The 72,089-nt window shown below is 42.3% G+C and overlaps 2 protein-coding genes across 3 annotated transcripts; both read right to left on the reverse strand.

Moving 5' to 3' along the window:
- Window positions 1–2,175: 2,175 nt before the first annotated feature.
- ADGRF4 (adhesion G protein-coupled receptor F4) lies at window positions 2,176–30,986 on the reverse strand. 2 transcript variants are annotated; one of them, XM_040249500.1, is made up of 10 exons: window positions 30,813–30,986; window positions 19,552–19,660; window positions 18,273–18,327; window positions 15,349–15,497; window positions 14,157–14,408; window positions 11,305–12,684; window positions 8,655–8,696; window positions 8,161–8,220; window positions 6,929–6,985; window positions 2,176–2,696 (listed from the first exon to the last, which is right to left on the reverse strand). In XM_040249500.1, the coding sequence occupies exons 2-9, from the start codon at window positions 19,636–19,638 to the stop codon at window positions 6,938–6,940; spliced, it is 2,073 nt and encodes a 690-aa protein (XP_040105434.1). In that variant the 5' UTR covers window positions 19,639–19,660; window positions 30,813–30,986; the 3' UTR covers window positions 2,176–2,696; window positions 6,929–6,937. The 2 variants fall into 2 exon arrangements, with proteins under 2 accessions (XP_040105434.1, XP_040105435.1); XM_040249501.1 differs by lacking the exon at window positions 30,813–30,986 and adding an exon at window positions 24,253–24,452.
- Window positions 30,987–34,433: 3,447 nt separating this feature from the next.
- Window positions 34,434–59,932, reverse strand: ADGRF2 (adhesion G protein-coupled receptor F2). The gene is made up of 9 exons (XM_040249502.1): window positions 59,835–59,932; window positions 56,259–56,301; window positions 54,663–54,814; window positions 52,699–52,929; window positions 49,543–50,904; window positions 42,733–42,774; window positions 40,776–40,835; window positions 36,398–36,474; window positions 34,434–35,216 (listed from the first exon to the last, which is right to left on the reverse strand). Exons 1-8 carry the CDS (start codon window positions 59,910–59,912, stop codon window positions 36,427–36,429), a joined length of 2,016 nt encoding a protein of 671 aa, XP_040105436.1. The 5' UTR covers window positions 59,913–59,932; the 3' UTR covers window positions 34,434–35,216; window positions 36,398–36,426.
- Window positions 59,933–72,089: the final 12,157 nt, after the last annotated feature.

The raw sequence follows: 72,089 nt of genomic DNA on the forward strand, positions 1-72,089 counted from the left end.
GTTTCACCAGACAGAGGGCCCTGAGCACTACTCCTCCGTGAAATGTACATTGGATTGTGGGATTAAGTGACTGAAGTAGTTCAAGAATGGAACTTATCTTCTGCATGCATCATTACTCTGAAAACTCTTGTTACCCAGGTGGAGTTCTTTGCTCTCTGGCATCAGCTTCCAGATCCAGTTTTAACTTCTATTCCTTGCTCTGAAACCCTGTCCCTTTTCCTATCTTGGGAACTGGCCAAGCCACTAGAAACGCATTGGCTCTTGCTCTTGAGTCTAATGAAAGCGCTAGGTCCTCAATTTTACTTCTTTATTAGTGAGTCCACACCTCCACCCCACTTGCTGCAGAGTCAAAAGCTCTGCCACAGGAAAAGCAAAGCACGCACACCCCATCCCCAGACAGGTGGAAGGATGGAGAAGGGAACTAACATTTCTCAGGCATCTCCCATGGGGGCAGCGACATTCATAAACATCCTCTTCTTTGCTCTCCACAATAGGATAAATCATGTTTCATAGGACCATTTCATAGATGACCAAAGTAGAAAACTCCTAGGGACTAAATAGCCTCCCCAAGTCACTCATTAGAAGGTGGAAAGGATGGACTCCCCCTGTGGCTCAGTGGTTAAGAATCCACCTGCCAATGCAGGAGGAATGGGTTCAATCCCTGATCTAGGAAGATCTCACGTGCCGTGAAGCAACTAAGCCCGTGCACCACAGGTACTGAGCCTGGGCTCTAGAGCCTGTGCTCTGCAATAGGAGAAGCCACTGCAATGAGAAGCCCGTGGGCCACAACCAACTGAGTAGCCCCCACTCACCACAGCTAGAGACAAGCCCTTGCAGAAGTGAAGACCCAGCACAGCCAAAAGTAAATAAAGAAAATTACAAATTTAAATCTTCTACAATTAAAAAGAAGAAGGAGGTGGTAAGGTTAAAATTGAAACACATATCCGTCTTCAAATCTTGTTTTCTGGTCCACACGGCTTATGTATAAAGGGCATCACTGAACCAAGTCTGAATCCATGCTGCCCTCTCCCCAAATTCTCCAGGCCCAAAGCCTGAAGTGTCTGTGGTCTTCACCTCCTGAGTTTCACAGCCCATTCTTGTGTCTGGACAAGTTTCTACCCACTGTCTTAAAATGTCTTCCGTCTACACTTAATTGTTTCCTGTTGAATGAGTTTCAGCATTCTTCATTTGTTTTATCAGCTGAGAGCTTCTCTTTGCTGTCTCATCATATCCTGTGCTGAGGGCTCTTAAATCTTAGCAGAATATTGAAGAGAAAATTGTGGGAAAGCAGGAAAGGCTTCCTTCTCTGTTGCCTCTAAGTGATGTTGCTTTCTGACTGACTGCTTCCCAGAGATCTTGTAACTCTTTGAAAGCCAATTCCCCTCTCCCTGAGCAGTTGTTAGCTCTTGAAGACTTGGGCTGGGAAACCAAACACTAAGTGAAAGCCACGCCTGCTGTTTGCAATGCAAACTTTTAGCCACACCTCTTTAAGCAATGAATGGGATGTGGTAAGGTGGAAAGAGATGATAAAGTATCACTAAACCACCTAACAAGGGTGAAAAGTCTATTTCTCAATGGAGGCATTGAGTTATGTCCAAAGATGAGAATTACCAGGAGGAGAAAAATTCCAAGGAGAAAATTAACCTTCAAACTGAGTCACTCAGGTCTAAGATATCTCTGCCTAAGGTTCACTCCTGGATGCTAGAGTCAGAAAACAAGATATTAATATTTTCAAGAAGGTGGGTATTTCACTTCTGAAAGCATAAGATTATGCAGGAGATATTGTATGTTCTATTTTGTAATATAATTGTTTTAAATAAAGAGACAAAAAAGAAAATAAAAATTTTCATTTTTATTTCTAAAATAACACCCAAAATCGTTTTACACATATACAGTGGTTTAAACAGACACACACACACACAAATAATAATAATCACAAGAATTTTTTTCTCTGCTTCACAAATGAAGAAAGTAAGTTCCCAGGGGCAAAATTATTTTACTCAAGGTCTAAAACAGAGCAAAATAGCAAGCATATTGAAAAGTCCTCTTGAGAATTGTCTGGAGGTCCTGTGGTTAGGATTCCACAGTTTCACTGCTGAGGGCCCAGGTTCGAATCCTGGTCAGGGAACTAAGATCCCACAAGTTGCACAATGCAGCTCCCAAAAAAAGTCCTCTTTATTATTATTATTATTGTTGTTCCCTATCTTTAGGAAACCTAGCATGCTTTAACTGTCTCCAGAGTAAATAAAGTATGTTTCCTGCCACCCCATTCCCGCTGCCCCCATGCCTATCCCAACCTGCCCCAGACCTGGATCCAGATTCTGACCTCCCAAAGTGCCAGGATCCATGCAGAGACATGGGAGGTTGAGCCAAGGAACCTCAGAGCAAGTCCTTGGGGGTGAAAGGGGATTAAGTCTTAATCTTGCCAATGCTGACCAACAAGCTAGGCTTTTGCAGGTCGTGGGTAGATCAAAGAGCTCATAAATCCACGTCCTTAAAGCCCAGTCACCAAATGCTCTCCTCAATTTTTCCTTGGCAAACCTTCTTACTGGGAGTTCAGGTGTCATTTCTGGCAAGAAGAGAAAGTCTTCCAAAGAAACATGACTGTCCCCCTACATTCCAGCCTGCCTTCCAGCCTCCTGCAGGAGTTCAACTCTCCAGCCAGGACCCAGGACTTCCATGAAGCAGGGGGCAACCTAGGCAAAATGATTGACATGCTGGTTAAGTCAGAATAATAGCTGGCGTGTACGGACAACTTGCCTCCCAGGTGGCTCAGTGGTTAAAAAAAAAAAAAAAAAAAACCTCTGCCTGCCAAGGCAAGAGACACAGGTTCGACCCCTGGGTCAGGAAAATTCCCCTGGACAATGAAATGGCAACCCTCTCCAGTGTTCTTGCCTGGGAAATCCCATGGACAGAGGAGCCTAGAAGGCTAAGTTCCATGGGATCGCAAAAGAGGTGGATACAACAACTAAACAAAAAACTACCAAACCCGATAACTTAATTTGAACCAGGTATTAGTCTACCAATCTTGAATGTGTTGGCTTATTGAGTCCCGACACCTGAGAGGTATTTACTATTATTATTAGCTTCATTTTACAGATGAGGAAATGGAGACACAGAAACATTGAGCAATTTCTTCAAGGTCACACAGTAGGAAGGCTAAACTCCCAGCTTTATTTTTCTGTGCCTTGTGCCTTCTCCACGCCACTCCTGCATGCCTAAATTTTCAAGGCCACCTCTCGCCCTTCTGCTAAGTAAGCTTGATCTCTAGAATGACTCAGTGCGCTGAATTTGCAACTTCCTAGGAAAACCTTGGTGCTTCTCTCCGGATATCTGTTCTATCCGTCCCGTTTCTCACTTAGAATAAAGAGTTTTTTTAAAGTGAAGTTTAACCACAAATACGTGGAAGAGATTTCAGAAGAACGGAGGAGCAATCCTAGTGACTCTGAAATCACACTAAGTTAATAACAAGCTCTACTGGGTCCTTTTGGAGAAGGCAATGGCGCCCCACTCCAGTAGTCTTGCCTGGAAAATCCCATGGACAGAGGAGCCTGGTGGGCTGCAGTCCACGGGGTCGCTAAGAGTCGGACACGACTGAGTGACTTCACTTTCACTTTTCACTTTCATGCATTGGAGAAGGCAATGGCAACCCACTCCAGTGTTCTTGCCTGGAGAATCCCAGGGACGGGGCAGCCTGGTGGGCTGCCGTCTAATGGGTCGCACAGAGTTGGACACAACTGAAGCGACTTGGCAGCAGCAGCAGCAGCACGGGTTCCTATTAAAGGCAGGCCCCCATATGAACAGCAGAGGGCGCTGTGCAGCGTTGGCCGCGTGTTAAAAATGCCCTTCCCTTTCCTCCCCTGCTTCCCAGGACGGGGTCCCCCAGTTAGGATGTGGGGAAAACTGCCCGGTTTTCACACGGCTGCTGTCCTTCCACAGTCCCCGGACCTCTCCGTACACGTGTCCAGACCTTGTTCCTAATAACAGTCCCACCTGAGGTCCCTGGGATATGTGGTGTTTCCAACAATGGAGGGCCTCTTTTCTGATCCAAGACTCCTTCAGTCTAAGATTTTGTGTCCTGATTTAAAATCTGAAAAACTGCCTTTGTGTTATGATTAACCCCAGCCTCGACCAGGATCCAGCCTTGTGCTCCCCAGTTGCCTGTGTCTTGAGCTGTAATTCTGTTCTCATCCCCCTGACGGGGGACCTGCTTTCTTCTGCTGAAAGACCTTCCCAGGGCTGCCAGCCCTCCATTCTAGACTTGGGAGGATCCCTGGTCATGAACTTCCCATCCTATCCTCTGAGCCTATTTTGCCTCCAGCTTGGTGCCAGCTGCTGCTTCTGAGCTCTTCTGATTCTTCCTGGGTCCAGATGTAAAAAGCAGGAAGACTGCAATTACCGGGAGAATTCAATAGGCCCAGGGTCACCCACCAAAGAATGCAATCTTCATCCATCCCCACTTCACAGGTTCAGAAATAGAGGTTGCAAGCTGAAGAATGAGGTGGTCAGCATTTCTTTGGGGAAAGTTGTTGGTGTGTTTCCACGTCCTTCCTCCATTTCCTCCTGATACTGGCCAAACATTGAGCACCTCTGATTCTACTGAGTGGTGCAGTCCCTGACCTTGTCTTCTTCTGGTTGTCCCCAGCTATTGATACAGTCGGCCAAATATGCTGAGCTAGCTAAAGTGGAGACTTCATCTTCTCTAGAATGGTTAGAGATCGTCTCCCCAGGTGGCCCAGCCTCCTCCACCCAAGATAGTCTAATACAGGGGTCCTCAACCTCTGACATCTAATGTCTGATGATCTGAGGTGGAGCTGATGTAATAACAATAGAATAAAGTACTCAATAAATGTAAAGCTCTTGAGTCATCCTGAAACCATCACCACCCCCAGTACAGAGAAAAAAATGTCTTCCACGAAACCAGCCCCTGGTGCCAAAAAGATTGGGGACTGCTGGTCTAAGAAGCTTCCCCAAACAGATCAAATTAGAACCTTGATGGAAAGATTGGACTTCCCTGGTGGCTCGGTGGTAAAGAATCCGCTGCTAATGCAGGAGACGTGAGTTCAATCCCTGGTCCAGGAAGATCCCCTGGAGAAGGACATGGCAACCCATCCCAGTATTCTTGCCTGGGACATCCCATGGACAGAGGAGCCTGGTGGGCTACAGTCCTTGGGGTTGCAAAAGAGTCAGAAATGACTTACAACAACAATGGAAAGATCGGCTTTACTTGGTCATCTGAACTACCTCTCCTTACTGACTAATCAAGAAATTCTAAAGCAGTGTCCCACCAGGGAAAATCCCTATGGACTAGGAAACGGACAGAAGTTGGGGGCATTAGCTCTTCAAAGTTCTACTGAATCCTCCCCTTTAAAGTTCTAAAATTAAAATTCAAACACAAAGGTGATTAACTAAGGGTAATACACCAGTGTTTTCCCCTATTTTCATAGCACCCAGTACATGCCCGTCAATGTATATGAAAGAGCCCTTCCCTCTTCTGGGGACCATGTACCAGTGTCCACGGCAGCATGACAGCAGGTCTGTGTAATCTCTAATCCAGGAGGGCCCTTAAAGTTTCTTCCAACTCAGAGTCTTTCATTCCATGAGGTTGTTTCAGCCCCTTGCTTTGCCCCATAGCTCAATAGATGGGCCATGATTCACAAAGGAAAGGAATGTAAAAGAGGTTGTGCCTGCTGCTGGGTGGTGTTAAAAAAAAAAAAACAAACAAACCTGAGACTCCTCGGTATCCATGCAGAAAGCCAGGACACCTCTCCAAGGCAAAAGCACAGCAAGTTCGATCACCCAGCCCACATTCTGCTCTTAACTCTCAGGCTGCACAATGCCACTGTGAGACTTATCCTCCCCTGCACCACTGACTAATATTTGTTTTCCCCTGATTTCACCTGTGTAGAAATAAGTCTCAGAGGGTGGCTGTGAGTAGGCAGCTGATTTGTGCAACTTCACCCTCATGCCTTTAGGAATGATTCTGAACACCAACTTCTTTAGGGAGAGATGTGCTTGTTTCTTTGTGATTCCAATCAATTAAGACTTCCTTCTTAACAATGGGGCCACTGTGAGTGTCAACACTCACTGGCAAAATGGAATGAAGGTGTGTGTAATCACTGCAGAGGGTGACTGCAGCCATGAAATTAAAAGACGCTTACCCCTTGGAAGGAAAGCTATGACCAACCTAGACAGCATATTAAAAAGCAGAGACATTACTTTGTCAATAAAGGTCTGTCTAGCCAAGGCTATGATTTTTCCAGTAGTCATGCATGGATGTGAGAGTTGAACTATAAAGAAAGCTGAGTGCCGAAGAATTGATACTTTTGAACTGTGGCGTTGGAGAAGACTCTGGAGAGTCCCTTGGACTGCAAGGAGATCCAACCAGTCCATCCTAAAGGAGATCAGTCCTGGGTATTCATTGGAAGGACTGATGTTGAAGCTGAAACTCCAATATTTTGGCCACCTGATGCGAAGAGCTGACTCATTTGAAAAGACCCTGATGCTGGGAAAGATTGAGGGCAGGAGGAGAAGGGGACGACAGAGAATGAGATGGATGTATGGCATCACCGACTCACTGGACATGGGTTTGGGTGGACTCCGGCAGTTGGTGATGGACAGGGAGGCCTGGTGTGCTGCAGTTCATGGGGTCACAGAGAGTCGGACACGACTGAGTGACTGAACTGAACTGAACTGAAACAGCAAGATATATCCTGTATCAGAATGGAGATGATGACTGCATCCTCTCACTGAGGACAGAAAAAAAAAAAAAAAAAAAGATGTATTCTTAAGATTTGATCAAGTAAACTGAGCTGACCTGGGTTTTAAAGATGTGTGTATTTTCATGTATATGTAAAGACGTTTCCGTTCTCTGAAAGATATCCCCAGTTCCCTTCCCGAAGCTTCTCCTTGATTTTTTAATACTCACGTCTTCTCCTCAACGATTCATTAATTTAGATCCATAGGTTGGGCTTAACGATGCATTCTAAATAGGGGGAAAAATAACACTGATGTCAGTGAAGAATGGCATTGACTGGAATGCACATAGATTTACGTTTATGTCTATGCCTGACTGAAGATAAACATGTAACAATGGAAACATGAAGTACCAGAGTTGACAAAGCTACCCTGAATTAAACTGTCATATTTCACTGAATCTCACATTGTAAGCAACATCATTATACTTTATGTCTGCAGAGGAAGAACATGAAAAAGTAACTTGTCAATTAAGTCATGACATGCCACTGATTACCCAATGTGTTCCAATTTCAGAAATAGTCAAAGGTGGATAAAAAATGCCTATCTTGGAATTGATGGTCTTTGGCACTAAAAGTCACTCTAAGTACTAGCTGACTGTAAATTCTGACGCTGTATATCTCCAGAGAGTTTTTTATTTGTTTGTTCTAAAAGCAGCTCTTATTGAGAAAGTGTTGATTGAGTAAATGACTTCTTTCTCATCAATATAACAATGGTGGCAATTTCAGTTGGTAGTTGATGAGACAGATAAATAGGTCAAAAGTCATCTTCAAGATCTTCAGATACACAGACACTGCAGTTCAAAGGGAGTGTGGTTCACTGCAGAAGCCCATGGCAAGAAGAATGCTAAATCTCACAAATTGCTGGGTCGCTCTGGTCAAATCTCATAAGCACTCTGGCCTTGGTTTCCTTACCTATGAAATGACAAGGGTGGTCTAGTATCTCATTTCTAACTCATGTCTTATTTCCAGCTCTGGCATGTTATGAATCTATGGTCTACACGTTCACATTGTCTCTCTCTCAATAGTCCAAATGTGTTTAGTTGAAATACAACCAGTATGGAAACTTTGCTTTTTTCCTTTTCTCTCCATGCTGCAGGGCTTGCAAGATCTTAGTTCCCCAACCAGGGATCAAATCCAGGCCCTAGGTGCGAAAGCATGGAGTCCCAACTACGGGGCCATCAGGGAATTCCCTGGAAACTCTTCTTGAGGGGTATGTTCCAGTGACCCTAAGCTCTAACAGGATACTCCAAATTTGTTGATTGAAGAAATGAATGAATAAAGGTATGCCCTCTCGATTCTGTTTGCTAACAAATCCCCAATATTGAGCTATAGTATTTGTCTCTGTATGACTCTACTGAGAACACCGACCTTCCAGTATTGAGACTGAAAAGGAGAGGCTTACCTCTGCTACCCTCGACTGCCCCTTCAGTGAAGACATCCTCATCCTCAAAGCATCTCGTATCTAAAGAAGCAATGAGAGTGAAGAAATGACAACATCCTCAAGGTCTAGACCTGGGTCCTGAAACTTTGAGGCCAGCAACTCTGGCAGAAGCAGCATCAGATGGTTCAGTACCATGCTTGAAAAATAATGAAACTTGGAAAAAAGTTGAAGTGTAATCATAACTAGATTTATGATTAAGATTAAAGTTCTGGTCATGGTTTCTATTTTTTTCACTGGCTATGTTCAAATATAACCTCCAGTTGACTTGAGAAGGAGCAGGACAAGAGAGAGTATAGTTCTTTCCTTTCCCCCCGCACCCCCCACAGCTGATGCCTTGAACCACCCCACAAACTCAACTCTTCTCCACTATCCTCTCTGATCAAGGCTGCTTCATCCTCCTGCTCCCCTCAACCACATGGAAAACATTTACAGTGACTGACACAAATTCAAGTTACCTTGTGGTCCATAATGGTTCCAAACAGCAAGATGAAGAACCCCTGTGACAGAATTCAACAAAAGTATGAGGGACAGTTCTGCAGACCATAACCCAGAAGTTATTTGAACACCACTCTTCTAGATTCCTTCAAAGATAGTTATCACATATTAGAAACTTCAGTGTCTACTGATTCTCTTGCACTAATGAATGTTTTCTTTGAAAGGACCTCAAAAAAAAGAGGACCACTTTCATGCATGTGCATGAGAGTGATTGATATTTCTTGAATGGCTTCAAATGTAGGATAGTTTTCAAACTTATTAAATCTGTTTACTTTCTTCCCAGGTATTAAGGTGGTTGTTCTTACTCATGATGACGGTAACACACACATAAAATTTTGTCATTCAACGTCACAATCAGGGAAGGTGTCATGGGAAAATGAAATGTATTCTAGTCTACTTTCAGTGGAAATGTCAAGAAACAGGCAGCTAGAGTCTCTAATGGAGAAGGCACCCCACTCCAGTACTCTTGCCTGGAAAATCCCATGGACAGAGGAGCCTGGTGGGCTGTAGTCCCTGGGGTTGCTAAGAGTCGGACACGACTTCACTTTCACTTTCACTTTTCACTTTCATGCATTGGAGAAGGAAATGGCAACCCACTCCAGTGTTCTTGCCTCGAGAATCCCAGTGACAGGGCAGCCTGGTGGGCTGCCATCTATGGGGTCGCACAGAGTCGGACACGACTGAAGTGACTTAACAGTAACAGAGTCTCTAAAACTGGTGAAAGAAGTTACTGCATTAAAAAAAAGAGAGAGAAGTCTAAAGAAATCCATAAGACCAAGGTCTCTTGGAGTTTAAATTATCTGGTCATCTACAAAGTCAGAATAATTGCCAGTCAATCCTTTTAAGTCATGGGAGTTAGGAGTCTTGCAAGGAAAATCTGAATCCTGCCACAAGAGTGAAGGGAAGCCTGGTTTCTAAGGATGGTTTCATGGAGAAGAAACACTGATCAGAAAACTGAAAATGCTGAATTGTGAGTCACAGAGAACACTTGTTTTAGAAAAATGGAACATGTGTAACTAAAGGGAGTCTAGAAATTGTCTTTCCATCAAGAAAATAGAAAGAGAAATGATCTGAAAGAGAAATGCAGAACAAAATTTCCTGGGGTTTAATTAAATTGCAAAGTAAAAGTAGGATGAGATCAGTGGTAATAAGTATAACTTCAAGATCAGGGAAGATTTATGTGAGTCCAAGAGCTTTTGATCCCCATCCCCAAAGAAAACTTTTAAGTAAAAGGTTTCTCTTTAAAGCAATACAGAGGAAAGAATGAAATAAATGTTCTCCTTAGTTATTAAGAAATTATGAATAAGATATATAATTGTACTGAGCTGGCATTACTTTAAAGTTGGCTTTATTATTTCACATTAGTTTTTGAAATAGAGTAATAGTGATATGGAATACTTTGTTGCTTTGTTAAACAGTTATATTTAATTTAAAGCATTGATCAAAATTTTTTGAAGATATTTTTCTGAAAAGAAGCAGATAATAAATATTTTAGGCTTTACAGCCTCTGTTCCGACTATCTCACCTTTGCCACTGTAGCACAAAAGCCACCATAGGCAAAATGTGTGTCTGTAAGGTGTATTTCAATAAAACTTTTTCAATAAAAATGTGTGTATGTAAGCCCATGTGTAAGGTGTATTTCAGTAAAACTATTTACAAACATAGGCAGCAGGCCACAGTTTGCCAGCTCCTGATTTAAAACACATTAAAAATATAAACCTTCTGAGATTTCCCAGGTGGCCCAGTGGCTAAGACTCCACACCACTAATGCAAGGGGTCTGGGTTTGATCCCTGGTCTGGGAACTAGATCCTACTTGCTGTGACTAAGACCCAGAGCTGCCAAATAAATAGATATATTTAAATATATACATATATAAACTTCCTAAATTTTCTATTACTCATGGGTGCAGAAAACAGTCTAATGACAGTTTCCTAAAAGTGGCTTAGTAGCCAAGATGAAGTGGAACGACTTTTAGATGGATAATCTTATCAAAGCAAGCATGTTAAGCAAGAAAAGACATTAGAGATCATTTTAGATCCATCTTTATTTTACAGAGGAGAAGTCTGAGGACCAGAGAAAGTGACATTGCTGGGATCCATCTGTGAATAACAAATAACATTTATTTTACAGAGAATAGCAGGGAAGGAGTATGAGAATCCCTGACTGATTAACATCCAAAGTGAGTGTCATGGGCCATCTCTGCATGCTGTGAAAAATGACTATTATTTCATAGATTGCCCAGACTACTTGAGAAAGGATAAAAATTGTGTTTTGAGGCATAATATGTAAATGTAGCCTCACACATACCTAACCAAAGACTAGTCCTCCATAAGTGAAGATCAATGTCTTTTCACATTGAAACTTTAGAAAAAACAAAGGAGATGCCTACCCAATCAGCCTGATCTTCGAAATCCAACTGGACAATCAATAGACAGAGAGATGTCACAGATAAATGTCTCTAAGATATGAAAGGAAATGGAAGGAATATGTGGTGTTCTGTATTTTTAAACCATAGCCATATTTTGTTGTATAGCCAGAATACCAAATTATAAGATAATAAAAAAGTAGCTAATAGTATCAATAAAATAAGTCTCTCTCCCAGAACTTACCTGGAAAGCATTGAGCAGGGCAAAGATTATATGGAATATCAAGGAAGTGCCTTCTATGAGCGTAGCTATTCCAAAACCCCAGGTCAGTCCCAACAGTGGGGTGAGGATGGTGACATTTTTGCTGATCCTCAGGATTATGGCCACATCTTGAGACTTGGAACTGCCAATAGAGGGCCTCTGAGTGTTGACAGCCACAATCAAAACCACAACAAGATTGACAGCCACAATGACCAAGGCTGGGATGGCAAAGGCTAGAAGGGCTTTGGTGTCATCCCAGTTAAGCCAACAGGCACCACGCCTCACATAGCCTTTCCCTGGCACTGTGATAGCCACAGTGGTGGCAGCAATGACTAACGGGCACCCATAGCCAACAGCAAAGCCAATGGCCATCATGTAAGACCTCATCATCCTCCGGAAAACGACCAGCAGTCCATAGATGATGAGCAGGGCTTTGAAGAGCATCCAGAAAAACAGACAGAGGTAGAAAAAGTGGCTAAAAAATGTCACCGCAACACACCAGTTGTAGTCCTGGGTCTTTTTGTTAAAGTTGGAGCCTAAGATGAACCACACATTGGCAGTCAAGAGTGACACAGCTATATTCACAATGCACATATGTCGCATATATGATATGTCCGTCATGACCACCCGGGACCAGACGGTGGCTTCAATCATCAGGCAAAGAATCAAGCTGAGGATGGAGACACTGAGCCCAATGCAGGTGATGTAATCCAGGACTTTGTTGCCCACAGATATGGGAGACATGAGGATGGAAAAAGACATCATCACGTTGGTGTAGTTACACCGGCATTTCACTCTATTCTTGGTGTCCAGCGTTGTTTCACAGACATTCTCATCCCACCTCCTTTTCCTGGAGTGCCAGCCAACACACTGGGCCCTGGCATTCTGTGATTTGTTGATCTTCTCAAAGGTGAATAAGATTTGCTCCAATTTTTCTGGTAAAATCACTGAAAGAACCAGTCCATTTACCAGCCTGGGAAGATGGGCATTTTCCAAATGGGCTTCTTTCAGGACCGCCCCCAAGGTGGGAAAAGCTATGCCAACAGCTTGGGATGCATTTGGGGGCAGCTTCCACAGCTCTTGCCTGGGAATTTCTATGATTCCTAGGATGGCCTCCACTGTGTTGTTCAAGTTCATGGAGAAACTGAGACTTCTCTCTGAGGTATTGTTGTTGATGGGGAACCCTTTTGTCTGAATGAAGAGTTCATCCACAATGTGCTCAGGTTCATTTCGGATGTGGAGTTGCCTCGCAAACCAGTTTACTGACTGCAACAAATCGGAGCTGACATTTTTGTCTGGAATGAAAGCCCAGTTTGGAATGACCGCTGGGTTGAGGATGTGGTTGGCCACTTTGCTGTAGCTCTGCGGTGGAGAGAAGTGGATACGATACTGGGGATGCACACACTGCAGTACAAAGTCAATTTCTAAAACCTCAAGTTTCTAAAGATCAAATGATTTGATATTATTTGACATGTTTCCCTTCAAATTCACTGTTTATTAGAATCTCATACTGGTAGAACTTCGGAGAGAGGAAAAAAATTAGAAATGCTAAAAACAAAACATGATCAAAAGAAATGAAATAAACAAAATAAGATTGAGGGTTGACATATATACACTAATATGGATAAAATAGATAACTGATGATATTGATAACCTGCTGTATAGCACGAGAAACTCTGCTTAATGTTTTGTGGTGACCTAAATAGGAAGGAAATCCAAAACAGAGGGGATATATACTTGAAGCTGGTTCACTTTGCCGTACAGCAGAAATTAACACAGCATTGTAAAGCAACTATACCCCAATTTTTTAAAAAATCAATAAATATAAACTAAAAAACTAATAAGATAAAATAAAATGAAATAAGCCAATAAGATGAAATGAAATGAGATGAACTATAGAAAAGGGTTGCCTGCTTTATTATATGCTCCAGGCAGCATTTCCAACTTCAATTTGTATAACCCAAGTTTTCCATGAGATATTAATGACTGTTTAAGGAGGAAACATTCCTATGGAAATCCAAGTATAGCACCCCATATCCTATCCTCGCCCCCCACCCTTGTGAAGAGTGCCAAAGTTTATTAACACATTTAAAGCTCTATAAAGTCCTGCCATAAGACCCACTTGGCTTCATTTACCCCAGAATTCCTGTATCTGCTGTACTACAGATCTCTCTTTTAAGAAATGGAACCTCTGCTAACATTTCTCAGTACAATTACATTTTACAAAAATAAAACTTGGGAAAATTTACAGTAGTCAAAGTCTTCCTCACAGGATCATTATGTGACAGTTCCTTGCAAATATTCAGTCTGTACAAAAACCTGTATTAAAAATGTTCTTATTTCTTGAAAGGGGTTTCCCTGATAGCTCAGTTGATAAAGAATCCACCTGCAGTGCTGGGGACCTCGGTTCGATTCCTGGGTCAGGAAGATCTGCTGGAGAAGGGATAGGCTACCCACTCCAATATTCTTGGGCTTCTTTTGTGGCTCAGCTGGTAAAGAATCTGCCTGCAATGTGGGAGACCTGGGTTTGATCCGTGGGTTGAGAAGATCCCCTGGAGAAGGGAAAGGCTACCCACTCCAGTATTCTGGCCTAGAGAATTCCATGGACTGTATAGTCTATGGGGTCACAAAGAGTTGGATGCGACTGAGTGACTTTCACTTTCACTATTTCTTGAAAACGTCCATAAACTAGGATGAATCCATACCCAAAACTGAAATGAGTTGTTATTCTGGTTATGGTAGTTTTTACCTTGAAAACTATTTTGAAACTATTAAAGTGCAAGATTTTGAAACAAAAAATTGTCAGATTTTTAAACGAAATTAACAAAGAATACCTTCATTTTCTCTCGGGTGACATTATCAGACAAATCTGTAGAAATGTTTTTTAGTAACTCCACTATAAATGCAATATTTCCGGATGTTGCTTCTGATGATTTCACAGCATTAATTATGCAGGCATAATCCAGTGGGCAATTCTTTTGGATTCCTTGAGCTACACTCCTGATGGGCTCTGGGGTTTGGTAGTCAAGAATGTGCAGAGTTATAGACGGTGCTGCCACAGAGAGGCGTGATGCACTGTTTGAGTCCTGTTTGTAAAAAGATGGTTATTTCACTCAAAAATGATTAAGCACCCAACATGTCAAGGAGATCCAACCAGCCCATCCTAAAGGAAATCAGTCCTGAATATTCACTGGAAGGACTGATGCTGAAGCTGAAGCTCCAATACTTTGAGCCACCTGATGTGAAGAGCTGACTCAGTTGAAAAGACCCTGATGCTAGGAAAGATTGAAGGCAGGAGGAGAAGAGGACAACAAAGGATGAGACTGTTGGATGGCATCACCCGTTCAATGAGCATGAGTTTGAGTAAACTCCGGAGTTGGTGATGGACAGGGAGGCCTGGCATGCTGCAGTCCTTAGGGTCGCAAAGTGTCAGCCATGACTGAGTGACTGAACTGAATTGAACTGAACTGAAGTGACAGAGAATGCACTGGTGCTCTTATTCTAAAAACACTTGACGTTTTAGGAGATGCAGAGATCAATGTGCTTCTACAAGGATGAAGGAGAGGCAGAAGGAAACATAAAATATTTTAATTGAGAATTGTTTTATTCATTGGATTTTTATTCTTTCTGGGACACACACCTCTGTCTTCCTTTGGTCAAGTGATTGAAAGTATGAGAAAAAGATATCAAAATAAATTTAACTGTAGACAAATTCAGTTGCTTAACTGATTAGCATAAGAGGTATGAAAATCCATTTTTAAAGCTAAAACTTTAATCTCTAAGTGTTTATCACTGTCTGAATGAATTTCAGATCTTTTTTTTTTTTTTAATGAGTAAAGGTTTTGAGAGGGAGAAATAAAGTGGTTGAGAATTTGGGTGAAGAAGGAAGGATAAGAAACAAATTTGAACCCACTCTGTAGAATTTCTCAAGTCCAGATCTGAGACTTATTGTCATGCTGAACAGAAAACATTTAAAATGTTTCTTGTAGAATATGCAAATAAGATGCAAATATGCAAATACATCACCATAAAGAGTGTTTCCACAGAAAGGCTTGTACATGTTTCAGTTGATTTCTGCCACTTGTTTCCATTACAGATAAATCCTATTTCTCCATGAAAGTGCTGAGCACAGGGCTGGCTGCAGTTAGAAGCGCTGCAAGGTCCATGGCATTTTTCTTAGAAGAGAGAGAGAGGCCTGATTAGCATTTCCACACTTTGATGAGGATATCTAACTCCTTCCTGGGGCTTGGGGATTGCTTCCCAGAGGAGGCGACATTGAACCGGGTTCTCAGCCACCAACCACTAAGACCTGCCAGGCAGACTGTGAAGCTGATATTTAGACAGAGGGAAGAACATGTGGAAAGGAGGGTCATTCATAAAGACTGGTTCAGAGTGTCTGAGGGGAGAGTGGCAAGAGATGAGGGTGGGGAGAAAGGCAGGGTCAAGTCCTGAAAGGCCTTGGATTCTGTGCTTATATGAGGGTTACCAGGAAACATGATTAGATTGTGAAAGATAATTAACCATGCATGGAGCAGGAGTTAGTAAACTTTTCTGTAAAGGACCAGGTAAATAGAGCTGCCAGATAAAATACAGGTTAAATGCCAGTTAAATATTGATTTTGTTTTCAGATACACTCAATTCTCATTATTTGCAGCAGTTACAATCTATAAAATCACTGCCACAAACACTGAATTAGTGAATACATAACCATCTCCAGATCCTAGGAGAAATACAAGGTTAGGTTCCTATAAGCTTCTGCTCACAACATTTTCACCAACTGATCAATATATCACTATATAAGCTTGTTTTGTGTGTTTCCATTTAAAGACACCTTATTTAATATATGCTTTTGATTCACTGACATTGAACTCACAGCCAAGGGCACTATAACTCGTGACAACACATTAACAAAGCTTATCTAGCACATATATTTTCCCCATCAGGCACATCCCAACCTTCTTAGGCACACTATACATCACTTTGGAACTATATTTGGGTGCGATTTTAAACAGCAAAATCACCAACTAAAAACAAACCCATAAAACATGTGACACTACATAGACCACAAGAAAACATTTGTTTATAGTAGGAAGGTCAAGTGCCACCTCATTCAACTGAGAACATGCACCTTGGCTGACCATTTTTCTGTTATTCTGTGCATGTCTGTTAATAATTCAGAGAGCACTATGAGTGCTGATTTGGAGAAGATGCAAACACAGAATCCACGAATAAAGAGAACCGACTAAAAATGTTCAGTAAAACAGTGGATAATTTTTTCATTTATGTATAACCCATGAAATATTACTCATGGCTTATCTGAAATTTAAATTTCACCAGACATTCTGTGTTTTTGCTAAATACAACAAAGCTAGCCAGAGAGTAAACATTTCAGCTTTGAGGGCCATATGGTCTCTGTCACAAATACTCAGCTCTGCTTAGTAGCATAAAAGCAATCAGTGTGTGAATGAGTGAGCATGGCTGGGTTTCAATAAAACTTTATTCAAAAAAACTGGCAGCAGCCTAATTTGGCCCATGAGGAGAGTGGATTGACTTGATGAAGCTGCTGAAGTATTCCCAGGAAGAATTGCCTTCAGATAGCAGCAGTGCAGTAGGAAGAAGTAGATGATACTGAGAACCATCAAGGTATTGAAATAAATACAAAATGAAGTGCCTTATTGGCTGTGAGCCAAAGAATATTGATGACCAATATTCATTACTCGGACAGGAGAATAGAAGCAGGTTGTTTTGCATCTTTCTTTGACATCTACCCAAGTGTATCCATTGTTGCAATTTATTCAAGCCAAGTGCATTTCAATTTCCTCATTCATATAGTTTGGAGGTAATGCCATAGTCTTGTTACAAACATTGAATGAGATCAGTGTTGTCATAAATGCTCAAAGCACATTAGCTACATTTCTCTCCTCTTTTCTTTCTAAGCTCCAAATCTGTATAGATTTGTATTTGCCCCCAGAAATATACTTGGCCATGACTGTGCAGATCGCAGTAATCTATGTGGGTGAGAACCACAGGATTTCACTATCTTACTTCTCATGATGGTTCCACAGTTTGTCTCTCACTTCTCCAGAGTAACCAGTCTTGCCAGTTCAGTTCAGTCACTCAGTCATGTCCAACTCTTTGCAGCCCCATGGACTGCAGCACACCAGGCTTCCCTGTCCATCACGAACTCCCAGAGCTTGCTCAAACTCATGTCCATCGAGTTGGTGATGCCATTCAACCATCTTATCCTCTGTCAGTCTCACCAACACTACATCACTTGAGTAGATCGCTCAGCCTCAGAGTGCTACATGCTTTTAAGAACCTTGAAAGTATCTTTGAATGAAGGAATGTATGATCCTGTCCTCTTCACTCTTCTGCCTCTTGTTAGCTCATTAGTTCAGATTTCCCTTTTGAGTTTTAAAAGGGACTCTCGTCTACTATTCTTGGAGAAGGCAATGGCACCCCACTACAGTACTCTTACCTGGAAAATTCCATGGACAGAGGAGCCTGGTAAGCTGCACTCCATGGGGTCACCAAGAGTCGGACACGACTGAGCGACTTCACTTTCACTTTTCACTTTCATGCACTGGAGAAGGTAATGGCAACCCACTCCAGTGTTCTTGCCTGGAGAATCCCAGGGATGGGGGAGCCTGGTGGGCTGCTGTCTATGGGGCACACAGAGTCGGACATGACTGAAGCAGCTTAGCAGCAGCAGCAGCTCATCTACTATTCTAGAACATGTATGAATATCTGCCAACTTGTTTCACTGACTATGCCATGGGTAATAGTATAATTGCAAGAAAATCTATTGATGATGTTTAACATTTAGAACTTATTTGAGATTGTTATTCTGTGTGAAAACTTGTGGTCTAGGGATTGATCTGCAATATCCATGCCCTTCCTTTATTCTGCCCAGTCTTCAAATGGAAGAAGACTGTTCTGCAGCTACATACCTTGAATTCTTCCAGTCTTGGGTTTTCTTTCAGGACCCTGAAGTTTATCTCCATCCTGTAAAACATAAATTCTCAAAGGTTTTCTTTATAGTGGGACTCTTCTCTCTCATCTCAACTTAGAGACTCCGTGTGAATATGAAGAGAAAATGTGTTCAGGACTAGGAAGAAAATGGCACCTGATATTGCATAAATTTGCTGAAGGGATGTGAGCCCTGACAGAGAACATGCTGCCCCCAGTGAAGGCTAGAAACTGGGTGTGGTCACATAGGCTCTGAAAGTCAGGGGATTAGGTACATCTATTGGAAAGTTTAAGGACCCATGGAGAGCACAGTGATGACAATTAGAGCACTAAACTGTTCTTTGCTTGTATTAACTGTAGCTATGATAGGGAACTAATACGGTCCACCCAATAGACAGAGAAAGAAGTAAGCAGATACTAGGAATGAGTGCTAGGTTGCAATAATAGAATCTTTTTGTAGCTATGTTGCTGTTGTTAGTTGGTAAGGGTGTCTGACTCCTTTGCAACCCCATGAACTGTAACCTGCCAGTCTCCTCTGTCCATGGGATCTCCCAGGCAAAAATACTGAAACGGGTTGCCATTTCTTTCTCCAGGGGGAACTTCTTGACCCAGGGATCAAACCTGAGTCTCCCCAGTGGGTCAGTGGTTAAGAATCCGCCTGCCAATGCAGAAGATATGGGTTCAATCCCTGCACTGAGAAGATTCCCTAGAGAAGGAAATGGCAACCCACTCTAGTATTCTTGCCTTGGAAATCCCATGGACAGAGGAGCTTGGGGGGTTACAACCCATGGGGTCACAATAGGGTCAGACACAACTTCCTGACTAAGCATCTTGTAGCTATAAAGGACTGTAAAAATCTAAAAGAGGAAAACACACTCTTCGTGTTTTAGGTAAGGAAATAAGACCCAGAGAAGTGAAGCAACTTGTGAGGCTAAAAGACAAACCTAAGGTTTGAACCTAAATTGCTTGACTGCCAAGTTAGTGCTTCTGCCTCTCAAGAGCTGCCTGTCTACATACTCCATGGCTTGCAAAGTGGTTTTTCTACTAGACTGTTGCACCCTGTGACAATACTGTACTGTCACAAGCCCCAGCCACCTCTCAAATTTTCATTGTCCCTTTCTTTAGAAAGTTGCCATCAGAAAGGGTAACATCATAATCACTAGAAAATTTCTTTGAAATGACATGTTATTTATAATAAATCAGTCATCTCAGGAACGGATTGATTTCTCATGGGACCACATAAGAATTGATCAAACTTACTTTTGTGCGGATATGGAATCTACTATGAGAATATTCTGTGGCCAGAAATAATATTAAACAGCAAATCGTGGTTGCCTGGGACTTCATTTTCACAGATGAGAATCTTCACCTGCAATAGACAAGGGTGGATGGAGCTGAAGATGACAATATACCACATAACTAACGTCATATTTAGTCAGCTAACCAACCACGAAGTTCACAGCAAACGTGAATTTCCTTATGCTCTAATGGAGATGCACTCACTCTGATCTATTTAGGCTCCCGAGGCAAACTGTAACCAGGAAGCAGACAAAACTCATGGATCTTGGATCAAAGCCTTCCTGGTTGGAGTCAAGACTAAGAGGGACTTTCATGACGCCACTGTGCCTTCTGCCAAGATGACGATCTACGGTCACTTACAGGAAGGCTTCCAAGTTGTCTTTTAGTTTAAAAATTGTCTTTGAGCTTCTAACCAATGAACAGAAGGAAAATATATTTTGACTTAAACCATCATCTTGTAGAACAAGTCTGAGCAAGGGAAAGAGGACATGGCAGAATGACAGGCAAAGTCAGTAATGGATTTGCATAGGTGTTGAAATAGAACTGTGGAATTCAGAGTCTTATAGTGTGGGTAGAAAGAAGTTTTCACATATGCAACCAATTGGTGGATAGGCACAGAAGGCAGTTTTCAGTATCAATATTGTTTAGGATAGACTTTTAACTGATCCTCACAAAGAGAAGTAACAGAAGTACCAGTATGAGTTGTCTTAAAATAAATGTATGTTTTACATATAATTCTCCTGTAGCTTTCAAGATGATGCTTTTGAACTGTGGTGTTGGAGAAGATTCTTGAGGGTCTCTTGGACTGCAAGGAGATCAAGCAGTCAATCCTAAAGGAAATCAGTCCTGAATATTCATTAGAAGGACTAATGTTGAAGCTGAAACTCCAATAGTTTGGCCACCTGATGCAAAGAACTGACTCATTAAAAAATTCTCCAATGCTGGGAAAGATTGAAGGCAGGAGGCAAAGGGGATGACAGAGGATGAGACAGTTGGATGGCATCACCAATTTGATGGACATGAATTTGAGCAGGCTCCAGGAGTTGATGATGGACAGGGAAGCCTGGTGTGCTGCAGTCCATGGGGTCACAAAGAGTCTGACATGACTGAGCGACTGAACTGAACTGAGCTTTCAAGAGTTTTTTACCGTAATGCAATAATAAGTAGATCTTACATTGTGACTCAGTGTGTACTGACAAAAATATGTGTGTATAAAGCTATCTCTATATAAACATTTAAAAATAAATAATCTTTGTATTTTAAAAACTTTTATGTTATACCTCAACATAATAAAAGCTATATATGACAAACCCACAGCAAACATTATCCTCAATGGTGAAAAATTGAAAGCATTTCCCCTAAAGTCAGGAACAAGACAAGGGTGCCCACTTTCACCACTACTATTCAACATAGTTCTGGAAGTTTTGGCCACAGCAATCAGAGCAGAAAAAGAAATAAAAGGAATACAAATTGGAAAAGAAGAAGTAAAACTCTCACTGTTTGCAGATGACATGATCCTCTACATAGAAAACGCTAAAGGCTCCACCAGAAAATTACTAGAGCTAATCAATGAATATAGTAAAGTTGCGGGATATAAAGTCAACACACAGAAATCCCTTGCATTCCTATACACTAATAATGAGAAAGTAGAAAAAGAAATTAAGGAAACAATTCCATTCACCATTGCAACGAAAAGAATAAAATACTTAGGAATATGTCTACCTAAAGAAACTAAAGACCTATATATAGAAAACTATAAAACACTGATGAAAGAAATCAAAGAGGACACTAATAGATGGAGAAATATACCATGTTCATGGATCAGAAGAATCAATATAGTGAAAATGAGTATACTACCCAAAGCAATCTACAGATTCAATGCAATCCCTATCAAGCTACCAGTGGTATTTTTCACAGAGCTAGAACAAATAATTTCACAATTTGTATGGAAATATAAAAAACCTCGAATAGCCAAAGCAATCTTGGAATGGAACTGGAGGAATCAACCTGCCTGACTTCAGGCTCTACTACAAAGCCACAGTCATCAAGACAGTATGGTACTGGCACAAAGACAGAAATATAGATCAATGGAACAAAATAGAAAGCCCAGAGATAAATCCAGAGATAAATACCTATGGACACCTTATCTGCGACAAAGGAAGCAAGAATATACAATGGATTAAAGACAATCTCTTTTACAAGTGGTGCTGGGAAAACTGGTCAACCACTTGTAAAAGAATGAAACTAGAACACTTTCTAACACCATACACAAAAATAAACTCAAAATGGATTAAAGATCTAAATGTAAGACCAGAAACTATAAAACTCCTAGAGGAGAACATAGGCAAAATATTCTCCGACATAAATCACATAAATCATAAATCACAGCAGGATCCTCTGTGATCCACCTCCCAGAATACTGGAAATAAAAGCAAAAATAAACAAGTGGGATCTAATTAAAATTAAAAGCTTCTGCACAACAAAGGAAACTATAAGCAAGGTGAAAAGACAGCCTTTGGAATGGGAGGAAATAATAGTGAATGAAGCAACTGACAAACAACTAATCTCAAAAATATACAAGCAACTTATGTAGTTCAATTCCAGAAAAATAAATGACCCAATCAAAAAATGGGCCAAAGAACTAATAGACATTTCTCCAAAGACATACGGATGGCTAACAAACACATGAAAAGATGCTCAACATCACTCACTATCAGAGAAATGCAAATCAAGAACACAATGAGGTACCATTTCACACCAGTCAGAATGGCTGCAATCCAAAAGTCTACAAGCAATAAATGCTGGAGAGGGTGTGGAGAAAAGGGAACCCTCTTACACTGTTGGTGGGAATGCAAACTAGTACAGCCACTATGGAGAACAGTGTGGAGATTCCTTTAAAAACTGCAAATAGAACTGCCTTATGACCCAGCAATCCCACTGCTGGGCATACACACCGAGGAAAGCAGAATTGAAAGAGACACGTGTGCCCCAATGTTCATCACAGCACTGTTTATAATAGCCAGGACATGGAAGCAACCTAGATGTCCATCAGCAGACAAATGGATAAGAAAGCTGTGGTACATATACACAATGGAGTATTACTCAGCCATTGAAAAGAATACATTTGAATCAGTTCTAATGAGGTGGATGAAACTGGAGCCGATTATACAGAGTGAAGTAAGCCAGAAAGAAAAACACCAATACTGTATACTAACACATATATATGGAATTTAGAAAGATGGTAATGATAACCCTTTATGCGAGACAGCAAAAGAGACACAGATGTATAGAACAGACTTTTGGACTCTGTGGGAAAGGGAGAGAGTGGGATGATTTGGGAGAATGGCATTGAAACATGTATACTATCATGTAAGAAACAAATCGCCAGTCTAGGTTCGATGCAGGATACAGGATGCTTGGGGCTGGTGCACTGGGATGACCCAGAGAGATGATATGGGGTGAGAGGTGGGAGGGGGGTTCAGGATTGAGAACTCATGTACATCTGTGGCAGATTCATGTCAATGTATGGCAAAGCCAATACAGTATTGTAAAGTAAAAAACTAAATAAAAATAAAGAGCAAAAAAATAAAAAAGTAAAAAAGTAAATGAAAAAAGTAAAAAATAAAAAATAAAACCTTCTTTATCAGAAAAAAAAAAAAACTTTTATGTTAAAATACTATTCTTCTTATCTGGAAGCAAGACATTCTGATATAGTCACAATTTTTATCTTGTATTCCACTTTATTCTATCTGACATTCTCTCAGAAATTGGTCGCTACCCGCTAAATTGAATTCACAAACCTCTAGTGGATTGTAACCTGCAATCTGAAAAATAGAAATATAGACTATAAGATTCATTTTCCTTGTCAAGTCAAAAATTGTTCACTTCTGCTGAATTGGTCATGTTGATCCTTTCTCTTTGCTATTCTTCACAATCTGGTCACAATCTCCTTCCCCAGGTACACTTCTCAGGGAGAAAAGATATCTACATTCAGAACCAAAGAATAAGACTGATGGGTGAGTGTGATTCTCCTCTACCTGGAGAGCATTGTTTGAAATGCACAATTAAATGATCAAAGTCAAGCCAAAGGGAGGCATTTATAAATAGTAATGCCTGCTATCTAAGGCTTCAGGTGAGAGGCCACTCTTATTCTCCATTATTTTCATTATAGGAATCCTGCTTAAAGCTAATCTTGCTGGGAGAAATTCAAGGGTTTGGCATAGTGACATGATGTGATTTATGGAATCCAAAAATATTCCCCAACCAATGCTAGGGCCTCCAGGGCCATAGTTCCAAAAAATGTTCAAGGAATAGATAGCCCAATAGCCATAGCATTTTCTGTAGACCATTATGCTCTTTGTGGAAGACTATGAAATGATACATTTTATGTATTCATAGAAACTAAGAAAAATTTTACTGGCATAAATATTTATGCAATATGAACTCATAAGCATACACATAAGGAACACAAATTTTGAACTAAGCACTCTTGGTTAGTTTGAGGTTAATTTGCTACTTAATCATTCATGTTATCATTGTCTGGTATGTGCAACCCACATACCACTTGGTATAGTAATTATATGGTAAATTTACTTCAGTTACTACAAATACTGGGAGATACTGTTTAACGATATTACTCAAGAGAAGTCATAGCATTCTCACTTTTGTCCAGTTTGATGATGGGGATGAGTCAGATGGATAGATGTTTTTAGGTTAGTTCCAATTGGGTTGTTTCTCTTCTCACCAGAAAGAGTTAGATGGAATCCCTCCCATCAGAATTCAGATATTGGCTGAGGCCAAAAGCCAGAGTGCTCTGCAGAGCAGTGGAGAAAGCTTAAGACCCCTGAGAATGAGGAATTAAAAAATAATAAGAAGCACTGCCAGCACAATCCATAATCAGAGGTTGATATTGTACAGAAAAGAATGGAGGAAACACGTTTTCTTAGATTAATCATTGGTAAAGACTTGATGGTGGCTTCTCTGCTGGCTCAGACAGTGAAGAATCTGCCTGCAACACAGGAGACCTGGGTTCGATCCCAGGGTTGGGAAGATCCCCTGGAGAAGGGAATAGCAACCCACTGCAGTACTCTTGCCTGGAGAATTCCATGGACAGTGGAGGCAGGTGGGCTACATTAGTCCGTGGAGTTGCAAAACCTCAGACATGACTGCGCGACTAACACACACAAAACCTTGATAACTAGAACTTTGAGTTTGTGTAATACTAAGGTGAAAAATTTCTGGAAGTACAAATAAAATGCCTCTCCAAGGCCTAGCACAATGTCTACATATAGTAAGATTCTCCTTGAGGTTTTAATACTCATATCTTTTCCTCAGTGTTTAAATCCATTGGTTAGGCTTAATGATGCCTTCTAAAAGGGAAAAAAATAACACTGAAGACAATATGAGAAATGACATGGACCAAAATGCACATATATTTATGTTCATGTCCATGCCTGACTAGAGATAAACATGTAAAGATGGAAACAAGTAAGTACCCAAACTGACATTGCTACACTGAATTAAATTATCATGTTTCATTGAATCCAACATTGTAAGCAACATCATTATTTTCATGTCCACTAAAAAAGGAAAAGAAAAAAAGCTTGCCTATTAAACTATGATGTGCCACTGATTGTACAATATATTCCGATTTCAGAAATGTTGAAAGGTTAGGAAAAAAAGGCCTATCCTAGAACTGATGAACTATGGCACTATAAGAGGGGCTTCCCAGATAGTTCAGTGGTAAAAAGAAAATCTGCCTGCCAGTGCAAGAGCTGCAGGAGATGGGTTCAACTCCTGCGTCAGGAAGATTCCCTGAAGCAGGAACCAGTAACCCACTCAGATATCTTGTCAGTATAACCCCATGGGCAGAGGAGCCTGTCAGGCTACAGCCCATGAGGTCTCAAAGAGTCAGACATGTCTGAGTTCTCACGTACGCAGCACTAAAAGTCTGACTCAGTACTAGCTGACCATAAATTCTGATGCTGTGTGTGTCCAGAAAGCTTTTTATTTGTTTGTTTCTAAGGAAGCAGCTCTTCTTGAGAAACTTGGTTGAGTAAATGATTTCTTTCTAATGAATATAACAATGGTGGCAATTTCAGTTTTTACTTAAAAAGATAGATAGCTAGGTCAAAACTCATCCTCAAGCTCTCTAAATACCCAGAACTTCAATTCAAGGGAGTGTGATTTTCACTGAAAAAGCCCAAAGCTAGGAGACTTCTAATTCTCACGAATAGCTGGACGGCTTTGAGCAAATCTCACAAATGCTCCATGCCTTCGTTTCCTTACCTTTGAAATGACATGGTTGGACTAGAATCTCATTTCTAACTCATGTCTTATTAGAAAGCTTTAGCATTTTTTTTTTTAATTTAGGGTTCTGGGTTCACATTGTTTCATCTCAATGGTCCAAATCTCAAGTTGAAATGCAACCAATATGGAAAATTCTTTTTAGGGGTATGTTTATATAATTTAATTCCTGAAACCATAACAGTCAACTCTCTTGAGGCAGCACAAGCCAGCTCCGGCCCAGTAGTAGCCTAATGCTGCAATCATATATATTTATCATGGGATCAATGCATATTATCCACCATCTGTTGGAAAACAATGTGTCCCAGGCATCAAAAGGTAAAGAGAAAAAGGATGGAAGAAAAACAACACTGAGGACTTTTGTATACTTAAATGTTCTACAAATTCAGAAATCTCTCTGCTTTACTCTTAGTAGGCTGAATTTGGTGTCTAATGGATTTGGTGTCTAATAGATTTTGCCAAGGCATTCTGGTCTCATAGAAGAGCAAGGGGGTCCATGGTCAAGTCCATTTGGGAAACACTGTGTACCAGCACCACCACCACCCACCCCTCACACACACATGCTTTCATCTAGCAAAATTCCAAGAGTTCTTGTAGTGACAAGACTGTCACCCAGGTTTTACCAAATTTACTACATCATCAAAAGTGCCTTGGGGGCATTGAAAGCTGCTATCCAAAAACAGTATGCTATTTGGGAAAACATTAATGTTCCCAGATTTGGGCTTCCCAAGCCTTTGTCAGACCCCTACCCCATGCTACCATGAGGGATTTCCCTGGTGGTCAGATGTTAAGGGGTCTGCCTGTAATGCAGGAGACCCCGATTCAATCCCTGGGTCTGGAAGATCCCATGGAGAAGGAAATGGCAGCCCACTCCAGTATTCTTGCCTGGAAAATCCAATGGGTGGAGGAGCGTGGCAAGCTACAGTCCATGGGGTCTCGAAGAATCAGACACGACTGAATTACTTCACCCCATGCTAGTCCTGCGCTAATTCCTCTAATTCACTCAAATTGTGATGCAAAGTAGCCCAGCAGAGGGTAATAGTCCTGGTGTTAGCACATCCTGAAAGAAAGAGGCAGTGTAGGGGGTCATCTTTAGTCCATGAAATAAGCCAGAATTATCCTGAAACTCGAGATGCTCAGAGTAGAGAGGGAAGGGAGGCAGGGACAGATACACGGCAGTCAGAAGTTTGGGATGACCACAAGGGAGGGCAAGAGAGCCTCAGAAATGGAGAATAAAAAAGAGGAAAAGAAAGATGCAAAAGAACTCTCACCAGAGGCCATCTGTGGTAGTTAGGCAAATAAATAGCTATCTGATTTACAAAGAAACTCCCTCCAACTTCTTTATTAGTCACCCAATAAAGGCAACTCCACACTTTGTCCCAAAGTATCCAGAAGATTTATTTCAGAGATAAAAGCAACAATCAGGGGACTTCGCTGGTGACCCAGGGTTAAAACCTCACCTTCCAGTGCAGGGTATGCAGCTTTGATCCCTAACCGGGGATCTAAGATCCCACAGGCCTCTCAGCCAAAACACCAAACAAAAAACAGAAACAGAATTGTAACAAATTCAATAAAGACTTTAAAAATGGTCCACATCAAAAAACTCTTTAAAAAATAAAATTAAAAAAAATAAAAGCAACAAGCAATCTGGAATGGCAGCTTCTCAGGTACTAGAAAATTTCCAATTACTCCTCCTTATTCCCGCAACCCTCCTCTCTTTGTGCATTCTCATAGAGGTGTGAATCACCGCCTTCTGCTTTTCACTTAATAATAAGCAGCCATTCTAGGCGGCTGAATGGAAGCCAGGCTCCTTGCTCTAACATGGTGATTACTTCGGAGAGAGAGAGAATATAGTGTTTGCAGCCTTCAGAGGCTTAAAGGAAAATACAGCTGCACTCAAAATTCCCAGAGGGACTGCATCTCAGGATTTAACTTGCTGGGGAATTCATAGCCATAGGCAGCTCGCACACCCTTCACTGCCTGTGCTCTGAGCCCTAGGGACATGGGGTCAGCACAGCACTGGGCTTAATACTTTTAGCCCCAGAACCCTGGAGAAAGTAGCCTGCACCTTGTGGGAAACTCATGTTATCATTAGTTAGGAGGTAAACATAGGACATTTCTCTGTCCCCAGCATCCAGCAAAGCATAAGGTGTATAATAACCTCAGTAAATATTTGTTGGAGAAATGAATAAAGGAGTGAATAAGGCCAGCTTCTGATGTTTTTGTTTTAAAATCACAAGATCATTCTCCCCAGGTGGAAGGGAGGTCCCAAAAGGAGGGGATATATGTATGCATATGGGGGATTCAATTCATTGTACAGCAGAAACTAGCACAACATTGTCAAGCAATTATATACGTTCAGTTGCTCAGTCATGCCTGGCTCTTTGCGACCCTTTGGACTGTATCCCTCCAGGCTCCTCTGTCCATGGGACTTTCCAGGCAAGAATACTGGAGTAGGTTGCCATTTCCCTCTCCACAGGATCTTCCCGACCCAGGGGTAGAACCCTCGACTCCTGAGTCTCCCGCGTTGCAGGCAAATTCTTTACCTGTTGAGCCAATGTGCAAGCCTACTAAAGCAATTACGCTCCAATAAAAATAAATTAATTCAATGATTAATTAAAAAATAAAATCACAAGATAACTTTCTTATCTTAGGGGAACAGATGAGCATATTTGTAATGCTACATAAACTTCAGTTCAGTTCAGTCGCTCAGTCGTGTCTGACTGTTTGTGATCCCATGGACTGCAGCACGTCAAGCTTCCCTTGGATAAACTTGGAACCTGGTAATGTAAGTTGAAATGCACCCAGTCTAATGGACCTCCTCTTTGCTATACTACATGGAGCCTTACATAAAAAAAGATTTTGGGGTCTCATCTAGTTTCAGTAGGAAATTATGCACTGCCAGATTAGTGATGTCTTCCACAAGTACAGCACCCCACTCCAGTACTCCTGCCTGGAGAATCCCATGGGCAGAGGAGCCTGGTGGGCTGCAGTCCATGGGGTCGCTAAGAGTCGAACACGACTGAGAGACTTCACTTTCACTTTTCACTTTCATGCATTGGAGAAGGAAATGGCAACCCACTCCAGTGTTCTTGCCTGGAGAATCCCAGGGATGGGGAGCCTAGTGGGCTGCCGTCTATGGGGTCGCACAGAGTTGGACACGATTGAAGTGACTTAGCAGCAGCAGCAGCCACAATTATGACAGTGCAAATGTCTTTCCACACTGTCACCACAAAGTCGGGAATCACAAAATACTGTTTCCCTGGACAGACCTAGAAGATGCTGGCTATGTTTAAACACCATCTTCTAACTGTCCCATCCTCCTTGAACCTGGAACTGAGTTTCTGAATGCGTTGGAATTCAAAAATACAGTCGTGGGTCCTGGAACTGTTTCTGATACTAGAGGCTAGATGGTGTTGGAGCAGGTGATTCACACAGGCTCAGGAGCTCCCTGCCTGTCTGAACAAGCTGAGCGAGGGCTGGCATCAGGACTTGCCAAGAAAATAATAGGAAGTGCAACCTGGGAACTGTAAGCGCAGTCAGGCAGGGAGGAATGCAACGAAATGTGTGATCTCTCAAACCTCTTCATGCAAAACGCTGAGGTGAGCTGCCTGAGAATGTTTGTAAACTCCCTGGAAACTTTCCCAAAGCGTTGCGCTCCACTGAAATTCACCCCAAGGTGAGAGGAACAGAAAACTCATTTTCAAACCTTCTAGATGGCACCTCACTGCATACTCCTCAGCCAGCCCCACTGGTGGGAAGGATCAATTCAGAAAGGCTGACTGGAGGGTGAGGAACTTAAGAGTTCAGTGACCCACATTTTGGTGTGAGAGTGTGCGTATGTTGCTCCCCTCAGCTTAATCCCCTGTCTATCCCACTAGTGTAACTAAGACTCTGATTATCTAGCCAGATGGCAAGTTGCTTGTGTGTTTCTTGGCCTTGATAATAGAATATATTCAGTCTCTCTTATGGATTCTCCCTTGCCGTGGATGAGTTGATTCATAGAGAGCCTTGAGGGAAGAAAAAGATATGAAAGATTTACTAGAATAAACATCTCATCCTAGGTTATTTTAGATGGTGTCCAGCCAGGGCCTTTGTAGTTTAGCATCTTCTCTGAAAATTGCAGTCTGGATTCAAATTCTGATAAGTCTGAATAATCACATCATTTCAGAATTGGAAAGCTTCCAGCATCTCACCAACTATCTTGATACTTACATGAAGTTAAAGAAATTGATAAGACAGGCAATTTCCCTGCTTCGTGAAGGAAGTTCCCTGGAGGGTTGACACTTAAGGAAATAAAATAGCATCTTAAGATGTACACTTTAGAGGTCCCAGAATTGTCCTCAAAGTATAAGGAATCTATACCATCAAATGCCATAGTATTGGCCACAAAATGAGGGCGAGATGCCTTTGCAAAAAGCTTTCAGCAGTTCAGTGGAGGAAATGTTTCCCCTTTAAGGGCAGCTTTGTCAGTCCCACTAAAAGAAGAAACTACTAAAGCATGCTTCATTAAAAAAAAAAAGAAGAAGAAGAAGAAGATGAAGAAGAAAGAAAGAAAACATCTAGCTTTACACTCAGCCTAAATAAGGGAATTGAAAGCTAGTTTTCTCATCCAATTATCAAGCAACGGAGACTATTGGAAAACAGAGGATTTAATTGCCATTTTCAGCCCTAGGAGTGAGCAATTTAGAGCAAATGACAAATGACTTTTTAAAGAGAAACCAATGTAAAAGAGACTGAGGAAATACTCCAGACCTGAATTAGCCAATCTCTAAATAATGGGAGGGAAGTTTCCTGCAGAGTCAAGCATTCCAGAAAATACCATCATAAATCACACATCTTCCCCACTCTGGGATATGTCTAACGACAGTCCTGTCTTCAGCAGGAAAAGGTGCTGGTGTGGCGTGTGTACTTACGGCATCCAGGAAATCCCGCAGCCCAGCACGGGGTCGGCGCTGGGCTCCCCCCAAGGGCGCCCCACCATCACTGTGTCCACCCTGGCTCCCCCAACGATGTCAGCGGCTGTGATCTGTCTTCTCCATGTTTGAAAGGAGGCCGAGGAGGCCCTGGTGCTCACTAGCCCCGGTGAGAAGCCGTATGTGAGAACTGTAAACCTGCCCTGGGTTTCGAGGCTTGTGTAAGTCTGTGATTCATTCCTCAGTGGGTCGGTCAAACACGCCTAAGAGAAATTACAGGTTCCTCTCGTCTGAAACAAATCCATTAAAATGAGTCAGTTGTTTGTCCTTTCTTTCCTCCTCTTTATCTCAGATAGTCACATGAGACTGTTGCACCTACTGGGGTAATGAGAACTCAGACAGGCGGGTGGTAAATGCAAGATTCTGCCACTGCTGTTGTTGATGTTAAATTGTTAAAAGGAGACCCCATTTTTGCCTGTACTGACGTTAAACTTGGGAAACACTGGCTAGGACACGATCCAATCCCTGCCTTAACACCAAAAATATCTTTGGTTTATTTTCTAATGACTCGTCCAAGGAGTTCTTACTGAGCCTCTACCTTGGTGCACAGCCATGGGGAATTCAGATGGAGAATTTTGCCTGTGGGAAACTTCCCTTGGTCTGACTTGGGACAAGGTGGCCAGTTGGATTGTCCTTGTCACCCCCAAATGGTCCCACACCTCCCACTTCTAGCCCCTCCCATTAACCTACCTTCCTGGCTCCTCCATATGACTGTTGCAAACTTTCATTTGACTATTACCAGGGGAGATGTAGACATGAAGAAAAAATAAGTGAGAGGAGTTTTGTTATGTCTGTTGTACTCAGGAGGCTCAAGGAGACGATGCCTGTGGAATTAGGTCATTCCAATTAGGTCATTAGTTAAGTACCGTGTCATTTGGAAATTTTGAAAAATCAGTATCATCAAACTTTTGGTTGTGTAATCAGAGGACTTTATTAAACATTCTGTGTACAAAGCACCTCGTTCTGCTCTTTGGACATACAAAACAAGTGACTTCTCGAGTAACAAGGGTAAATCTGTCTCCAAAGGCTTATGGTCTTATCTGGGAAAGAAAATATATGCATACAAGAAGGCTAAGAGTACATAATACTACACAATAAATACTGACTCAACAGTGAATGGCCCAGATATACATATTGCAAGAAATCAGTGGAGAGAATCAGCACTTCTGGATGGACTGATTAGGGAAGACTTTACAGGGAAGGCAAAAAGTGATGCACAGTTCAGACACAGAAAGCCCTGGATATATGTATAGTCTCTGAAATATACTCTTTCCAGGGCAGGATACCAAGTAACACAATTCTGTAACCACTGAATGAAAAGATCCTTCAGTAGATTTTGCTGGCTGGTCACCCTGATGAAAGAAACTGAATCCAATGCTCAACACTTTCATTTAGATGCCAGTGAACCAAGTCTTCCCTGGTGGTCCACATTTCTGAAGCAGGGGGCACAGGTTTGATTCCTGATCAGAGAACTGAGATCCCACATGCTTCACGGCCAAAAAATTTTCTTTAAAAAGAGAAGAAATTAGATGTCAATGAACCAACTCCTATGAAAGTGTCTCATCCACACTCCTGCAAAAGGTCATGGCTGTTTGCTGTTTGTTTGTGTGTTGCACATACATGAATTCATAGGTACTCTAATACAAACAGCTTACATTTTAATGCCAATTATTATTTGCCAAGTACTATTCTCAGTATTTTATCTACATTTGTTCATTTAATCTTTCCAATAGCCCTATAGGGAAAGCTCTATTATTCTCAATTTCTGGTTGGGAAAACCAAAGTCCCAGGAATTTAAATAACTGTCCCAACAATTATCAAGTACTAAGTGCTCTGCCCAAGAATCTGCCTTAGACACCACTAGCACCAGTTACTCCTTGAGCCACCTGACCAAGTCACTTCCTTGGTGAGGTGAGAACAGGGTGTTCCACGTATCTCCACCCTGGGTCTTCCACAGTCAGCCTGATCCATGCAGTTCTTTGTCACCTTTCAGGATGGGACAGACTGAAGTGTGGGCCGCAAGAGGGAGGGTGGACTTCTCCAAGGGATCGTCAAATGATAGTGGGGTTTCTCTGTTAGCATCCATGAGCCTTTATTTAATAATTTTTTATCTTTAGGTCACACCACGCAGCAGGTGGGATCTTAGTTTCCCTACCAGGGGTCTGACCTTCACCCCCTGCATTGGCAGCGCTGAGTCTTAACCACTGGCCACCAGGGAAGTCCTCCATGAGGCTTTCTTAATGAATAATAACCCCAAGATGGAGTCTTTTGCACCTCCTCTCTCAGGGAGTGAGTGCATGGGAGCAGAGTGTGCTTTCACGTGAGATGTGGTTGCCAAATACACAGTACAGATGAAAGGCCAGTCTCTCCCTCTCTCTGTCTCTCAATCCCTCTCTCTTGTGTTCAGACTTTCCATCTGCAAATGGAGGCACTTGGACTCAGTCTTTTCTAAAGTTTTTTTCAGAATTATAAATCCTAAAACCATCTAGCTCCATGACATTGCGTCCTTCCTTCAATATGTTGATTTGGGGTAAGTGACCTTTCTTCATATGGAAACCTCTGCATTGGGAAACCCAGGACTGTGTCTGCTCCATTCTGTTCCCTTGAAGAGACCCTACAGAGATACTGGGAAATGTCAAATTAAAGCTTCTTTCTGACTTCATTTGCAAAGGGTGCAATTGTTGTCCCAAGATGAACAATACCACTTAGAAGATGACTCATTCTCCCAGTTGGTATATTTTTGTACCTTCTGATTATTATATTTTTGCTTTCTTAAACGTTCCTACTTAGAGGAAATTTTCTATAGTAAAAAAGAAAGAGAGAGAGAGAGAATAAAAAAGTTTTACTACAGTTTTCTGTGTTTAAAAAAAAATGACACCCCTGATTCACAAAGTGAGTTCCCCTTTTCCATTTGTAATGTAACATCATTAATACTGGCTTCTTTTGTATATAACTTTAAAATTTTATTTATTTATTTGGCTGTGCAGGGTCTCAGTTGCAGGATGTGGGCTCTTAGTTGCAGCATGTGGGATCTAGTTCCCTGACCAGGGATCACACTTCAGCCCCCCCTGCATCAGGAGCTTGGACTCTTAACCACTGGACCACCAGGAAAGTCCCAGTACTGATTTCATGGGGAGATAACTAAGGGCTACTCATTGCCCCTTGCCCTTTATCCACTATTTTTTTTTTCTGCTGCATCTGATTGTGTGCTTGCTTTAAAAAGGACCTTTTTTTTTTTTTCCAGAAGGATTTTTATCTGTAATACTGTTCTATTATCAGGTGGCTCCTGATTTGAATGTTGAATTTGTTTACATACAAGGTAAGAAAATCAGTAGCTCTCTACTTGAAATATAATATTTCTCCTTTCTCATCCCAGGTTTCAAAACACCATATTGTTAGTGGGGGTTCATCTTCCATGGGCTTCCCAGGTGGCACTAGTGGTGAAGAACCTACCTGTCAATGCAGGAGACAGGAGACATGCGTTCGATTCCTGGATCTTGAAGATCCCCTGGAGAAGGGCATGGCAACCCACTCCAGTATTCTTGCCTGGAGAAGCCCATGGACAGAGAGGCCTGGCAGGCTACAGCCCATAGGGTGACAAAGAGTCAGACACCACTGAAGCAACTTAGCACGCAAGCACCTCTTACATAGTCAGAGTAGACAGAGAGACCCTCGGGGGCTCCATAGTCTTGAGGAGAAAGTCCAGGGCTAGGAACCAACAGACTTGGGTTTTTACCTCTGGCTCAAATCTCTATTAGCTGTTACTTATCACTCCAGTCTTCAGTCTCCTTAACTTAAACACCTTTCTGGTTCAAAAGCTCAATGCTTTTTGCTTGGTTTACGGCCAAAAAAGTTGTATCTAAGCCCACGCTAGGCTGACCATCCAATCAATTTAAATGTGGAGTTGTGGAACATATTGGCCCTTGAATTCTTTTTGTCCAAAGAACAATGACCTACTTAGAGTTGGCTCAATGTTGGTGACTATGCATGAGGGCCCTCCCTCAGCCACCTATAGAATCTAGCTGGGTGACATCCCTGGCCACCACTGCCAAGACAAGCCAGAGCTCTCTTCCTGATTCCAACAGCATGAGGCTGGGGACCCTGGCAAGACCAGGATTCTGGTGTCCGCTGTTGGATACCCAGCATGGCATATATATGTAGACAGCGGATGGGGGAAACGTCAGCAACACAGAACAGCTTAGACAGAGGGGCTTTCCATCCTCTCTTCATGCCCTCCTCTGTCAGCACCACCAAGAGGGAGGCGTCCTTCATACTGTTCGGAGGCAAGAAGACACGAATCAGGACATTTCTCCTGGGGTCTCTGCCACTCCTGAAATGTATGACCTGGTCAAGAACAGACAATCACATCTTTAACATACAAGCAGCAACATCTAAAAGCATCATGACAACTGCATCATGGATTGACTCTTTCTTGAACAAGAAGCCCCTTTGGGTAGAGCCCCCTTGACAAATGAAGATTCGCTTCCCTTTAAGTCCCTTGGGAATCCAGGAATCAGCTTTGTTCTCTTGTCTGCAAAAGCTGTTACAGAAGTTGTCTGTCTCCAAGTTGGACCACGCCCTTTCCTCTTGGAAAAGACCTCTCTTTTGACCAAGGCCCTGGGCTGCTGCAGAAGATCTCAGCCACATTGGCTACTAGAGCCCTGATGTACTGGGATCAGGGAGGAAGGCTCTTTCTATAATTCTTTTTCTGACATTCTACATGTGTCTGTGTGAGTCTGTGTGTGTGTTGCTCTCTCTGTTTCTTTCTGTATTTCTCTATGTCTCTCTCTGCATCCCTCAGCCTCTCTCTGTACCTCTCTGTCTCACTGTGAAAGTAGGGGTCCTGCTGTAGATGTCTCCATCTCCCTGCCTGGTCTTCTGTCTCTAGATCTAGAGGGACACAGAGACAGAGGATTGGAAGTCCTGACTGCACATGTCTGATTGCTCTTCCATCTCTGAGTTGCCACCCATGTCACTAAGCATCCCTGTCTGTCTATCTCCCCCTGTGCCTCCCTTCCCTTTCTTTCTCTCTGTCTCTGACCCTCCTGCAAAAGAAAACTAACTTCTGCATTATCTCCAAGGCCTCCCACAGACAGTGTGTATCATAATTCCTTGATCTTTTAACACTAGGGAAGAGAGAGGGTGACCGTAGGAAACGTGGGGATATTATTGATGTCATGGAGGATGTCCTGGGGATGGGGAATAAAAAGGAAGGGGAGGGGGAGCGGCTGGGACCATGGATCCCTCTGCTCACTCTCCTCTCAAAGACTCAGGCCTATTTACAGGCACTCCCGCAGGACAAGCCTGACTGTTTTACAGGGACAGTAACAATTTCAGACGTCCAAGAATTAGAAGTGTAAATATATCTCCAACCAGAGCTAGGTGAGAGTAGATTGCCTGAGAAGAATCATTTCAATCAAGAAAACATCATTTCTGATTAGAATGAATCCAATCGACATTTTTTTTTTCCCAAGAAATGTCACATACAGGCCATGTATATGGAGTTTCCTGTGGTGTGTACTCACCTCCCAAGTTAGGAGTATAGCCTGGCTTACTAGCGTGGCACTTTGGTGGGGTGACGAGAGAAATCAGAAGAGACATTCTGAGGAAGACAAAGGATAGTGGACTTGTCACCAGCAGTCTGTTCAATCATTCAGTCATTAATATGATCACAATTATTCAAAGCACATGGAGAATTATTTCATTAAGCACAGTATTGTGCTTAGTGAAACATGTCAGACAAAGACAAACACTGTATGTTATCACTTATATGTGGAATCTAAAAAAAATAAACCGGTGAACAGAAAAAGAAGCCAACTCACAGATATAGAGAACAAACTAGTAGATACCAGTTGGGAGAGGGGTAGGAGAGGGCTAGAGGATTAAGAGGCACAAACTACTATGTATAAAATAAATAAGCTGCCAAGATATACTGTACAGCATGGGGAATGGAGCCATTATTTTGTAATAACTTTAAATGGAGTATAATCTATAAAAACATTAAATCACTATGCTGTACACCTGAAACTAACATAATATTGTAAGTTGATTCCATCTCGATTTTTTTTTAAGCACATGGACAGCAGTTTATTTCTTGCCTTCACCTCATCCTTGTCCTTTTTTATTTTAGAACCATTGACAACATGCAAATAAGCTAGTATGAGAGATTCTCCTCCTCCCTGGCTTGGATGCTTCTCCTGAAGCCTCTAGTTTGAGACGGAGGTGGGGAGAAGGCAGTTGACCGGCGTGGGAGAGAGTGAAACAGGAAATCCCTAGTCTTCAAACGACTCCACTTTTTAAATTAACTTTTATTGGAGTATTGCTTTACAATATTATATTAGCTTCTACTGTAGAGGACAGTCAAGCAACTGCACGTGTATCTATCCCCTCTTTTTTGGATTTCCTTCCCATTTCGGTCATCACAGAGCACTGAGTAGAGAGCTCCCTGAGCTATATCCCTAGAGGCTGTCATACAGAGTGAAGTAAGTCAGAAAGAGAAAAACAAATGTCAGATATGAACACACGTATGTGGAGTCTAAAAAATGGTACAGATGATCTTATTTTCAAACAGCTCCTTCTCAGCTGCTGAAATTCTCAACAGGACCATCACCACCTTGCAATGCACCTGGGTCTAAATTATCCTTGTGCTTCAGGTACATGTTGTGGTTTGGAAATATCATCTCGCTGGTGGAATTATCACTATGTGAACATAGATTAATTCATCACATAGGATATAAAATGAATGCAAACAAGTATGTTTATTATTTTAGTTTAGGGGAGCTGGGACTGACACTCCCCAGGCAGATAGCCCAAGGAGAAAGACTTGAATCTGGACTGTGGGATATGGAGACCTAGAAGTTAGAGACCTACAGATAGGAGAAGAGGAGGCAGGTGATAGCCTAGTTCCTCTGCTGCTGCTGCTGCTAAGTTGCTTCAGTTGTGTCCTACTCTGTGCGACCCCATAGACAGCAGCCCACCAGGCTCCCCCATCCCTGGGATTCTCCAGGCAAGAACACTGGAGTGGGTTGCCATCTCCTTCTCCAGTGCATGAAAGTGAAAAGGGAAAGTGAAGTCGCTCAGTCATGTCTGACTCTTAGTGACCCCATGAACTGTAGCCTACCCGGCTCCTCCGTCCATGGGATTTTCCAGGCAAGAGTACTTCCTCTGAGTAGGGCTAAGACACCAACTTACAGTGGCTACAGCTGGTGGCAGAGTGAAGGAAGGACATAAATAGGTAAGAACAAATTAGCCTAGGACCCAGAAAAGTGATTCCCTTTTTTTAACACTTATTATTATTTTATTTAGCTGTGCAAGGTCTTAGATGCGGCATGTGGGATCTAGTTCCCTAACCAGGGATCAAACACAGGCCCCTTTCATTGGAAATGTGGAGTCTTAGCCACTGGGCCACCAGGAAAGTTCAACAGACCAGTGATTCTTAACCCTAAGAGTGCATTAGAATCACTGGGGAGCTTAAAAAAATAATAATGACTCGGCTCCATTCTAAGACTTTCTAGTTTAATTTCTTTGGTGGAACCTGGACAGTGGTATTATTTACAAGCTCTCTGGGTGTTTCTGAGGTGCAGCCAGCCTGGAAAACCACTGATTCAGACAATCAACAAGCTAATAATGAAATTCTGGGTATTATCCTGACTTACCTTGCATATAAACACACAAAGAGAAGGAGGGGGGGAAATAACTATTTTCTATAACACTAAAGAGCAGAGCTTCCCTATGGTAGCCGAATGGATAAATACCAGACACACGTAAAGGAGTGAAACTAAGCTGAAAGAGATTGGAAGAGTCAGACCTCTCTCCTGAGAGCATCCAGGCAGACCCCAGGGAAGAGGTGGGAATACATCAGAGAGGCTATCTGGAGGCAAACATTTGCATTGCTGAGATACTTCAGGAAGGCTTAGAGGAGTGTGTCTCAACCCTGACTACACTAGAACCACCTAGGGAGCTTATGCATCTTCCCAAATCCAAGTCACAGTGCAGACAATCCAATTAAAACCTTGGGGGATGGCAGTGGTGGAGCAACATTTTTTTGTAAGCTTCCCAGCTACTTCTGATATCCAGCCAACATTGAAAATCATTGCTTTAGATAATTATTAATGTTTCTTCTCAGTAAAAAATTGGCTTTCATTTTTCCAGCTGGAAAGCATGTAAAAGTATCAGCCATCTTCCAGGTATGCAGACCAAGGACTGGGAAGGAGACCAAACCTTCAGGAAGAGTAAGGCGAAAGGTATTTGCAACAGTGTGGATGGACCTGGAGATTAGCATACTACATGAAGTAAGCTAGGCAGAGAAAGACAAATATCATATGATATCACTTATATGCAGAATCTTAAAATGATACATATGGACATATTTACAAAACAGACTCACAGACATAGAACAAAAACTTGATTACCAAAGGGGAAAGGTGGGAGGGAGGGATAAATTGGAAGCTTGAAATTGACAGATACACACTACTATATTTAAAATAGATAACCAACAAGGACATACTGTATTGTACAGGGACCTCAGCTCAATAGTCTGTAATAACCTAAACAGGAAAACAATTTGAAAAAAGAATAAATACATCTATATCTATTACTTTTCATATTGTTCATGGGGTTCTCAAGGCAAGAGTACTGAAGTGGTTTGCCATTCCCTTCTCCAGTGGACCACATTTTGTCAGAACTCTCCACCATGACCCATTTGTCTTGGGTGTCCCTACACGGCATGGCTCATAGTTTCATTGAGTTAGACAAAGCAGAGACATTTTGCCAACAAACGTCTGTCTAGTCAAAGCTATGGTTTTTCCAGTAGTCATGTGTGGATGTGAGAGTTGGGCTATAAAGAAAGCTGAGAGCTGAAGAATCGACTCTTTTGAACTGTGGTGTTGGAGAAGACTCTTGAGAGCCCCTTGGACCGCAGTCCATCCTAAAGGAAATTGACTTCATTGGAAGGACTGACGTTGAAGCTGAAACTCCAATACTTTGGCCACCGGATGCCAAGAGCTGACTCATTTGTAAAGACCCTGATGCTGGGAAAGATTAAAGGTGGGAGGAGAAGGGGACAACAGAGGATGAGGTGGTTGGATGGCATCACTGACTCAATGGGCTTGAGTTTGAGTAAACTCCGGGAGTTGGTGATGGACAGGGAGGCCTGGCATGCTGCACTCCATGGGGTCACCAAGAGTCAGACATGACTGAGCGACTGAACTGAAACTGATATCTATAACTGATTAACTTTGCTGTCCACCTGAAACCAACACAATATTGTTAATCAGCTTTATTGTTGTTTTATTTCTAAGTCATGTCCAACTCTTTTTGGGACCCCATGGACTGTAGTCCACCAGGTTTCTCTGTCCACAGGATTTCTAAGGCAAGAATACTGGAGAGGTTTGCCACACCCTCCTCCAGGTCCCTTACCTTTTACAACTCCAGTAACCATGGAAACAAGCCCTCCTGAACATCAAGCTATTGATATTAGAAAAATCTTTATGTAGGGTCAGAATCTATTCCTCTGGAATTGTCACACCTTAAATACGGTTCAACTGATGAGAGTCCCAGTGAATGAGTGAGCTGTCATGGGGACCCAAGACTTTCCATCTGCTCTCATTTCTCTGTTTCATCACCTGCTCTCCTGCTCTATAGTTTGAGGGTCACCCGTCCAGGCCCTGCTGCCTTTTCACTCTCCTCTAATGCATTGAAGTCTACTTTCCCTCTGTGGCTGTGGTCCCAGTGCTCCACCTAGAATCTGAACAGCTCACAGAGGCACTCACAAAGCTCTTCTGAAAAATCCATACCGCAAAAGTGTTAGGTGATGCTTTGAGCAACACTCCAGGTGCCAGAAACTCCAATGTGGCTGTTACCTTGTCAAATTTTTAAATGCAAAAATGAACGTGAAGGGTTTACCTCTGATATCCTGGAGATCCATTGTGCAGGGTTTATTCGATCCTTTAAGGCATCTCTTATCTGGGGGTTAACAAAAGCAATTAAGGATTAGAAGATTATGAGGAACTAATGCATATGCTTGAGACCAGCAACCACTATGGTGAGAGTGTGTTTCTAGCAAGTACTGTTGGTGGGACCAACAGTGATATTGCTCTTGTTGATACTTTGACTACAATTACTAGCTGTGGTATTCAATTCACTTAAAAGGTAATCATATGGTCTATAACTACATAAAACCTTAAGTGCTTTTTATGCAGTTTCACTTGCAAAACTGCATTTGTTCTTTATCCTAATCTAGCCATGGACGGAGGAGCCTGGTGGGCTGCAGTCCATGGGGTCGCTGAGAGTTGGACAGTGACTTCACTTTCACTTTTCACTTTCATGCATTGGAGAAGGAAATGGCAACCCACTCCAGTGTTCTTGCCTGGAGAGTCCCAGGGACGGCAGAGCCTGGTGGGCTGCCGTCTATGGGGTCGCACAGAGTCGAACACGACTGAAGCGACTTAGCAGCAGCAGCAGAGAAGGCAGGGCATCCCAGGTGGCTCAGTAGCTAAAGAATGCCCCTGCAATGCAATTGCAATGAGAAGATGTGGGTTCAATCCCTGGATCAGGAAGAGCCCTGCAGGAGGTCACAGCAACTCACTCCAGTATTCTTGCCTGGATAATTCCAAGGACAGAGGTGCACTGCAGTCCATAAGATCACAAAATCAGACACAACTGAAGTGACGGAGTAGCACAGAAGGCAGGAAAAGCATTATTACGTCTATGATCCATTTGAAGAATCTAAGGCTCATGAATTAAGGACCCTCCAGCAGCACACAGCTATTCCATAGAAATATCAGGATTAAAGGGCTCATTTCTTAACCCTTACCTCTTTTACTTTTGTATCCTCATGGGAAAACAAAAGAACCTCTGTGAAATATGTCTTTTACAGACCTTGCAGATTAACTTAGTAGTAAAACAACATTGATGGTACAATAAATAGATACATAAAATCTTAAAAATAAAAAGTAAGCCCTGCAGTGTGAGTGTTTGCATCTGTGACTTAGAAGGTTTACTTTTCTCAATCCAAGAGGCAATGTAATAAAATAGAAAGAGGGTGATCTTAAAAGCCTGAATAACTATGATGTTTTGTTCCTTTTTTCCACTTGTTTTCATCATACCACCTACACACACTCATCTGTATTTGGAGAATTTCCTTCCTTAAGTCCACTGCTCTTTAAGGTAGAAGCCAGGAACTCACTTGACTCTCTTGCAGCTAAGATGTAGCCACGTGACCTGGGCTCAGCCAATCAGACATGATAATGCAAGATGTAGGTATCAGTGATCCTCCCCAGGCAGCATGGAGGGGCTGCAGTAGCAGGAACTCTAGCTTAGCACACACTCTCTGATGTTGCCCTGCTGAGCTGTGCTCTCTGTGCCCAGCAAAGTGGGAAGGGGCAGGGGAGCCTCATGTGGAATCATCTGTGCTGTGAATCAGAAACTAGTCTTTATGCATAGCCTCCATGCCTCCCAGCCACAGAGAGACCTTCCCAAAGATGTTATTGTGAGATGTAATAACTTTTTCTGCTTTAGCTAGCTAGAGTGGGTTTCTGAGAAATTGTGAGCAAGCTACTTCATCACTCTGAGTTTCAATTTCCTCATCTGTAGAACTAAAAATAGGAATAACCAGGATTGCTTTCAGGGTGAGAGCTAATGACTATAAGAGCTTAGCCCCATAAAAGCTTGAAAACTGGTAGTATTACTTGCATTGTTGAGACCTTGATGTCCTGTTCAAGTGTCTGCACAAATGATTGAGGTAAAAGACTCCCAATAAGTGGTATTTACAAGTAAGCATTTCAGGGCCAAATACTGATAATGCAGAAAACAGCAGAAGAATTTATTATTTATTTATTTTTTTTAGAAGAATTTATTGTACCTTCGGATCCAGGATTGTTCCAAACACCAGGATGAAGAAGCCCTGAGAAAGATGGAAGAGGGAGGAAGAGCCATTAAACAAAATAAAATGATAATAAGAAGTACCAGTACTTATTATCAGTTCTTATTCTGATAGAAGGTAAATAAAAATAATTTTATTAAATCCTTAAATAGAAAAACAAAAACCATTTTATTAAATCTTTGACTGTCTCATTTTAAAGTCGCAACACCTAGATTGATCCATTCAACAAATATGGATATAGAATTTTTCACGCACTGGCCACTGCTCTCGACACTTAGAATACTACAGTAAACTAAGCAGACTGAGGTCCCTGAGGCATGCAAGAATACTATAGGAATTTTTTATTTGGGCAAAATAAACTGTTTTATGTTTATCAGGAGTTGCACATCTCATCAGAATATAACAGCCCAAGAAAGTCCAAGGAGACAGGCTATACATGGCCACCTCACAGTTCTTGAACAATCAATCAGTAATGAAAGAAACTTCCATGGAAAATAACAAAAGCAGCTGTGTTCAGCTTTTATGAACACCTCCAACCTCCTTCCCCCATCCACAACTAAAAACTGTTATAAAACCTGTGAAGAAAAATTAAGGCCACGGATACTCATAAAAACTCTAGAGTTTCTAAGTACACTAATAGGTGTTCAGAAATGGGTGCTCCAGATATTATACTATAGACAGAATTTATTAGTTCTCATATCTCTTATCTCATATCAATACTTCGGCTATCTGACGCAAAGAACCAATTCTTTGGAAAAGACCCTGATGCTTGGAAAGATTGAGGGCAGGAGGAGAAGGGAGTGACAGAGGATAAGATAGTTGAATGGCATCACCAACTCAATGAATATGAGTTTGAGAAAACTCCAGGAGATAAAAGAGGACAGGGGAGCCTAGAGTGCTGTAGTCCAAGGGGTTGCAAAGAGTTGGACATGACTTAGAGATTGAACAACAACATCTCTTACGATTCATACAAAGATAGATCCCATTAAAGTCACACAGTGGCTGTTCTCCTATCATTATAGTCCATTTGAGTTTTCCACTTTTTTTTTTTTTTTTTTGCACAAAACCACTCTGGAAGAAGGAAGGAAATGTGTTTGTCCCATTTTTCACCTAAGGAAGTTCAGAGATTTAACTTTCAAAATGTGAAAGGCAACAACAAAATACACTAGACAAAATTTCTCTTGGAGATGAGGCTACTCAGGTCTTGACCCACCAGACAAGAGATGTAAGATAATGACCTTCGATTTAGGCATCCTTGTTAAGCTGCTTCTATTTCATAATCAAATGTGATCCTTACCCAGGCTGAGGCCTGCTAACGTACATAATTTAAGACAAACGGCACCATAAAGATGTTACAACCAAGTGACCATCAGCAGAAACAGTATAAAACCCCCTGCAATCATGATCTGTAAAAACCCAGCTGAAGGACAGAGGACTTCACAGGGACTAGCGCATGGCCGCCCAGCTCAGCTATTCCCCCAGACACGCTAAAATACACTCCCTGTTCATCCAGTCCGTCGAGCGCTCCAAATCATGGAATGATTCTATCACATTACTCTTTTTAGTGTTTCTCTTAACCTACAAGACAACCATTGAAATCTGTCATTGTGTCTATTAAGAAAATGTCACTGATTTTGTGAACCATTCAGTTATAAAGTATCACTTGTATAAAGATGCTTGGGCCAAATACATCCCAGTCGGGTTTTGGTACTAGGAATACATTTTAATCCAAAATCTTCACGAATTTTACCCAGGAATTAAATTTTAAAAGATCAGGGAACCACAATTCTAGCCTGTTTCCTGAAGGCTAAAGGACGAAGCTCTCTCTTTGAAAGATCTTTAATTTCTTGAGTTTGGATTAATTATATTTGTATCTGAACATTTACCATAATGCTCAGCACAAAAGAAATAATAAAGTCATGTCTCTGTGTATTTCTGTATGTACATGTGTGCATTTAATTGCTTTATTATACAACCTGCATCTATAGCAATAAATATGTAACAGGAAAACATTCCACAAGGATCACTTGTCATTGGTCCATGCCACCTTGGGAAAAGTTACAAAAAAATATCCTTCCAAAAATTCAGATAAGATTTCAGTCACAGTTTTATCTCTGAGTGAGAAGAATTCACTGGTAGCAGCTTCTCTGAATTTCCTTTAGTAGACAAAGCACAATTTGAGGAGGTAAATCTCAAGATGTTCTCCCAGGGTTTTAAAGTACGTGCTTTAACTGCTGTAGACTGAATATTTGTGTCCTCCAAAAATTCATATGTTAAATCCTAGTGCTGGATGTGAAGATATTCAGAGGTGGGGCCTTTGAGAGGTGATTAGTCATGAGGGCAGAATCTCATGAAAGGGATTTAGGGTCCAAATAAAAGAGGTCCCAGGGAGCTCCTGGCTCCTTTCACCAGGCAGGGTTATGGAGAGAACAAAACTGTCCATCTGTAAACCAGGAAGTGGGCTCTCACCAGATAACTCAGTCTATCTGTGTGTGCCTCCATCTTGGACTTCCCAGCCTCCAGAACTATAAGAAATAAATACCTGTTGTTTATAAGCCACCCAGTCGATAGTATTTTTTGTCATAGCAGCCCAAATGGACTGAAACATTTACTTTTCTCCCACCAAAACAGCTAGAGGGGGTCCTCAAACCTCCCACCCAGCCAGTTATTCTCAGTAAATATGAAGGAAGACATGGGTCAGAAGTTATGGATTGATAAATGAACAGTCAAGGTAGCTCTTGACTACATAATAACACTTCGCTAGCTAAAGGGTGGGGCTTCCCCAGTGGCTCAGAGGTAAAGAATTCACTTGCAATGCAGGAGCCACAGGAGATGCAGGTTCAATCCCTGGGTTGGGAAGATCCCCTGGAGGAGGAAATGGCAACCCACCCCAGTATTCTTGCCACGAGAATCCCATTGACAGAGGAGCCTGGTGGACCACAGTGCGTGGGGTCGCAGAGTTGGACTTAGCACGCACACAGCTTGAGCTTTAAAACCCGTGGAGATGCTCCCACAGAGAGGGAACCATGAAATCTTTAAGAAGGTCTCTCTCCTACATCCTGTTGACCTCCTGCATGTGTAGGAGTCTCTCTTCTCCGTCTGCCCCGTCAGCCTCAGCTGCCTCACATCTCGGTTCCTCCTTAGTCCCTGAGTGCCCTGCTTCTTCTTGCTTAGTTGATTTTGTCTCCTCCATCAGTGAGGGCTGATGACTGTCCTTTCTCTCTTCCGGCACTGGGCATCCTCAGGATGCTCTGATCCACAGACTTGCTGGTAAACAGCAATAACCAACTCGCCTATTTGGTAGCACTTGCCATTCTCCATGGTTAAATACTTCCACCACAGGTGATTTAAACCTAGCAACACTACCATGTGTAAAATAGATAGCTAGTGGAATAGACAGCTGCTGTATAGCACAAGGAGCTCAGCTCAGTGCTCTGTAATGATGGGTGGGGGATGATGAGGGAAGGTGGGAGGCAGGCCCAAGAGGAAGGGGATATATATATACATACAGCTGATTCACTTCCTTGTACAGCAGAAACTAACACAATATTATAAAGCAATTATACTTCAATTAAAAAAAAGATAAAAAATGAAAATAATATCAATCCATCAATCAATCCAGCAAGCTGGCATCACTGAACATGGAGTCAGGAAGAGATGGGCACATCATTACACAGTGTTCCCACCACCCAGACATACTAGTTGCCAATAACCTCAAAAGTACGGTGAAATATAGATACAAACAATTACAAAGTGATGCATTCTGAGGATGTATCACCTTTGTTTTCAATCTAACTTATTTAATTTGTAAGGATGTCTATGTTTACAATCAGCTCCCCAAATTCCTGAAAGGTAACAGTCAGCTCTCTTGAGCCAGTACAAGCCAGTTCCAGCCCAGCACTGCCTCATGCCTGCCCCAGTGTCTGACCTTCACCCTGACTCTGCGCTCAGCTTCTCACTGTCCCAAGGGTCCTGGCATTTAGCTGGATGGCCCCACCCTCCTCCTTGTCAGGAGTCAAGGCAGAAACAGCTGAAATTACAGGTTGACCCTGTAATAATAGGTAAAGGAGTTCATGGTATCAAAATAAATGCTCACAGCCTGGTTTAAAACAAAAGTCACAAGAAAGTGGCCCCAAGGAAGACAAGGGGAAAAAAAATGCTTAAAAGTGAAACATGAATTCATTCAGCATTCAGGATGAATGGCCATGGGGTACCCAGAAGAGAAGTTTTAGGAACATTACATTTTTAAAAATATTTTTTATTTTGAGGGTCTTTCTGCAAACCATATGGGATCTTAGTTTCCCAACCCATACCCCTAGCAGTGGAAGCATGGAGTCTAAATCACTGGAGTTCCAGGGAAGTCCCTAGGAACACTACATTTTGAACCCAGTTCTACCAGTGACTAGCTGCATAAATGTGGGTAAGGCAATTGATAATTACCAAAATTAAAAGATGCTTACTCCTTGGAAGAAAAGTTATGAGCAACCTAGATAGCATATTCAAAAGCATTACTTTGCTGACTAAGGTCCGTCTAGTCAAGGCTATGGTTTTTCCAGTAGTCATGTATGGATGTGAGAGTTGGACTGTGAAGAAGGCTGAGCGCCAAAGAATTGATGCTTTTGAACGGTAGTGTTGGAGAAGACTCTTGAGAGTCCCTTGGACTGCAAGGAGATCCAACCAGTCCATTCTGAAGGAGATCAGCCCTGGGATTTCTTTGGAAGGAATGATGCTAAAGCTGAAACTCCAGTACTTTGGCCACCTCATGCGAAGAGTTGACTCATTGGAAAAGACTCTGATGCTGGGAGGGATTGGGGGCAGGAGGAGAAGGGGACGACAGAGGATGAGATGGCTGGATGGCATCACTGACTTGATGGACATGAGTTTGAGTGAACTCTGGGAGTTGGTGATGGACAGGGAGGCCTGGAGTGCTGCGATTCATGGGGTCACAAAGAGTCGGACACGACTGAGCGACTGAACTGAACTGAACTGAACTGAAGAGTGATACAAAAACTGTATGGTGCAATTAATATTTTTCATACAAATTTAAAAAAAAATCGAAAGGTGAAACACCTCTATTTTTGTGTTTTTTTTAAAACTGGAGGATAATTGCTTTACAGTGTTGTATTGGTTTCTCCTGTACAACAACGTGAATCAGCCATAAATATACGTATATCCCTTCCTTCTCGAGTCTCCCTCCCACTCTCCCCATCTCATCCCGCAAGGTTGTCCCCAAGACATCAAAACACTTGCTGTGGAATGAAATCATGTACACTTAAATTCTAAAAGAACAAAATGGAAAACATTTGACTTAAAATTTCTATTATAAATAAAACATTTACTTGAAATAGTCTTATTTTCTTATAAGTACACAATTAGGAACAAAAGCAATATTTCAGAGGGCTTTAGAAAACTAAAAGCTCTCTTTTCAGTTAGTTCCTATCTACATTTAACATTCAATATAAGAAACTTTGGCTCTTTGATATACCATAGCTAAAAAAATGAAAAAAAAATGTTCAGTCAAGTAGGGAATCATTAAAGGTACATACAGAGTCACCTGGTAAAATGCTCAGATGTATTTTTAAGTGAAAACATACATTGTTTTTTAACCCCTATGCTATGTAAAAACATATTTATATATAAGCATAGAAAACTTGGTAAAGATACATATAAAACTGGGAATATCGCTTAATCCGCAAGAAGAGAGACTGCCTTTAATACCACTCTGGATGGCTTGCCTCATTAAAATAAGATGGTTTCCAATGGTCACTAAAAATTCTAAAATGGTGAGGAGGGTGAGAGGGAGATCCAAGAGGGAGGGGACATATATGTACTCACGGCTGATTCACATTGTTGTACAGCAGAAACCAACACAACATTGTGAAGCAATTCTCCTCCAAGAAAATAATTTTGTGAAAAAAGTAAAAGTAAATTAAAAAATTTTTAATTTTAAATAGAAAGAAATATAATGTGTGGGCACATTTTAATATCTCTACTTACATACCCAGATTTTGGGGGAAGTAGTATTATTTAGTTTCTAAACAGCAACAGCTCAGCTTTTAATATTTTGTTTATTTATTTGGCTGTTACAAGTCTTAGTTGCAGTATGCAGGATCTTTCAGTTGGTACTTGAGGAATCTTGGGTTACAGCAAGTGGGACCTCGTTCCCTGATCAGAGAACGAACCTGGCCCTCAGCACTGGGAGCACAGAGTCTTAGCCACTGGACCACCAGGCAAGTCCTCCACTCACTGTTGTCTTTCGTTTTTAAACAGTCCCTTAAAACGGGAATTCTTCTACCTGTTTCATAAGTGAGGAAAACACGACTTGGCAAAGTTAAGCAAATATCCCAAGACAGTGCTACACATCCATAAATCAGAGAGCCTAGATTTTAATCCAGGTCTTTTTGGAACAAAAGCTTACTTCCTGCCTCAATTTCCCCTCCACAAACGCACTCAGTCAAATCAGTCATTTCCTACTCTTTGCCACCCGTGGATTGTGACCCGCCAGGTTCCTTTGTCCAGGGGATTCTCCAGGCAGGAATACTGGAGTGGGTTGCCATTTCTCCTCTAGAGGATCTTCCCAACCCAAGGATCAAACCTGAATCCCCTGAGGCTCCTGAGCTGGCAGGCAGATTCTTTACCACTAGCACCAACTGGGAAGTCCTCCTGATTCAATATGCTATTTCAAATCCTTTGACTCTTATAAATAAATACAATGCTACGAGCTCCTGATCACAAAACTTTCTCCTGAATTCTCTCACCGTGGACTCAGTCAGAAGGCTCCGGACTTACCTGGAAGGCGTTGAGCAGGGAGAAGATGATGTGGAAAGCCAGCGAGCCGTCATTGAGGACCGTGGCTATGCCGAATCCCCAGGTCAGTCCCAGCAGTGGTGTGAGGATGGCAATGTTTTTACTGATCCTCACGATGGCCCTCACTTCCTGGAACATGGAACTGCCAATGGCCGCTCGCCGGGTCTTGACAATCACCAGTGTGACTGTGACCAGGTTGACAACCACGATGGCCAGAGCCGGAACCACAAAAGCCAGAAGGGCCTTGGTCATGTCCCAGTTGAGCCAACAGGCCTCAGGCCGGAGATAACCTTTGCCAGGCTCAGTGGCAGCGACCGTGATAGCAGCGATGAGCAAAGGGCACCCGTAGCCCACTGCAAAGAGAGCTGCCACCAGGACGGACTTGGGCAATGTATGGAAGACTATCAGGATTCCATAGAGGATGAGGAGTGCCTTGGCGAGCATCCAGAAAAACACAGCAAGGTAGAAGAAATGAACAAAAAAGGTTGCTGCCACGCATGCGCTGTGGTGCCTCGTTGGACCACTGAGAAAGGAAGCCACGATGAACCACACATCAGCCATCAGTAAGGTGGTTGCAATGTTAGCAATGCACACGTGGCGTAAGTATGAGATCTCTGTCTTCGTCACCTGGCCCCAGACCAAGGCCTCGATGGACAAGCAGAGGATCAAGCTGCAAATAGAAACACCCAGGCCTATGTACGTGATGTAAATCAGGATGGGACTTTGCAAGACATGGGGTGCCATCAGAATCGAGAAAGAAGTAAAAGTCTTGCTCGGGCTACATTTGCAGACCGCCTGCTGGGAGTTCTCCTGAATCATCTGGCAGACCTTGGGGTCCCATCTGCCCTCTAAGGAGTGCCAGCCTGCACACTTTGCCGTCCTGTCCTCCGACTTGCTGATCTTTTCAAAAATCAGCGAGATTTTTTCAAGTTCCTTGGGCAGAATGACAGACAGGACAAGCCCATTCACGGTGATGCTTTCCAAAACACTGGCTTCTAAGATGGCCCCCAGAGTTGGAAATGCGATGCTGACCGCCCGAGAAGGAGAAGGCACCTCCTGAAGTTCCTCTCTACTGATCAACACCTTCCCCGTGACCACGTCGCTGGTGTCGTTAACTCTCATTGAAAAGGTGAAATTCTTTCCGGCGTTGTCTCTAGAGAGGATGGTGCCCACCGTGTGGATGAAAGTATCGGCTATGTCAATGGGATGCTTATTGACAAATAGCTTTCTTGCGAAGGAATTGATTGAATGTAGCAGGACATAGCTGCTGTTTCTTTCGGGGATGAAGGTCCAGTTAGAGATGCTTTTGCTATTTAGAATGTGGTTGGCCATGATGCTGTAACTCTGTCAATGAAGAACCGGGATTAGTACTGAGCCACTCTCTGAATCTGCCAGAACAATCAACATTTACTTTTTAAATGTGCGGTCCTGGGACTTTCCTGGTGGCTCAGTGGTAAAGAATCCACCTGCCAATGCAGGAGACACAGGTTGGATCCCTGAACTGAGAAGATCCCACATGTCATGGAGCATCTAAGCCTGTGCACTACAACTGCTGAGACTGTGCTCTACAGCCCGGGAGCCACAACTACTGAGCCCACACACTCTAGAGCCCGGGCTCCGCAATAGGAGAAGTCACCGCAGTCAGAAGCCCTCGACCTGTAACTAGAGAGTAGCCCCTGCTCGCCGCAACGAGAGCAAAGCCTGAGCGGCAACAAAGACCCAGCACAGCCAAGAATACATAAATAGATAAATAAATAATTAACATTATACGTAAAAAAGTGGTCGTCCAGCTGGCAGCAAAGGCATCCTCTGGAACTGCCTGGAGATCCAGAATCTCAGGCCCCACCCCAGACCTAGTCAATCAGAATCAGCATCCTTTTTTAAAACTGAAGTATTGTTGATTTACAGTGTTGTATTAATTACTGTTGTCCAGCAACAGACTCAGTTACACACACACATATATAAATACACATTCTTTTGCATTTCTTTTCCATTATGGTTTATCACAGGATATTGAATACAGTTCCCTGTGCTATACAGTAGGACCTTGTTGTTTATCCATTCTCTATATACTAGTTTGCATCTGCTAATTCCAACCTCCCAATCCATCCCTCTGTCGCCACCCTCCCCCTTGGCAAACCACCAGTCTATTTTCTATGTCTATCTAGAACCAGTATCTTAATGAGACTCCCAGATGAGGTTAGTGCTGCAAGGGAATTGCCTTCCTCCCATTTTGTGCAATGCCTTCCTTCCCCACGCCCATTGCCATCATCAATTCCTTTTCATACCTTAGCGAAACTAGCATTTGTTTACTCTGGTCAGAGCACCTATTACATAATTAGCATCTAATGCATCCCACTTGTGTGCAGCACCCCGTATAGGAACATTTGTTGTTGCTTAGTTGCTAAGTCACGTCCGACTCTCTTTTGACCCGATGGACAGTAGCCTGCCAGACTCCTCTGTCCATGGGATTTCCTAGGCAAGAATGCTGGAGTGGGTTGCCATTTCCTTCTCCAGGGAATCTTCCCGACCCAGAGATCGAACCAGTGGCTCCAGCATTGACAGGTGGGTTCTTTACCACTGAGCTATCAGGGGAGCCCACGTATAGAAACATACCAAACTGGAAGTCAATCCTAGAGGCTAAACTTACTTTTTAATATCCTCTGCTTTGAAGATCAAAGCAAAAAAAAAAAAAAAAACGGGATCCGGTTCCATTTTATATTCCTGAGGCAGATATGTATGATTGTTTTCTTTGCATTCAGCTATTTTCCTTTTTTGCAACCTGTTCTGACTCCAAATGAAAGTAAGAAAAGTCTTTCTCTCTGCAGATCTTCCATGGTTCTCAGTTTTCAGTAGCCAAATAGACACTGGAAATGTACACCGGGGTTTGATCCACACCCCATAAGTGGTCTCTCTAAATGTTTGTTGATTGAGTGTTTTCACTTTTTCCTTCTTCTACTCATTAGCTCTTCATTCACTTTTCAATGACAATTTATTGAACACGTGCTGTGCTAAGCACTGGAGATACTGAGATGAAAAACACGGTTCTCAGACCCCCGAAAGCTCACAGAGTATCCAGCTCACCTGCATTCCTTTTCCATCAAGATGATTCTCCACCACGTCCTCACCGCCACTCACCTGCATCTTTGCCTCATCAACATCCGTCATTGGCACAGTGGAGATGTTGTGTAAGAGTTGCACAATCACAGCAATGTTTCCCGGAATCCGGGGAGACTTCTGAATGTTCCTAATCACACAGGACAGATCCTGCGGACACTTTTCCATTAACAAATCTGTAATAGTCTCAGGCTTGTTGGTATATTCGCTTATTTTTGATCCTCCAAATGTTTGAACAGAATTTAAATCTGCCTAAAAAATGGCAAAAAACAACAACAAGTTTTTTAATGTTCCTTTTGTTTTAAATAGAAAAAGAGTTTTACTAAAATTTAGGACAGTCTGATTCCACAATGGTATACTGCATAATGTTTTTGTATTTTACATTCTCAAGTTCATACTCGCTGTGAATTACCTGCTCAATACCAGGGTGTTTCAACAGAAAAGGAAAGCCCTGCCTTGCCAGCCAGCTGCTTCCTGCCCAAAATAGCAACTGTGGTCTTTAGTACACCTCTTCTGACTTCTTCTGTGTATGTATGCTGCACATTCATTCTGTAGGTAGATTTCTAGTGCCCGCTAAGCTTATTTCTACTATTCCTGAGGGGCAAAGCATGAGATAGGAGCACATTTTTAAAACAGAAATTCTGAGCTGAATTTGGATGAATCCGTTGGAACATCCATAGAGAAGGACTGAAAGTATTGATAGATCTCCCATGAATTCAGGCTTGAGTCTCACCCTTGAGAGCAAGCAGGGCAACCTATGGCCCCAGGGTAATCACCTGATTTGGCGTGGGAGCGGGGGCAGGGCATGCTGCATGGCTTGTGGGATCTTAGTTACATGACAAGGAATCAAACCCAGGCTCTCAGCAGTAAGAATGCAGAGTCTTCACCACTGGATCACCAGGTTATGGCGATAGTCACCAGGTTGCTGCTGCTGCTAAGTCACTTCAGTTGTGTCCGACTCTGTGAGACCGCATAGACAGCAGCCCACCAGGCTCTCCCGTCTCTGGGATTCTCCAGGCAAGAACACTGGAGTGGGTTGCCATTTCCTTCTCCAATACATGAGAGTGAAAAGTGAAAGTGAAGTCGCTCAGTCGTGTCTGACCCTCAGCGACCCCATGGACTGCAGCCTTCCAGGCTCCTCCGTCCATGGGATTTTCCAGGCAAGAGTACTGGAGTGGGGCCTGATTTTTGGTAAATATAGTTTTACTGGAACTGATAGATTTATTGGACAGGTACAAACACACTTACCAACCACACAGCCTCACACCCACTTTCCCCTTATCGAGTGCTACATGCATTGCTAATTTCTTAGTTTTTAATTGAAGTATAATTGCTTTACATTGTTGTATTAGTTTTTGCTGCACAACAAAATGAGTCGGCTGTATGTATACATATATCCCTACCCTCTTGAGTCTCCTTCCCACCCACCCCCATCCCACCCCTCTAGGTCATCACAGAGCAGTAAGCTGAGCTCCCTGTGCTATACAACAGCTTCCCACTAGCTGTCTATTTTATACATGTAGTGTATATATGTCAATGCTACTCTCCCAGTTCGTTCCACCCTCCCCTCCCCTGCCATAGCCACATGTCCATTCTCTGTCTGTGTCTCTTATTCCTGCCCTACTAATAGGTTCATCTGTACCATTTTTCTAGATTCCATATATATGCATTAATATACAATATTTGCTTTTCTCTTTGGGGCTTACTTCACTCTGTATGCCCGATTCTAGGTCCAGCCACATGACTACAAATGATCCAATTTCATTCATTTTTATGGCTGAATATATATATATATTTTATGGCTGAATATACATATATATATATATATATACACACACAATATCCCATTGTATATGTATACCACAACTTCTTTATCCATCTCACTGCAGATGGACATTTAGGTTGCTGCCATGCCTTGACTATTGTCAATTGCGCTGTGCTGCTAGTTTGGGGCTCCCCTTTGCAGGTGGGAGAAAGGATATTACCTCGAAGATGTTGAAGGCAGTGAGAGTACGGCAGGTGTCAGTGACTTTGTGCCATTTCTTTTGCCTGCATAAAAACCCCATATCCCCTGGAGTGTCTGGAGGGCAAGGCTGGCTGCAGTAGGAATTGTCCACACAAGTGCCATGGCATTCACCTGAGGAAAGAAAAGGTGTCAGCATCGGATGGAGAGGTCTGGGCTCTGGACCACGTGGGCCAGTTACCATGGTGTCCACACAGTGAAGGCGCATCAGCCCTATGGACATCAGGTGTCTTTTCTTTGTGAAGTGCAGGACGATTGAAATAGATCAGAGGTCATCATCTATTTCAGTGACAACCCCCTATTATTTCCAACAAACTAGTATCCTGAACTCTAAGGTTTAAAATAGATAAAAATGGTACCATCCCAGCTGAAGTGAGTAAGAGAGAAGAGCCCATGGTTCAGTCCACTAGCTCCCTCTCTTACCCCATAGGAGCCCCCTAAACATGCCTCATGCCTGCAGCTCCCCAAGAACACAGTTTGGAAGCCAGCATGCCTGATATTCTCTAGGAAATTTCTCAGCTCCAATTTCTTAAAAAGCTAGGACTAAAACCACATATAACCCAGCAATCCCACTTCTAGACATATACCCTGAGGAAACCAAAACTGAAAAAGACACATGTTCCCCAATGTTCATTGCAGCAGTATTTACAATAGCTAGAACATGGAAGCAACCTAGATATCCATCAACAGATGAGTGGATAAAGAAGCTGTGGTACATATACACAATGGAATATTACACAGCCATAAAAAGGAACACATTTGAGTCAATGCTAATGAGGTGGGAGAACCTAGAACCTATTATACAAAGTCAGAAAGAGAAATATAAATATCATATACTGACACATATATATGGATTCTAAAAAGATGGTACTGATGAATTTGTCTTCAGGGCAGCAATGGAGAAACAGAGATAGAGAACCAACCTATGGATATGGCGGGAGGGGAGGAGGGAGAGGATGAGATGCACAGAGAGGGTAACATGGAAACTTACAATACCATATGTGAAATAGATAGCCAGTGGGAATTTGCTGTATGACTCAGGGAACTCAAACCGGGGCTCTGTCACAATCTAGAAGGGTAGGATGGGGAGGGAGATGGGAGGAAGGTTCAGAAGGGAGGGGACATGGGTGTACGTATGGCTGATTCTTGTTGATGTATGACAGAAAACCACAAAATTCTGTAAAGTAATTATCCTTCAATTTAAAAAGAATAATAAATTTTAAAAAGTATTATACAAAAAAAGAAATTTCTTAGCTCCAGAACTTTACAAGGAGTTATGTCATCAAGACCCATAGACCCCCCCATAGCCACTGCTCTATTTTGAGTTGGTTCAATCCAAAGGATTTATGGCAAAGAACTCTCAGACCAGATGGAGCAAGAAGGGAGCAGGGGTCAAAGGTACAATTTAAGATGAGAAGAGTAAAAAAAAAAAAAGCCCAAATACATGCCATCGAGGTGTGCCATCTACCATGCCATGAGACAGAGGGCTGAGAAAAGCTCTGCATTACAACAGATGAATAGGAACACACCCAACTGTTAGTAACTGCTGCCAACATACCGTGTGGCCTGGTAGACACCTGCTCCTTGCTCTTGTTGGCAGCCTAGGAAGGGAAAATTAAAATTCAGGTCAAAAGCACCCAGTGATTCACTTTCACCCCATCTGAATCAGCTCTGACGCCAGCATGCCACTAAATCTAAGACCATGAATTTGTCACCATGGTCCTATTTCCCCTCAGCCTGAACAGATGTCTTTCCATGGCTATTCAGCAGGAGAATTCCTTCCACTCCAGGAAGAATGATCTGTTTTCTATCTAGGAAATACACCCTGGGCAGATGTGGACTCACTGGAAATTAATGAAGGTTAAGCTGCAGAACCCCTTGCTTGCATGGGCCCCTTCTATGTGCTGAAAGAGAGTCTAGCAACATGTTCACATGATCATTGTTGTTGTTTAGCTGCTAATTCGTGTCCAACTCTTTGCAACTCCATGGACTGTAGCCCACCAGGCTCCTCTGGCCATGAGATTTCCCAGGCAAGCATATTGGAGTAGGTTGCCATTTCCTTCTCCAGCGGATCTTCCTAACCCAGGGATCAAACCCACGTCTCCTTCATTGGCAGGCAGATTATTTACCTCTGAGGCACCATGGAAGCTCCATCATTATCATATGTTTTATTAAATTTTCAGAAGCAAAATAGTTTAGCCATCATCTGTTCAGTCCTTTTTTTTTTCCCAACTCCCCCTCCTTTACCTTCTCCCTTATTTTGGAGAGCACTCAAAGGATATAGCTGTTTTGGGTAGAAGTTGAGTTGGGTATATGTTTAGTTTGGATTCAATAGCATATATTTATGAAGTTTGCAGTCATATTTGCATTACAAAGAGGACATCAACATATAAGAGGCATTCGTTCTCAGAGTATTTACAATTAGTCATAGAACAAGAAAATCCTAAGTGCTCAAGATACCTTGCAACTAACATATGAAAAAAATTTGGTTTCCTCAAGGCAATGGCACCCCACTCCAGTACTCCTGCCTGGAAAATCCCATGGACGGAGGACCCTGGAAGGCTGCAGTCCATGGGGTCGCTGAGGGTCGGACACGACTGAGCGACTTCACTTTCACTTTTCACTTTCACGCATTGGAAAAGGAAATGGCAACCCACTCCAGTGTTCTTGCCTGGAGAATCCCAGGGACAGGGGAGCCTGGTAGACTGCTGTCTATGGGGTCACACAGAGTCAGACATGACTGAAGTGACTTAGCAGCAGTAGCAGCAGCAGCAAATTTGAAAACAGTCTTTCTTACATGTTTACATGACATTATTAACAATGAATTGAGAAGCTGAAAGGTGTCTTTTTTTTTAACTAGCCATAAGAATGAAAAAAAATCTGATCATTAATTTTAGAGGTAAACTGAATCATCTTTCTATTTTTGTTATAGAAAAAGCTACAAAATTATTGACATGTAAGTATGCAGCCAAAAAATGTAGGGAAGAAATGTTGGCAGTTTATTTATAAAAATATTGTTATTAATTTATTACTGGAGGGACTGCCCTGAGGGTCCAGTGGTGAAGACTCCATACTTCCAATATAGGGGACACAGGTTTGACCTCTGGTCGGGGAACCGAGATCTCACACGCCACTCGGTGCCAACCAAATAAATAAATAAATAGATTCATGGAAGTGCAAGCATTTCAAGATGTCCTTAGCCCATCTTGAGTGGATCATGATCTCCAATGCACCATAATAAAGCACTTCAAAATGAGCAGTTCTGGATAACACTTGGCCCATTAAAGACACTCCAGTGAGGTCACATCCTGCTAGTCAGATAGGAGGGCAGAAGGCAATGGTATGCTATTTACAAAGAATTCTGGAAACTGTCTTCTTAAGTGAAGGAACTGATTCACTTCCAGTTAATCTGCCAAAGTCCATGTATACAACCCCACTTGATCTCTTCATTTCTAGGGTGGTATCCGATCTGGGCCACTTAAGTTTCAGATAGTAACAATCCATGGACAGAGCAGCTTGGCACGCTACAGTCCCATGGGGTCGCAAAGAGTCAGACACAACTGAGCGACTAACACACACACACATAGCAACAATCCTCAGACTAATACTGTGAACAAGACACTTGCAAACCCATCACCCGCTAAACCTACAGAATTGCCTGAGAGAGGTTGGAAGACAGAGAGCGCCCCCCAAAAAGCTCAGCCCCCAGCAACTCGTAAATTGAGAAGAAAAGGATGGAACATCTCTGGTAAGGTGAGTCCCTGATAATCAAGAAAACAAAGCCAGCCTCCCATGCTCAGCCTCCAAGTTCCATCTTGTGGAAGAGTATGGATGAGGACATGAAGAGGAAATAGTACAGACCTGTGGAGCTGGGTGCCTCCTAGAAAAGGCCTTTCTGAGGGGGTCTCTAATCTTTCCCAAAAACTGGGCTGTAACTCAGTATTAGAGGGAGGGGAGTCATGGAGAAATTTCCCATCCAGGGGCACATTACTCACAGGGTGAATATTGTTTAGAAACTTCTAGAAAGAATTCTTTATTTAACTTTTTATTTTATATTGGATTATAACTGATTAACCATGTTGCAATAGTTTCAGGTAAATAGCAAAGGGGCTCAGCCATACATACACATGTGTCCATTCTCCCCCAAACCCCCTCCCATCCAGGCTGCCACCTGACCAAGGTGCTCACTGCTCCTTCCTGCCCATTGGTGGTGTTCACCATCAGGCTTCTTGAAGGAGATGCCATTTTGGGTGGGACAGTGTTTCATGGTGCTGGGACCACTCCTAAGTCCAGCTCACTCAATGCCATTAACCATTTCCCAGTCAAGTTTGGAGACTTCCCTATAGTTCAGATGGTAAAGAATCTGCTTGCAATGCAGGAGATCCGGGTTCAATCCCTGGGTCAGGAAGATCCCCTGGAGAAGTAAATGACAACCCACTCCAGTATTCTTGCCTGGAGAACTCCATGGACAGAGGAGCTTAGCAAGCTACCATGGGGTCGCAAAGAGTCAGACACGACTTAACTAACACACACACAGTCAAGATCACACTCCTTCCAGCCTCCACATTCTCAGGTGCCTTTAAGGAAGAGGCTCTACCCTGTTTACCAGCCGCTGAAAGCTTCACCATCAAAGGATACGGAAGAAGAGTGGATTACCTTTACCTCATTCAAACCCCTTTGCATCTCAGGACATTATGGAAAAAGCAGATGGGAAAATAACTGGCAGCTATTGGCTAAAATGGGTTTTGGTGGCCTGCAGTTGCAGTTTCTTCTGGTTGGAGCATTCTACCCTGTCTTCAGGCTTCCCTCATGGCTCAGCTGGTAAAGAATCCACCTGCAATGCAGGAGACCCCAGTTCGATTCTTGGGTCAGGAAGATCCCCTGGAGAAGAGATAGGCTACCCACTCCAGTGTCCTTGGGCTTCCCTCGTGGCTCAGCTGGTCAAGAATCTGCCGGCAATGTGGGAGACCTGGGTTCGAACTTGGGGGTTGCAAAGAGTCAGACACAACTAAGCGACTTTCACTTTCACCCCTTCTTCTACATACCCTTCAGCTCAGATGGGCTGGCTAACTCATGGGTTCTAGTTTCCATCTGATCTCCCCACCAGTTCATCCTCCCGCCTCCCTCTTCTCACCTGGCATAACGTCCTGCAGGACTCTGTGGCCAAAAGAAACACGAAGCCGTAAAGCAAGAGCAAAAGCATCTGAGTCATCGTCTTCGGCACAGTTGCCTTTCTGGCTACTAGAAGAACAAACGAAAAGGCAAAATGTCTCCAACTGGAAGCTTTTGATGTTCCATGCAGAACCAGTCAGCCTGAGACTGGGTTCTGTCCTTAGTGCTGTCTGCTTGGGCCCCTCTGCTCCAGAGGTGGGGGCCCCGTGGTCTCCCTAGACCTTACCAGAATGCCACAGATGTGCACACCAACTGGCCCTGGGAGGTGCAAGCAATAGATGTGATAACCTTCAGGTTCTGCTATTGTCTTGCATGTAACACCTAGCATGGGAATCCCTCCAAAGGCATCTGCACATACCAGCCCATATTTGGGGAGCAGGAAGGATGGTACACTCTCTGGGTTAGGCAGGGCTGAGAAACCTGTGGGTGGCTAGGGTAGAAGGTGAGCTGGCATTCCCACATGCAAACTCAGATTAGAAATAGCTTTTAAAGGAGAGTAAGCACCAGGCTTGACCTATGGTCCCTCATTTCCACCTATCTCTGGAGCTATATTTTCATAGGTAGGTAGCAGCTTCTTCAAAACTGATCTTAGACATGCCCTGGTATTGTTATTTCTGCCAAAACTGATGTCAAAACTAAAATGATTTCTTAGCATCTAGAACCATGCTGGACGCATGATGGGGACAGAGAAAATTCCATAAAAAGAGTAAAGGTGGGAGGGAGAGAAGGGAGACTGGAAGAACTGATAATTTGCATCAGAGTCCATGCTATATAGAAATAAATTCTAATAACTTCAATATTTTTCATCCCTGAGTAAGATATTCTTTGAGAGGTGTTGACTGTTTCTTTGCTTTTAGATGGAAGGAGAAGACTTGGATGTCATCAACAAAGGCCAGGAGCTTTTGCAATGGTTAATACTGACTATTTGATCATTTTTTTGATGAAAAAGAAATAGTCTTTATCCCAACCATGCATAATTCCATAGAAAACAATGCCATTATTTTAAAGACTAGGCAAATGACATTTTAAAATCATGTTTGCTGCATTGAAATAATTGTCTAGCTGAAGTTCACTGAAATCTAATGATTATTTAAAACATTTTGCAATGCCTGTTTCAGACTATCATTAACAATTTTCCGAAGGTCTTGTAGTATTTTATTCTCCTTTAATTAAAAAGAATTCTTTTAATTGAACTGTAGTTGGTTTACAATATTGTGTTAGTTTCAGATGTGCAGCAAAATGAGTCAGTTAAACACACACACACACATATATATATTCTTTTTTCAAATTCTTTTCCTATTTGAGTTATTACATAGTAGTTCCCTGTGCTATCCAGTAGGTCCTTGTTGGTTATCCATTTTAAATTCAGCAGTGTGTACATGTCAATCCAAACTCCCTAAATATCCCTCCCCCCCCACACCCCAACTCCTGCTTCCTCCTATATTTGTTCTCCAAGTCTGTGAGTCTATTGTTTTGTAAACAAGTTCATTTGTATCAGTTTTTTTTTTAGATTCCACATATTAGTGATATCATACTATATCCGTCTTTCCCTGTCTGAGTTACTAAAAGTGATATATTTTAATCTGGACTTAAGGAAAATCCTTTCTTCCAGATTTGTTGACAGTTAGCCAGAGTCATGAGCTCTTCCTCTAGTTCCATGCAAGCAGAAAACTTAGAAGTAAAAGTATAGTGGCAAAACAGTAACAGGAATCCAATCTTTGACTACCCACTCCCCCGACCCAGCCTCCTTCCTTCCCTATTTTCATTCAAAGAGTCAAGGTTTCTGATGGTCCAGACCTGCCTTCCCAGGTTTGCTCCACACCTTTCTGAAAGTCAGGGATAGCTGGAGAGAATGCTTCCCTCTCAAACAGATGTTTAAAAATGTCGATTCCAGGGATTTCCCTGGTGCTCCAGTGGCTAAGACTCACACTCACGATGCAGTTCAGTTCAGTTCAGTCGCTCAGGCGTGTCCGACTCTTTGCGACCCCATGAATCGCAGCACGCCAGGCCTCCCTGTCCATCACCAACTCCTGGAGTTCACTCAGACTCACGTCCATCAAGTCCGTGATGCCATCCAGCCATCTCATCCTCTGTTGTCCCCTTCTCCTCCTGCCCCAATCCTTCCTAGCATCAGAGTCTTTTCCAATGAGTCAACTCTTCGCATGAGGTGTCCAAAGTACTGGAGTTTCAGCTTTAGCATCATTCCTTCCAAAGAAATCCCAGGGCTGATCTCCTTCAGAATGGACTGGTTGGATCTCCTTGCCGTCCAGGGGGCCCAGTTTTGATCCCTGGTTGGGGAACTAGATCCCACCTGCCGCAGCTGAAGGTCCTGAGTGCTGCAACTAAGGTCTGGCTCCACCAAACTAATTAATTAATTTAAACAAGTGTTTATTCCATGCAGCTCAAGCCAAAAAAAAATTATTAAAGACATTTATTTCAGAAAAGGTTTATCTCTCCAGAATGTACAACATGAGAAAAGTCACTTCTTGAGATTCTCACCAAAAAAAATTTCATGAAGCAATCACCTCAGCTATGAAATTTCACACAGTGAAACATGCCAAATACAAAAGCATGCTGGAATGCTTTTTATTAAGAAATGGCTCCCCTTTCCTTTATCCAAAAAAAAAACCTCAGCAACATGAATGATTACAATAGCTAGATCTACAGAGATAACGTTTCAGCATAGAATGTTTTCTCATCCTCTGCTGGCCACTTTCTAAAAATGACAAAAATGCTTACAATTTCATTTACGTCTTTTCTCAACAAACATAAGATGAGCTTCCCATCTCCAAGCAGTGCCCTAACAGAAATTAAACAATGGTGTCCTAAATAGAAATTAAACAATGACAGCAAGAATGACTACTTTCCGGGTCCCCTCAAGATCTCGGGAAGTCGCAGTCTAATGGCACTCTTGAAGCACCACCCATTGGGTGGCAACTTGGCTGGGGTTTGCTCCCTGAAGATCTCCGGACTCTTGAAGTCAAAGCAAGGCAAGTAGACATGAGAGGAAATGTCCCCAAGTTTCAGATTCCGCAAAGCAATTCCCAAATTTGCTAGCAATTCAATTCTGAAATATTTCTTCCTATCTTTATGTCAAATTCCTCCATCCCCAAAGCCATAGGTTGAGTGACAAAGACTAAACAGGCAGAAAGAAAACACATGTGCTGCAAAACACACCCTGGCATGTGTTTTGCGTATGGCTCCATCAGAAACAAACATCTATTTAATTTAAACACACTCACACATACAGGAGAAGGCAATGGCACCCCCACTCCAGTACTCTTGCCTGGAAAATCCCATGGACGGAGGAGCCTAGTAGGCTGCAGTCCATGGGGTCGCTAAGAGTCAGGCACAACTGAAAGACTTCACTTTCGCTTTTCACTTTCATGCATTGGAGAAGGAAATGGCAACCCACTCCAGTATTCTTGCCTGGAAAATCCCAGAGACAGAGGAGCCTAGTGGACATGACTAAAGCAACTTAGCAGCAGCAGCAACACACACACAAGTGATTAAGACCAGAGCAGTTCTATAGAGTGATTTGAGGGGGAAAAACTCTACAACTTTAACCCTTAAATCTTGACTAGGAAGAAAAGAAAGTATTGGAATAGCAATCATGGCAAACACACACAAGAGTCAAGAAAACTCCAGACATATTTAGATCAGACACCCAGGAGTATTTCAGTCACCAGCCTGGTCAGCTCAGTCTGCGGCTCCTACTTGCATAATTAGGTTTCGAGGTGAATTGCTGAGGCTTCTAGTGAGCTCCACAAAACACTATGTAAGTTCCCAGACAGACTGTGGGAACACATTTCAGATGATCTCAGGGGTGGAAGATTCCATAGCGTCTATCCTGTAGACATCGTACTCTCACCCCTAGCCAATGACCAATCCCCTCCTCCTACCTAAATGCAGACACTATGAAAGACAAGAGATTGGTAAAATAGACACTGTCTATTACTATGTGTCTGACACTATATTTACATTCACTCTTGTAATGCCTTTGGTTAGTTCTAAGTAACTGAGTGATTGCCACAATTTTTTTTTTTTAATTAAGGGGCTAAAAGTTGACTCTGGCTAACCTCATAGTTACTAAGTGGCATGCTGCTGCTGCTGCTGCTGCTAAGTCGCTTCAGTCGTGTCCAACTCTGTGCGACCCCATAGATGGCAACCCACTAGGCTCCTCTGCCCCTGGGATTCTCCAGGCAAGAATACTGGAGTGGATTGCCATTGCCTTCTCCGACTAAGTGGCATAGCTGAGATTTAAACCCAGATCTGCAATTTTTTTCAGTATGTCAGGTGTCTTTTCTGATATAAGAAAGAGCTGATCTTTGTATGGAGTTAATTCCTTCAGAACATTTCACACATAACTTTCACCTTGACCTCATAAAATTTTATGCGGTACACAAAAAAGTTACCATTTTCCCTTTTTGATCAAAGAGGAAATTGTCCAGATAGCAGGCGGCTTTTCCAAGGTCATACACCAAGTTATTGGAAGAACCAGATTCTTTTGACTCCTGATCAAGGGCTTTTTAAACTATAGCAATCTGTCCCTGTCCTCCTTCCTGTCCTCATTGGAAATGTAAAAGAACTGATCACTATCTCTGTCTCTCAGTAAAAAAAAAATTATACGCATCGATATAGAGAGACAGACAGAAACAGTGATTTCAGAGATAGATGATAGATAGAGAGATCTAGGTTTAAATAATCTTTTAGAAATATACAAACTAAGTAGAATTGCCTTCAGAACTCCTTCAGTGTTCATCCTGAGTCATCTCCATGCTGTGCCCAGATGTTCAGGATCTCATTTTGACTCCAGTCTAAAATCTCTGTCCTTGGACAAAGCTCCTTCCTTACTCTGAAGCAAACTTTGCCACATCAATAACCTCCTTTTTCGGATCTTAGCCATTTGGAATTCTTCTGACTGCCAAGAAGGAACTACCTTCAGTCAGATAGGCTGACTACCAATAATGCGAAAGTGAATATTAATGGCTTGTGATTTAATCATCCCAGGTAAGTGTACATTCTAACAGGAATTTCCCAGAGGCAACCTCTCCAACTTTACAAAAAATTGACTCATTGGAAAAGATCCTGATCCTGGGAAAGACTGAAGGCAGGAGGAAAAGGGGACGACAGAGGATGAGATGGTTGGGTGGCATCACCAACTCAATGGACATGAGTTTGAGCAAGTTCCAGGAGTTGGTGATGGATAGGGAAGCCTGGAGTGCTGCAGTCCATGGGGTCACAAAGAGTCAGACACAACTGAGCGACTGAACTGAACTAAACCTCTCCAATAGTATGAAGTAAAGGCACTAACCTTGGTCAATGGGCCAAATTCTTGGGCACGAGGATGCTCTATGATCCCAACCATACCCGCAGAACTACCTCCTCTGATATGTTTATGTAAGTCCTCTGTTTTCTCCAGATGCCCAGTTTTTTAAACTTTCCATCAATTTCATTGGTTCCTTTGAGCCTTGGCAAGCTTCACTAACCTCCTTTTGAATTGCATGTTTTTCTCTTTATGCATACAGATTTCAAGCCATGGTGAGTAATGAATGACTCACACCTGAAAGGTAAACAGCAAACAGGCACCAACATGGGTTGATGGCATCTATGCAGGCACTTGGTAAAAGTGTACCCCAAGAACCACCGGCCTCATGAGTCACCACAAAACCAAAGAGGGAATTTACTCTGACAGAGGCAGCTGAGATAAATTCAAGAGATCATAAACATATACAAAATTTGGAAAGGAAGCCTAGGTAACTAGGTAAACCCAAACTATTGTGGCATTGAAGCACTTCTGGGACTCCATCATATAGAAGTAACTTGAAGTACAGAAAAAAGCATGATTATGTAAGTTTGCCAATCACACTTGGATAATATATAGTAGGTAGAGCTAATGGTAAAGAATCCGGCTGCCAATGCAGGGGACGAGAGAGACCCGGGTCCCATCCCTGGGTTGGGGAGATCCGCTGGAGTAAGAAGTAGCAACCCACTCCAGTATTCTTTCCTGGAAAGTCACATGGACAGAAGAGCCCAGCAGGCTACATCCATGGGGTCACAAAGAGTCAGACACGACTGAGCGACTGCACACGTAACTGTCAAATAATAATACAGTGCATAGTAAATTCTGATAAATCTATATAAGGGAATATTGCACAAATATTAAAAATGTTTATGAAGAGCTTTGATAATGTATTAGTATGAGGTAGCAGTGTTTTATATATATATACATATATAATTTTATAATTATAATGTATATAAGCAATGGAAACTTCAGTCAATAGGGTGCAACAGTCTCATGAGTTATCTTCTTTGTGAACTTTAGCTCCATCTTATTTGACATTTGGTATTCTCTCATTTATATTGTATATATATGAAAATAGCTGTTCACAACTCATACATATGGAAATCATGAGTATATTCTAATATAAATAGAAAGAAGAGAATGTTTCCAAATAGATCTTCAGAAACTAAAACAAAAAAAAAATATGGAGGAGCTTCCCTGGTGGTTCAGTGGTAAAGAATCCGCCTGCCAATGCAGGAGACACGAGCTTGCTCCCTGACCTGGGAAGATTCCGCATGCTGCAGAGAAACTCAGCTTGTGCGCCAGAGCTATTGAGCCTGTGCTCTAGAGCCGGGGGAGCTGCAACTCCTGAGCCCACGAGCTACAGCTACTGACGTCTTCTCGCCCTAGAGCCGGCGCTCCTCAACAAGAGAAACCACCGCACTGAGGAGCCTGAGCACTGCAACAGAGAGTAGCCCCCGCAGCAACGAAGACTCAGCACAGCCAAAAATTAAATAAAAAAATAAATAAAATTATTTTTTAAAATAGTGAGGAGTTTAAAAAAAAAAAAAAAACCCGATATGGAAACAAGCATCACCTAACTCCTAAACCTGAAACAATATGTCCATCCTGCTCAGCTCTGAGTTCCAGAAAAGAGACACTGCTCCTCCTGTGGTCCCTTAGCTGTCACATTCTTTCTTGTTCTCTGTGCCTTTTCTCTATGTTCACTTAGGTCTTGCTGGAATGTATCTTCTCAAACTTCTGTAATGAAGATCTTTGAGTGGTGAATCGTCTTAATCTTTCCTTCCTGAAGATTCCTGGGGTGAGGACTGGTCTACCCAGCTTGGGTCAGCTGCCTTCCCCTAATCCAATCAGCTATGGCCAGGCCCATCTTTCAGCTCCATGTGCAGTAAACACGGAAGACGTAGGCAGTTTCTAGAAAAGTGTGCGTGGGGTGAGGGTTTATCTAGGCAAAATGATTAATAATGTAATAATAATAATAGGTGTCCAATGTATTCCTCCAAAATGCAAATTGAGTCCTGAACTGCTGCACCTGAGAATATCTGTTGATAAGCCAAAGCCATTATTTCCTATTTTAGCTATTTTTCAAATTGTGTCATTGTTTTCAAAACACTCACTCTCTTCTAGAGAAGCTGAAAGAGACAGCAGCCCACGCCAGTAATTTTCAACTTTACACATTAGGATTCCCAGAGAAGCTTTATTTATTTATTTGAATTGCCAACATCTGGATCCTACCCCAGAACCACTGAATCAGAATTTCTGACAGTAAGGCTCAAACACTAATATTTTCCCCCAAACTTTTTATTTTGAATAATTTCATTAGTACTGAAAAGTTGAAAGAATAGTACAGTGAAAACCTACATATCCTTCACTTAGATTGCACTAATTATTAACATTTAGGGGTGCATGGGTTTTTTTTAACTCCCCAGCTGATGTTAGTGCGATGGGATGGAGAACACCCCTAACTATAAAACAAAAAAGAGCACAAAATGAAGTAGATACACCAAGAAAGATAAAGATTAAAAATGGCGTCCTGGAGACACTCAAGATCCTGTATTTCATACCTGGGGTTCTATGAGCCACCTTAGTATCATCATCATAAAATCACCTTCAGGGCTTAAAGTAGCATGACGTAGGAGTTTGTTTATTGCTATCAAAAGAGTCAGGAATAATATTCAAAGGCAATAAAATTCTATAACCTCATCCCTAAATTAGCAACAACAACAGAGGGTTTATTGACTTGAAAGATCAAGATTACATTAAGAGGAATATACTTTTTTCTTACCAACCCAAGAATTGAACAAGGGTCTCCTGCATGGCAGGCAGATTCTTTACCATCAGAGCCACCAGGGAAAGACCTTTTAAAAACCAGAAGCTGTGTATTCCCGAGAGAGTGGGATTAAAGATAATTAGACCACAGGCTATGGTTTTGTGGAAGCAGCAACCACTAAAGTAGCCAGTTGGTGAATCAAGTCAAACCTTGCAGATGCCAGGCTCCATCTGAAAGGGGAGGTGTGGGGAGGAGGAGGAGAGGGAGGGGAATGGTGTGTCCCCGAGGTGACAAGGATTGTATCATATCATTGATGTGGTTTAGAATCACCAAAACCTGATAATAAAAGTAGACTGAATCTAAGTTAGTTCTATTATTCTTTTCAGATAGATTTAAAAATATGATTGTCTATGGAAACTGCATCCCATTATTGGCTGGACCTGGGCAAACCACTTCTATTCCCAACCCCTGTGTCTCTGCACCCATGTCCAATTTTAGAAAGATCAGGCAGTCACCAGGCTTGGAGCTGTCCCCTGATCACCTCATATTCGAATGACAGCCTTGGTTTCTGTTTACAAAATATCATTTATTTTGCAAAAAGACAATGATGCCGTAACTCGATATCATGTAAATACTGTTGGAAAGGGGTTTAGGTCTGTATGACCTTAAGATATCTCTAAAGACAGAAAATAGTTTTTGCTGTCTTTTAAGTTTTGCAGGGTTTTTTTTTTTTTTTTTGGTCTTTATTGAATTTGTTACAATATTGCTTCTGTTTTATGTTTTGGTTTTTTGGCCTCAGGCATGTGCAATCTTAGTTCCCTGACCAGGGATAACCTTCAGCCCCTGCATTGGAAGGCAAAGTTTTAACCACTGGATCACCAGGGAAGTCCCAGTTTTACAGTTTTTAAAGCTAAACATTTGCCCAGAAATGTACCTGAAATCATTCCTGTGAGCTGCAAATAAACAGATTTTTCCAAACTGTAAAAATATGAATGAACTTTCTAGGAGAAAATTTAATAAACCCAAATAACGTGAGGTCCAGTCAAGCCTCATTCTTTAATCAGCAAGTTTACCTTAGAGGGGAAAATTCATTTTGTCAAAATTCAAAGGGAAAAAAGTTTTTAAGCAGAACTAAACTTTCAAAATTCACACTCAACAAATACAAAGAATCCTTCAGAAAAAGGAAAGAATCAAATTAAGCACCAAGTTCAACAATATTTTAAGGAGGAACATGAAAATCAATGGACATGGAGATGTTTGGGTGTCTACCACCTCTCCTTGACCCGCCATGCAAAGAACACAAGGCAAGAGAAATCTACCCAACTTTGTATTCCTCCTGAAAAAGTCTGATCTCAGGAAAACAGTGTTTAGGATCAGGAATTCTTAATGCCATAGGTTAGTCATTAGAAGTGCAGGATTTTTGTGTGTAAGGTTGTAAAAGGATTCCTCTGTATTCAAGGAGACTTTAAGGCTGGTGATGACTTGATAATAAGCCAAAATTATAGACAAAACATTACAAAGTGTGAGGAGGGAAAATCATGATTTTAAAAAAGTTAATTAGCTTCTGTATCTGTACTTAATCACTGTCAAGTCATCAAAGACAACTTCCCCTAAAGTTTCTAGTTTCCTGGACTCTATTTGCATGGGATCTGAGAAGTGGAGAGTAATAAATAAAAACAAAAATATTTTCCTACCAGATTAGTGCTCTTATTGAATTATGCCAAGTGCCCCTAGGTTACCAAATTCCTTTTTAAGACTAACTCCCTGTATATGTTAATAATGAAAGTCCACAATACACAGCCTCATTGGTTGCTCATCTCTGAAATTCTCCAAAGGAAGGTCTTGGACTGAGAAGGTCATGGGGCTACTCACTGTGGCTAGCCAACGACACGGGTGAATTTGTCACTGGCAAATTCGACCTACTCCCGGCAGCTGGAGACGCAGGTGTCAAAGACTTCCCTTTGCCATATCTCACAGCAAACCAGCAAGCTGGGCTCCTGTATCTCTGAGCAGTCAATTTAGCCCTGAATGGTGGCTCTCCTGGCTGAAACAGTCAGGCTGGGCTCTGCCTGACAGGCAGCCAGCCCCATGAGCCCTGCCGCCTGACAGGCAAGTCCTGCTTGGGAGTAGCCCTTGCCGTGGGAGGGGCAGTGTGGAGGAGAATGGATGAGTCATACACTAGGTGAACACACGCAGACTCTCACGAAAGGCCAAGGCTTCTCTTTCTGGCAAAGGATCCGGGACTGTAGAGATGGCACAAGATTCTACTAACATCCTCACGCATCTGCCTAAGCCTGAAAGTGGGATACAGGAAACACAAATGTCTGTGCTTGGAACTCTGTCTTGGGTTGGCTTTCTGGTCACAAAGATTATGATTGTATGGTTCGCTAATTTCTGGATGTCCCTAGTTCAGGTACAAGGTGGCACTGCCATTCCCAACCTCCTTGTAGTTGGATGGAGTCATACAAGTTTCTGCCATGGGGACCAGAAATTTAGAATGGTAGCCACCCCATCCTGAGTAACAAGTACGGGGCCTGCTGACCTGTGATGGGCATGAGTAAAAGTTGACGATTATCTCTAGTTGCTAAAATTTGTGGGCTATTTGTTACTTCAGCCTAACTTAGCCTCTACTGATAGATACAAGGACCAAGCCTCTTGGAAGATGACATAGATAGTTATACATCTTTCTAACTTTGAAACCCTCACAAATCTTTTTCAAATTTTTTTAGCATTTATCGACTTTCTAGCTCTCCCAAGTCCATGTTCAAAAACCACACTCACATTTATCTAAGACGTGGCATTTTTCAAAATCTGTATTAAAGGGTTCTTGTAACACAGAAAGAGGCACTCATTTTTAATCCCAGAGATCCCTCATCCTCATTTTGTTTCCTGGATCTTCTTTTGCTCTGGATCTTCTAGGGAAAGAAGTCTGAGAATCCACTTTGGGGCCAAAACCCACTCAAGTTCCACCAGCAGATGGGAAAATTCAGTATTTTCATTGTATATGTACCATACACCCAAGCATCCCCTATATTAGTGGATATATGTAAATTATGTAAATTTCACTGCTGACCTCTCAGAGCTCACCATCTTGTTGGGGAAAAAAAAGAAACATAGATGTGAGACTTCCCTGGTCATCCAGTGGCTAAGAATCCACTTGCCAATACAGGGGATACAGGTTCGATTCCTAGTTGGGGAACTAGATCCCACATACCTTGGAGCAACTAATGCTATGTGACACAGCTACTGAGCCCGAGTGCCCTAGAGCTGTCCTCCACGACAAGAGAAGCCACTACGATGAGAAGCCTGTGCACCGCAGTTAGGGAGTAGCACCTGCTCACCGCAACTAGAGAAAGCAACTAAGCACAGCAACTAAGACCCAGCACCCTTAATCAATCAATCAATAAGAGAAACATAAACGTGGAAAATGCCTAAGACCAAAGCAAGGAAGGGTTGATGAAGACTGGTCCAGGGTCACTTGATGCAGCCTGCAGGCCTGGAAAAGCACCTCCAGTTTATAGTGATGGCAAAGTTGTGGCAACAGGAGAAACTGAAACTCATAGTTCATATGCTGGGTTAACTTTTCTTGAGCATCTACTAGAGACATAGAATATGAAAGATAGAGGTGTTCTTGGGGATCACCCAAGTCCAACCTCACACTGCCCACAGGAGAAAACCGGTTCAGCTATTTTTACCAGGGACTCTCAACTTTGGAAAAGGCAAGTCTTGGCCTAAACTAAATAAAGCAGAGCTCACCAGCATGGCTTGAATCTCATCACCAGTTGCTCCGTGACTCATACATGGCACGCTGGTTGAAGCTTTTCATCATGTTGTTCCAAGTCTCCAAAACTCCAAACCCAGTGTCTCTTTCTTGAGGAAGTCTCCACAGCTTAAAGTGAAACTGAGTGCCCTCCTTTTGCATATAATTACCTTATCATGACTTTTGTAATGCTGGGATTGGAATCTTCCCATCTGAAGTCATCTTCACCAGGGTTGCGACCTAACCTGTCTTGTTCGTTTCGCTCTTGCTTACAAACTGTGTCACATTCCTTTTCCTTTCCATTGGTCTCTCCTGCCACCTGAAAGGCCTCCACCCATCTCCACCCAGAGCTTCACCTGGTGACTCATTCTTGTCCTCAAGT

Source organism: Oryx dammah, unplaced genomic scaffold (assembly GCF_014754425.2).
Source record: "Oryx dammah isolate SB20612 unplaced genomic scaffold, SCBI_Odam_1.1 HiC_scaffold_11, whole genome shotgun sequence".
NCBI lineage: Eukaryota > Metazoa > Chordata > Mammalia > Artiodactyla > Bovidae > Oryx > Oryx dammah.

What these genes read in the sequence shown, in the direction of transcription:
- ADGRF4 (XM_040249500.1), bottom strand. Translation starts at nt 19,638, where the DNA reads ATGAAGTCCCAGGCAACCACGATTTGCTGTTTAATATTATTTCTGGCC. An exon ending in CTGTGGAAACACTCTTTATG is followed by an intron (nt 14,409 to 15,348) that starts GTGATGTATTTG and finishes TTTTACAAACAG; the next exon opens with GACTCAAACAGTGCATCACG. An exon ending in CCCTGCTCAATGCTTTCCAG is followed by an intron (nt 8,697 to 11,304) that starts GTAAGTTCTGGG and finishes ATTCTGTCACAG; the next exon opens with GGGTTCTTCATCTTGCTGTT.
- ADGRF2 (XM_040249502.1), bottom strand. Translation starts at nt 59,912, where the DNA reads ATGACTCAGATGCTTTTGCTCTTGCTTTACGGCTTCGTGTTTCTTTTG. An exon ending in CCCTGCTCAACGCCTTCCAG is followed by an intron (nt 42,775 to 49,542) that starts GTAAGTCCGGAG and finishes CATCTTTCTCAG; the next exon opens with GGCTTCTTCATCCTGGTGTT. An exon ending in GAACAATCCTGGATCCGAAG is followed by an intron (nt 40,836 to 42,732) that starts GTACAATAAATT and finishes GTTAACCCCCAG; the next exon opens with ATAAGAGATGCCTTAAAGGA.